Source organism: Crassostrea angulata, chromosome 9 (assembly GCF_025612915.1).
Source record: "Crassostrea angulata isolate pt1a10 chromosome 9, ASM2561291v2, whole genome shotgun sequence".
In the NCBI taxonomy this organism is placed as follows: Eukaryota; Metazoa; Mollusca; class Bivalvia; order Ostreida; family Ostreidae; genus Magallana; species Magallana angulata.
The window spans coordinates 6,982,222-7,047,321 of NC_069119.1; the positions used below are offsets into that span (position 1 = coordinate 6,982,222).

At 34.1% G+C, this 65,100-nt stretch overlaps 5 protein-coding genes across 5 annotated transcripts; all 5 read left to right on the forward strand.

Moving 5' to 3' along the window:
- The first annotated feature begins 9,532 nt into the window (after positions 1–9,532).
- LOC128163302 (uncharacterized) lies at positions 9,533–17,746 on the forward strand. The gene is made up of 3 exons (XM_052826854.1): positions 9,533–9,614; positions 9,818–11,535; positions 16,058–17,746. The coding sequence occupies exons 2-3, from the start codon at positions 9,844–9,846 to the stop codon at positions 17,744–17,746; spliced, it is 3,381 nt and encodes a 1,126-aa protein (XP_052682814.1). The 5' UTR covers positions 9,533–9,614; positions 9,818–9,843.
- An 8,153-nt stretch (positions 17,747–25,899) lies between these two features.
- On the forward strand, positions 25,900–28,133 carry LOC128163883 (uncharacterized). Its single transcript, XM_052827564.1, has 2 exons — positions 25,900–25,985; positions 26,206–28,133. Exon 2 carries the CDS (start codon positions 26,241–26,243, stop codon positions 27,906–27,908), a length of 1,668 nt encoding a protein of 555 aa, XP_052683524.1. The 5' UTR covers positions 25,900–25,985; positions 26,206–26,240; the 3' UTR covers positions 27,909–28,133.
- A 10,458-nt stretch (positions 28,134–38,591) lies between these two features.
- LOC128163886 (uncharacterized metal-dependent hydrolase HI_0454-like) lies at positions 38,592–39,299 on the forward strand. Its single transcript, XM_052827566.1, has one exon. It carries the CDS (start codon positions 38,592–38,594, stop codon positions 39,195–39,197), a length of 606 nt encoding a protein of 201 aa, XP_052683526.1. The 3' UTR covers positions 39,198–39,299.
- Positions 39,300–42,992: 3,693 nt separating this feature from the next.
- Positions 42,993–45,088, forward strand: LOC128163885 (E3 ubiquitin-protein ligase TRIM71-like). The gene has a single exon (XM_052827565.1). The coding sequence runs from the start codon at positions 42,996–42,998 to the stop codon at positions 44,664–44,666; it is 1,671 nt and encodes a 556-aa protein (XP_052683525.1). The 5' UTR covers positions 42,993–42,995; the 3' UTR covers positions 44,667–45,088.
- A 2,206-nt stretch (positions 45,089–47,294) lies between these two features.
- LOC128163304 (uncharacterized) lies at positions 47,295–57,241 on the forward strand. Its single transcript, XM_052826863.1, has 3 exons — positions 47,295–47,315; positions 49,789–51,206; positions 55,328–57,241. Exons 1-3 carry the CDS (start codon positions 47,295–47,297, stop codon positions 57,027–57,029), a joined length of 3,141 nt encoding a protein of 1,046 aa, XP_052682823.1. The 3' UTR covers positions 57,030–57,241.
- The last annotated feature ends 7,859 nt before the right edge of the window (positions 57,242–65,100 follow it).

A 65,100-nucleotide genomic window follows, 5' to 3' on the forward strand; every position in this document is an offset into this window, starting at 1 on the left:
CTTTTTGTCTGGCGTCCGTCTGTTTCTCTGTAAACTTTTCACATGTTTGTATTCATATCCAGAATCAGTGGGCCAATTTTAACCAAACTTTCCATAAATTATTATTGGATGAAGTGGATTCCTGTTTGTTAAAATGAAGGGACACATCCTATTAAGAATTTTTGAAAATTTGTTGATTTAATCTAAAAAATCATTAAATCATTTTGTCAGAAAAGCTAAACCTTGTGTGGAAAGACCCTCAGGTAGTGTAATTTAAACTTGCATGTTCATATCATGATTCCCGAGGGCAGGATAATGTCACAATGGGGTTGAAAGTTTACATAGGAAAAAGTAGTGAAAAATATTCTTCTAGAAACATTTGCGTAGAAAAACTGGAACTTTAGTGAAAGCCTTTTCAGAAAGTGTAGATTCAAATTCAACAAAATCATAATCATGAGAGTTTGCCATAGGGTGGGCCACTTTGGGGGAAGTGGGTGTCAAGATTTACAAAGGAAAAGAATTTAGATTCTTCTCAAAAACTCAAATGTTAATATATATGGAATGGCTTATATGCGAGCGTTTTGAAACATTGTTGATTCTTTAAAATTGTTCAGACTTTTGCCTCTGGACAATTCTTGGGACACAGAATTAGTTTAATGTTCGATTGGTTTTATATGTATTATTTTATCTTATGTATATAAACAGTTATTCTTCTGAAGAACTGCAATGCTGAATATGTGATTTGACTATATTAACATCAACCTGCTAAAAAAGACTCAATGATAAATATAAGAATTTCTGGGAGAAAAATTACAAAATCTTTTTATACAGGATTTATTTAAATTAAAAAAATCTTTTCTTTTGTGAGATGGTGATATGCGGGATATGAAGGTGGCGACGTTTTTATATGCTGGATATGAAGGTGGCGACGTTGCAGAAAAAATACATAACACGCGTTATGTAAATTTTTTCGTCAATGATCTCTACCATTAAACCCGCATCATCAAAGAAAGTATTGTATCATTTATACATATATTTACATTTTTCTTGTAACAAATTGATAAATTGATTGTAAACAGAATTAAGTAAAATTAACTAAATTACTGTTACTTTACATCATTACACTAGCTAAAAGAAACAGCCAAATTGACTTCTATGGAAAATTTGAATCTGGCATCATGATTATTTCGTGTAATTCGTGATTTTTCTTTGCCAGATAAACTTTACGATCAATCGATAAACGGTGCATGTACATTTTAGTCTTGTCAGTTTTTACAGAACTATGATTGCAATAAATTATCTTAATATATATAAAGGGAATCATACTTGGTGAATGAAAGTATTCTACTATTAAGGGTGTTGTTTACTCAGGGTTTGAGTTCTCAAATTCGGATTGTTATAAAGTTCAATGTAATGAGTAAAACATGTTCAAAACAAAAAAAGTATTAATAAAATGAATTATTATTGACAAAACATTTGATGTTTTTACTTTATTACGGAATTAGGCTCCAACAAAAATAGACTTTTAGCAAAACAGGAAATTCGGACTAAATTTTGCAGATTTTGTTTTCCGCTAAAACATTTTTGGCAGTACTCTAATTTTGAAAGTTAAGATTTTATATTTTAGTCTATAGAATTTTTCATATTTTCTGCTGGTTTTACCTCACTTATTCATTAAAATAATTGTATGGCACGAATTGCAAAAATATTAGAAAATGCTTAAAAACGATAAAAGACACCATATCTCAAAATTTTGATCATTGACCTCATATAAATTTTATGCAAACAGAATAAGGTCAATATAAGTAGTTCAATGCTATAAATGTTTTTGTATTATCATCAGTCAATTTTTTGTAAACTTAGATCAAAAATGGGTAGGAATTTGAAAACTGATAGAGGAAATTCGGACTGGAATATTTTTTCGAATTGTAGCTGAAATCTTAATGTTTTATACCTATTTAGTGCCACTGCCATTCATAAAATGTATTACATTTTTTAAAGTGTTTTATTATTTGAAAAATATTTACAATTAAGAAAATTTCAATTGTAGTGTAAAATTTTATGGGATTTTTCTTGATTTTTCAAAAAATATTCAATGGCCATTTACTCAAAAAGTAGGTCATTGACCTACTTTTTTGAAAGTGAAAAATAACACTACAATCAAAGGTCTATAACATACAATAGATGGGGTTTCATTATCATCAGTTGAATTTTTTTTCATTCTGAGTAAATGTCATCCTTAAGGCTGATTTAGATTTCATTAAAAAAAAAGCAACCAGTTTTTTTTAAATTATACAGATGATTGAGTGTAATCTCTCATTTAGAACTTTTTTCCAATAACTGGAAAGTTGTATGCCATCTTGCTCCAAATATTAGAAAATAAAACTAGTTTCTCCTCTATCTACATGTACAACAATGACATACGTACACACAGTACCAGTACAGTGAGGGATTTGTTGAAGAGAGGAGGAAATGAGCTGGTGGTCTGGGTTTAGCAGGTTTTTAAAACGCCCTTTCGAAGTATTCTAGCTATACTTGACATAAGATTGAATCAATGAAGAACAACTAAAGCTGGTTTTTCTGCAGTTTAACCATAATTTTCTTTTGAAAATATTGATCACCGAAGGTTCGGGGAGGGGTGACCCCCTCTTAATTTGCCAGAGCCAAAGAAAACTAATTAAATGTATTGCTTTTCATGCACGTCGCATTGGGTCAAATGCTGCAGCATTTATCAGTTTTATTGCCATATTAAAATAGGGGGATACCTTAATTTACAACTTCCAGTTAGAATATGAAAACTGAGTTCTTCCTCTTTGCAAATATTGTAAGAACGAAATAAAGTATCTTACTGCCTAATCACTATTCTAATAAAAGAATCACCTGATGTACCAAAGTGATTCCAACTCCTTTGTTGACATTGAACCTACATTTTTAATTAAACAAAAAAACTACAAAGAACGAGTTCTCAACATTTTATTGTCATTTTCTTTCATTACAACATTTTAATATATTTAGTCCTTTATCATTTATTTTCAGGTGTCATGCACATTGATATTTCCTCTTCCAGTACGTGTTATTCAATTTTTAAAGAATATCTGTGATTAAAGTTGCATGCCAAAAACCGCTATTGGTTGAAAATAGCTAAGATCAAAATGTTTCGAAGATTTCTTTAAATACAAGAATAACTTGATGTACCAAAGTAATTCCAACACCTTTGTTGACATTGAACCTACATTATTAATTCAACACAAAAAACTACAAAGAAAGAGTTCTCAACATTTTATTGTCATTTTCTTTCATTGCAACATTTTAATCTTGAGTAATAATTGTCAAATCCCCATTTGTGACTTTCGTTCCCTCTCTGTCTTGCATAAGAACCAAATTTCTTTGTATACAAATTGTGGATGAAGTTCAAATGAATGAAGAAATGTCTGAATTTTCCTAGCTGTCAAATTTTTTTAACGAACATTTTCTAAAAACCTTAATTATTCTTAATTATTTTTTTAAATTTCAAATTGTGTAACTTAATAAATGTAGCTCTTGGTGCAAGGAAAAAATAATGAACATTTGATGAAAACATAACAATGGAATTATTCTAAAAGTAGAAGAAGTGAAAGTCTTTGAACATACCCAGCAGCAACAACAATATTACAAGAAAATTGTGCCACAGTCGTCATTGAAATAAAACATCAAAAGAAAAGAAGAATAGACTCACAAACTTACTGTGCTAATTACAAATCAAATACATGTGAGGGTTGCATAGTTTCACCCTTGATTAATCTTTACCTTCCCCCTTCCCAAATCAAATATCTAATTTGTGATAGTTTTAAATAAAGCTTTTCAAACAGAAATTCTTTAAATCAGTATAACCTTGGCCAAAACGACAAGAAGGCTTTTCTTTTCTCATTTAATCTGTTTCAACTATGACCCTTTAAAAGTGACTGGTAAGTTTATACCAAAACAAAATATTAATATCCCATAAATAATGATATACACTCGTATTTTAATTTACAAATCAAGTGAAAAAATACTGAGATCATGTTATACACATGTTTACTAAAAACAAAATTAAATTATGAGTAAGGGAAGATTTCTTAATATGACAGTAGCACTGACAAAATGCATCTATTTATTCTAAATCGCTGCTAGTTGTACAGTTTTGAATAACATTCCACTTTTTTATGTTCAATTTTAAGGCAGTATTTATACAATCAATTAAACGAAAATTTTTAGTTAAAACTATATCAAACATTTTGTATAATTGAAACAATATTTGTTTTTAAAAAATAAATTAAACACGAGAAATCTTGATTTTGTTTTAATGTGAATCTTTTTTTTTGGACAATCACACAACCTTATTTGGGAAATCTACCGAATTCCTTAAAACCCGAAAACCATGAAAATCATGACCTGAGGTGATGAAGCACTTGACATGTATATATACAGTGTACTCAGATGTGTAAGGTTTTTCTCAAGTCTTCAGCAGGTCAATTCAATTAATTGAGCTATATAATTTCTTTACAATGTTTACAACTATCTAAATGATGCTACTGTTGTAAATTATATCACAGCACTTGTCACATGTGAAACAGCCAATCAGACTACTTATTATGTGTCATTCAATCAAAATAAGGCTAACAATCACATTCATCCAATCAAAAACACTGTAACAAGATCTGTCTGACAGTCTTGTTTGTAAGCCAAAAAGAACAAGATAACATTCATCAACAAACAATGGTATGGCTACATTCTCTCTTGGTATGAAACGCTTTACAAATGAACAAACTTTGAACAGATGATGTCAACTGGAATAATTAAAAACAACAAAATATGAATAGTACAAGCAAACTATATGCTGATATAAGAATCAGACACGTTCATATTTTTTCCTCATCCAAATCTCTCTATATTTAAAGAGGTAGAAGATGCACATACCAGGCTTAGTTACTTATTAAAATGCCCAATATACATAAACATTTCTCGTTTTACACTAAACAGTCTTAATCTGGAAATAAGAAAACCTTTTTTCTAATTTGAACATATTTCAAATGCAATAAAGAAATGACCATATGCTTGAATGCACATGTATCTAATTTTCTTGTGAAAAAAATACGCTTTTTTTGGTGAGTATACACTTTAAATGAATGAAGAGTTGCCATGTCAACTGCCAATCAAATCACAGACATTTCTGTTCCTTGGTGATGGTGTCTAGCAACTCGTTATAAAATCCAAGTAACGCTGGGAACAGAAAGCACAGTCCTTTAACTTCCTGTAATGCCTGATAAATAAATGATGCCGTTCTCTCTTGGCCCGAGCTGTTAGATGGTAAAGTTTCCAGATGATACCCCTCCCACCCCCTGCCTGATCACTGCTCCATCAGAACGGGGTAAACCCTTAAAGGGGATCATATAATCCAAATGACTGGCCTCTATTTGATAGAGATTTTGGGGAGCCATGCATGGCCATCATCCAGTTTTTATTGGCATCGCTGGTTACATGTATAGTTTTCTTCCTTCGAACAATATCCTCCATTTTAATCAGGATTTTTTCGACACAAAATCACCTAAATAAGAAAAGAGCTTCTTGCATACTATGATCGCTCGCTAATGTAAAATGTTTGTTAATTTTTCAACATTTATCATATTATTCAATTACTTCATTTGAAATATTCATTGTCTTCAATTTTACATTACATTTCAATTGATAAATTTTCACCAAGAATCTACATTGATCATGTTGATAGATAGCACCTAAAAAATCATCAAATTGTATCAATATGAGATAATTGAAGATATCTGACAGAGTCACAACACCAAACATCCCCTGTTCATAATCAACCACAATCAGACGTTGAACTTGACAAAAAAAGGACAAATCATCAAAAGTCCATATCAACATCCCTACATACAACCCCGTTCAATCTAGATTTACTGCCATTTCTAGTTTCAATACTTAAACGTTGCTCTTTGTACGAATGCCCTTGAGCGTTGTAAGGGATGCCTGGTTCTAATTATAAACACTTCAAGTTTATCAAGTTATCTTTAAAGCTTTATTGAAAACTTAAAAAGCTCCCCGTTCTTTCAATTAACCATCAGATCTTCTTTAAATTTTCAGATACAGAGTATATGTTTTATTCGAGTTCTAAAAATCATTTAGTAGAGAAAAAATCCAAATTTTTATAATAAAAATTGTTTATTTTACCATATCTGTGTAAAGGTATTTTTCCTTTTAAATTTTTAATAAAGTCTAAAAAAAAAAAAAAAAAAAAAAAGAGAAGAGTAAAATAGATTATTTCCCTTTTGATAGTCTTTTCACCACTTACAGAGTGTCGCTCTTTTTACAGGTCACCACCCCCTCAAACCAGGTCTCCTGAAACCAGATAAATTTTACAGGCATGTTAGAAAATAGAAATACTAAGTACAGAACAAGACTAAAGAAAAAATACGTCTTGCGCTCATCAAATACATTTCTCTCAAATTCAAGAGAATTTTTTTATTTATTCAGCGAAAATCTTTTGGTTCTTGACGCAGAAAGATACATGTATACTGTCACATTGTGTGACCAAACAACGGCTAGTTGCTTTAAGTAAGTGTACTCTAAAGCATAAGTATCAAGTTATCTTTTTATTCAAAACTACTAACTACTTGAAGTCTTTTCCACAAACTTTCAAGAATTTGACCTACCTCTCCTCATTTCATCTTTGCTGTTAACCTTCAGTCCAAATTACTTGGGGTTTTATTTTTTTGATGTTGTTGTTGAGTTATGACTATAGTTAAAAGCTATGGAGGGACAAAAACATCCACAGTACCTCGTTGTTTTACCTGAGTCTTATGCTGCAATGATTGCTCTATCTATATCAAGGTAATTGTATGTCCTCTCTGCAGCCAAGAAAACAAAATCATGTAATGGTCCTTACTTCATCTTATCTGGCAAGCCATTTGAACTATATCAGTAGGTACTTAACAAACAAAATCAATTCAGACATGTTGCCCCACTATCACCTTTAGATAACCTACATGTTTATCACATTGCAGTAGATGCCTCGATTACATGCACCCAGCATACCTCGGTCCATTCGTACCTCGTAGGTTACGGAATTGGCGGGTGTCTCTCTCTCTCTCTCTCTCTCTCTCTCTCTCTCTCTCTCTCAATGTAGCTCTGGTGATCTTTCTAAGTTATATTAATTTAAACACCTGCAAGGAAATGTGAAACGCAGAGTGAACATTTTAGTAATCTGATTTTATACTCATATGAACCAATATTTGGATTTTAAGTGCAAGTGAAAAATCGTAATTAACAAATGCATGTATAAACAACATGTTGTTCTATGAATAATATTGTAAACAACACTTGAATAGTATATTTCCATAAAATATGTGCATCACAAAATATTTATGTTTTTTCATACAATATGTACGTTACAAATTATATATGTTAAGAGTTATTGAAAGTAGTCAAAAAAGTAATTATAAGTACACTTACAATTATAGCTGCAATCGATTAAACTACCATTACAAGTAATCAAAAATCTCTTCGATTACAGATTACTGTCAATAATTTAAGGAGTAATCATTACGATCTATTACAAATACCCAAAGCCTACGAAAGCCGAGAAGGATCATTCGAGATTCGAGATTCAAAATACGAGATTCGAAATTCGAGATTCAATATCTAAATTAACCAATCAAATCAAGGATCTGAAAATGTGTATCCTAGCGACATCAAACTGTTCTAAATAAAGATCATCCGTACATGCTCTTATATACAAATAAATGCTATGTTCACTTCTCCCTACCTAACTAAATAATTATTTGTATTTGCTTTTACACAGAATATCTAAGTAGACTAGTAATAACGCAGTGTGCTTCGCGGATCTAAGTGATTTTGTTTGCCCTGGTGCATTTCCACCTGATGCGTTTGAACCCTGGGGTATTTCACCACCAGTAATAGTTTAAACCCCGGGTTTATTCACCCCTTTTGTGTAAAACTGCGGTTATGATAGAGAACTTCATAAGCGTAGCTTATTTTTCTGTAGGGGGGCCCTAGGTCAATTTTAAATAAATTAACTATGTAAATTTAATAAGCTCAAATTTTCCCGAGGAGGGGGTCCAGATCCCCTGACCCCCTCCTTTCTAGATCCGCGCATGAAGAATAGTACATGTATCTAAATAATCTAAATATAAATAATCAGTTCGGTTTCACCAATAAATATAAGCATTACTTATCTTTTTATGTATGCATACAGTCATACACTAGTATTGTGATTGTAAACAAATCATTGCGATATTATCGCATCATACAGAATTATAAATTAATATATTTTTTTTCTTTTCCTCAGTAAACAACTTATTTTATTATGAGTCTTACTTTTGGAATTGTTTTCAATATAGAAGGATACCTATCTCTACAATTAAAGGTAGGGATGATATGGTGCCAATTTTTTCACATTGCCGATTTCTTGTGCAGAGAACAGTAAAACTTTTATTTATGGTTGTATTTTGTTATAATTCATTCATTGATATATCAATAAGAATGAATAAAATTAGGCAAGCATATGTATCACAGCCAAGTTAAGATTCTCTGTAGTTTCCTACCCCCCCCCCCCCTTCCCCGCTCCAAATATTGACAGTAATTACATATAAATCATATGTTCATTTATGTTTAAAACAAATTAGCAGATAGAAAAATTAGCTTGAAAGAAAGCTTTTACCAGTAAAGGAACCAATGAAAACAAGAACATGGCACAAGACTTGTTTACATTACAAAGAATTGTATGATATGTATCTTGCGTATACTCTACTACGGCAGACAGTCAAATTTTAATTGCTCAATAAAAACGCATTACTAATAAAGCATTGTAAACAATTTAAATAGAAAAATGAAATATGACCAAAATCGTTACCATGTTCCTTAAAAGTATTTGTAGAAGGAAAAGACAGATAGGAGATAAACACACCACAGCCCCAGACTTAATTGGCACATAAAGTTATTACAATATTTTGTTAAAATCCGATCATGTATTGAAAATATCACTTCTTATTTCATATATTCATTCAATTTCAATTTAATATGATTTTTACTTTTAGATAATATATTGAGGTGTAGATGTTAGATATTTAGAAACATACAGAAAGAAATAACCAGTTTATTAGATGTTCAACAGCCGTGGACATTTAGAAATGTCTAAAAAAAAAAAATAACATTTGAATGCTAGTAGGTAATGGTTTAGGTTCGTTTACATCCAGGAAAGGATAACTCTGGCAAGAAAAAAGGTTTTAGGGGAAAAAAGCTAAATAGGAAAAAAATAATTGTTAATCGCTATTTCAAAAATTATAAATTAAACCACTAGCTGCAAGGCTATAACAAATGGCATATAATTAACTTAATTTGTCAAGATTTTAAGTTATAGTTAATATAATTATATTTTCACATTGTTTACCCAGTCATCATATTTTTAGAGTACAAGTGATATATTATGATAGTTTACGACGCATTGCTGTCCAAATTAGAGATAAAGGGGGTGTCATCTTAATCACGTGATGGTAACACTATACCAAAACGTAAAAATACAAGGATCACCTGTTGATTTGCACAGATTTGTAATTTGTTCGTAAGGAAAAAGTACACACAATGTAGTAAGTACCTGTATTTTAATTATTACAGGAATCTACCGTTTAATCTTTTAAGGTAAATTAAACCAAATTTGGACCAAATCTAGGAAGGTCATAATGTGGAATGCGAACGGATTTACTTTATTTTTTTTATTACGTGAATTTAGTATAAAAAATTAAAGTGGAAAACAAACATACGCTGGAATTAATGAATTTTTTTCTTCTAGATTTCTATTTAAAAAATCCCGTCAAGATGTCTATAAGCATGGACCCCCGGCGTAGTGACCAGGATGTGTTACGGTGTGATCTGTGTGAGACCCCGGTCCCCCTTACAGAGTGTATGTACTGTGACATCTGTGACAACTATCTGTGTAGCCCATGTGTAGGGAAGCATCTTTCAGATCTATCCAAAGAACACAAAGTGGTGCCATTTGAAAAACGGGGATCTACTACGAAATGTCAAAAACACTTTTCAAAAATATGTGAACTTTTCTGTGAACAATGCAACATTCCTATCTGTGTAAAGTGTGCTTCCTCTAAAGAACACATAGGTCATGAATTTATTGACATGGTGGAAACACTAGAAAACCAAAAAGAAATCATACTCAATGATTTACAAGAACTAGAAAAATCAATCTATCCAAAATATCAGGAGATTGCATCTATCATCCCCGTTCAGAAAGCTGATCTGAATGAAAACTCAAAAAAACTTACAAAAGCTATTGAGAAACATGAAGAAAACTTGCGGAGAGAAATAGACACCATTATCAAAAAAATGAAATCAGATCTTGATGAAATGGACTCTAAACACTTGGCTTTACTAAATAAACATGAAAATGAAATCAAGCGCACAATTTCTGATATCAAACAAAGCATTGCTGATCTGAAGAAGTTACTTAACACCAATGATGTCAGTCTCGTCTCTGCCTACAAATCAAGGAATGCTGAATTCAGAAGATTGCCTCCTAAACTCAAAGTTAAATTACCAAGTTTTACTCCTAAAAAAATCAACAAAGAACATATTTATCAACAGTTTGGTTCTCTATCAGCGTTATCTATCAAAACAGAAGAACGCGGATACACAACAGATTATCCGGCTGCTGAGTCCTCTCCCCTGAACAGACAGTTCATTGATGAACCACGGGTCGTCATAGATATAAACACTGAGTTTGGACGTGCTAATCGTTTATTCCGTGTGTCCTGTCAGATTGATGATGAAATTTGGACATGTGGTAATGACAGAAAGATGAGAGTCTACAACTTACAAGGCGAACTAGCGAAGTCAGTCCAAACCAAGTCAGGAAACAGGCCAGAGGACATAGCAGTGACAAGGAGAGGCGATCTAGTTTATACCGATTACAATGAAAGAACTGCGAATATAGTGAAGAATACACAGATACAGACAGTGATAAGACTACAGGGGTGGAGACCTAGTGGTGTCTGTAATACCTCCTCCGATGACCTCCTGATTGTTATGGACAGTGAAGATGGTAAACAAACAAAAGTTGTGCGTTACTCTGGCTTTGCAGAGAAACAAAGTATTCAGTTCAATGCCCAAGGACAACTTCTCTATTCTGATGGATTATTTAACTCTAAATACATTAGTGAGAACAGGAACCTAGATATATGTGTGTCAGACTGTTACGCCCGTGCAATAGTGGTGGTCAATCAGGCTGGGAAACTCCGGTTTACCTACACTGGTCCACCCTCTACTACCAAGGGATCTTTTAATCCACGCGGCATCACAACAGACAGCCAGGGTCGGATCCTGATAGCAGATAGTGACCACCACAATATCCATATCCTGGACCAGGACGGACAGTTCCTCCGCTACATTGACAACTGTCATTTACAAAAACCATGGGGTTTATGTGTGGATACCAGAGACAGCCTTTTTGTGGCTGAGTTATACACACGTAAAGTGAAGAAAATACAATATTACAAATAAACAATATGTGTTAATGGCAACATAGTCACTGTGGCGGTGTTTATATATGTAAAAAAAAGTATATGGATCTGTTAAATGTATTCTTGAATTACATGTGGACAACTGACTGTATATAAATAACTATATTGCTGATGTAAACAGACTGATTGGTGTATGTACACGTAAATATATGAATGAAAATTGTTTTTATTCATTTGATATAAACAGTTTTTTTTAAATATATCTGCAGATTGAAATGTGTTTATTAACAAAATGTTAATCAAGTTAAAAATATCAGCAAATTGAATTAAACTGTGTTTACATAAATTTAAAATAAACACAAAGATAGTGTGTGTGCATGTGGATTTTTGTTTTCTATAGGTAAATATGATGTTATATCAAGTTTATTTATTGAAAATGTTTTCCGTTGTCAAATGTTTTAGTTAAAGTATTCAGCTTGTTCCAGTTTCATTTAGGCTCAAAAGCTGACTATAATTGCTACACAAAACAATGAAGCTGCAGAACTGTAGCTCCACAGGAAATGTGGGTTGACGGACTGTTGAGCTACAGGTCATTCCAAATAAAAGCATAGGTTATCACAGATTTCAAAGCTCACCAAGACAAGACATTAAATTTATGAGGCATCACCTTTATTAGACCACTTTACCATATTAAATGTAAATCTTTCTTTATGAACTTGGATATTCATGAATACCGTTTTGACACAATATCGTATATCATATGTTAAATCATATGTTCATTTCATACAGTATTATAAGAAACAATGTTTATCAATACAATAATATAAAATACAATATTGCATCCTATCATACTTACAATATATTACATAATACAATAAAATACCGTAATAAATAATGATGCAATATAATATTGTGACATATGTATCATGTTATGCATTGTTGAATTTGATCACATAATACAATAGCATAATATATGATACAATATAGTATTATATGATTCAATATCATATTACATAATATATCACAATATTGTAACATATGATATCTTTTTGTATGATATTGTATGATACTGTATCATGTTTGATACATGTATCATATAATACAATATATTTTGATACATCATTGTTTCATATATATTGGCTCCGATTCAGCATTCAAGCCTGTCAGGTGCATCAGTATCATAAGACGCACCATCAATGCAAGCTTTGGGAAGTAAGGACCAGTAATAACCAAGATATTTTTTTAGCATCCTTGATAATGCTCTGCATCTGAAGCTACCTCTGCGATTCATTTATATTATAGTTTAATCAACTATGCAAGTTTGATATAGTACTGTTATCTATTAAACATGTGACCTGTTCCAAAAAACTTCACCTCATCCAGCATCCGAATCCTATGGCTCAGATTCAGCATTCAAGCCTGTCTGGAGTATCAGTATCATACAACGCATCATCCATGAAAGTTTGGTGAAGTTTGGACTTGTAATAACAAAGATATACTCATCAGAGGTCACCTGTTCCAAAAAAATTAACCAGCTCAAAAAATCTTAACCTCTTCCAGCATCCGAAACCTATTCAGATTCAGCATTTAAACCCGATAATCATAAGTACTTTTGCGCCAAAACTACATCCATTCGTTAGAATGAAAGAGTCCAGATGATCTGTTTTGAAAAGCCCCCCTTCCGCTTCAGGTTTCAATACACAACCAAAAATAGAAAGTCTATGGGGATTTTGCATTGGAAAGGACATAAACGTATACCCTGGATAATAAATTTTAAAAATTGCGCGAGGTGTTCCGAGTATTTCCGAAAGGAGAAAAGATGTAAACATTTCCCATTTTGAATCTCTGAACGATGACTTCGGACAGACAGTCGTAAAGACTGACCACGGTACAAGGAGGGCGACGTTCCGTATTTTGAACAATGTAAATTGTAGTTTTGTCTCTTTATAATGATTTTTCGTCTGAAGGAATTGACGTTTACGTTAACCGAGAAATCGTGACTGAAATAATTTGATCTGGTAATACTTTTTAAGCCAAAAATTGGTACGACAGTTGAATAAAAGGTGACATCCTACAGAAAAGGCGGATATTTCGTGACGGCGGATTTAATGTGACGATGATTTGATTCAAGATAATGTCGGACATTTTGTACGGCGGACAAAATGTTAAGATTTTTCAAAAAAGGCGATATTTCGAAGCGGTGGACAAAATAAAACGGAAAAGGCGTACTTTTGGTGGCGGCGGACAGAATGTGACGATTTTAATTGTCGAAATAAAGGCGGACGTTTCGTAACGGCGGACATAATGTAAAGATCCCCCCCCCCTCTCCCAAAAAAAGCCCGAATCATGGTAAAAAGAAAACAAAACGCGCCAATTATAAGTTTTGTACGATTGTTTTATGGGAAAAAATGTAGGTTTTACTGCACAGCTATAAATTATAACCAAAATTATGAATTTAACTGACATAAATAAATATGTAAATAAATAATCAATGAATAATAAATAAATAAATACATGTATGCTTTCCATAAATTAGATAGAACAAAACTACCCGGCGGGGTCCAAAATACATAAAAACATACAAAGTAAAGGCAAAACATCTCAGTTTGCAATTGATCAAAACCGCTGCTAGAATCCTATGTTCTTCTCAATTAAATATTTATTAATTCGGTTCTCGGAAAATCCTTCCCAACCTTTATACAGTTTGCACGGAAAACGGTTTGTTGCATCAAACCAAAACAAAACATTGGATTCTAGCAGCTTAAGCATTGTTCAAACTGTCGATATGTGTAAAATATGAAGTTCAACATATACGGGGTAGTGTTGTTCTAGTCAGATTTTATATCGTAAACAACGACAGAGGAAATAAAAGCAAATTTACATAACTTTTAGCGAATGATTAATAAAACTATCATCTCTCCAAGTATTTTCATTTTTAATTCTCAATAAATCACACCTAATACTTTATTAGAGTCCTTGTATTACTTATATTTTTAATCTGTTTACAATGCTCTCCGATTAGATTTACACGACATTCAACTTTCAGTCAGGGCGTCATCAATGTGTTAATCTACGCAATACAATCTGATTTGTGAACAAATTGTCCTCAGTATTTTTTGTTTGTTTTTGGTCTACGTTTCGTTGCTTAAAAATATGAATATGTACATAATTACATGTAACTCAGATTCCATATACTTCCATAACACCTCCGCGAAACTCGTATATTTAACAAATTTTATGACAATAATAGGAACTCTTTGTAAAGCAGATTTGTTACATAAAATTATATCCTTTCTGTTTATACCAATCAATTAAAGTTAATATGTTATGCATGTAAAATATTTTTCAACTAAGATGTAAATTTAAATGATTGTTTATGTAATTATATACTCGTTACTCAAAACTACTTCAAACTATCCTAACAATGAATAAATGACCTCAGATGGAAAAATGTGACTATTAAGTAATTAACGTGCTATTTTTAAATCATTCTTTAGAAGAAAAAAAAAACACTGGTACTCCAGGATAGAGAATATATTGCCTAGTCTTACAGTGATTTTTTTTTGATTTTTTCCTTTTTAAAATGAAGACTACTGCACGGACTTTAAGGTATTCAAGTATAATGAAGGGATATTGAACAATTTTGAATCATTTTAAACAAGTTGAATATGTTTTGCTAGATATAAAATGAAAGTGAAATGAACCATATTCACATGACTGACAACATATAAGAAACCGGTCATTTTGCACCTTAAATATTTTTTATGAGTTATCTCCCCTTGGTGAAAAAAGAAATTTTTTAATTTCGTCAAAATATCTGCGGTAAATGATCCATTTTATCTCCTACTTCAATAAAAAGAAAGTTAGTTTATGAATGTATTTACCAAGAGAGTTTATCAAATCTCATGTTACTTTTTACAATATCTTAATAAAATGTACGTTGCCCAGACTCTAATGCAAAATTCAAGGTGTAATTAGCTGGACCATAATCAAAATTTTGATAATTCCTTTTGTAGAGTATTTTTATTTGATAACACCTTCAAAATAATATCATGATTAAGAATATCGGACCATTCATTTATTAGGTACAAAATGTGGTCTTTATACATCGAATGCCTAAGAAATCTGGCAATTTTTTCTACATATAACAAGCAGGTTAACCGCTTTCGAGTACTTTCAGTTCATTGATTTTAAAGGGGGCGTTAACTTAATCACGTGAAGGTAACGTACGCTAGACCAGGAAGTAAAAATACAAAGTTCGTCTTGTTAAACTTGTACAGATTGATAATTTGTTCACGAAGAAGTGGTACACAACACGAAGTAAGTATTTGTATTTTATCTGCAGTCCCTGAAACTGTCATTTTATCTATACAATCAGCCCAAACGTAGATATGTCTCGTATATATAGGTCATAATCTAGAACTGAAAATTATATACTTGCAACTTTAAGATTTCACATTTTTGCCGTAAAATTAAGATTAATTAGCGAACGTTCAACCACTGAAACTTAAATTAAAATAATGAAATAATATTGTCTTACAGAATTCTATTAATGAAAAAATCCATCAAGGTTCCTGAGCATGGACCCCCGACGTAGTGCCCAGGATGTGTTACGGTGTGATCTGTGTGAGACCCCGGTCCCCCCTACAGAGTGTATGAGCTGTGACATTTGTGACAACTATCTGTGTAGCCCATGTGTAGGGAAGCATCTCTCAGATCTATCCAAAGAACACAAAGTGGTGCCATTTGAAAAGCGGGGATCAACCATGAAATGTCAAAAACATTCCTCAAAAATATGTGAACTTTTCTGTAAACAATGCAACATTCGTGTTTGTGTTAAGTGTGCTTCTTCTAAAGAACACATAGGTCATGCATTTATTGAAGTTGTGGAAACACTAGAAAACCAAAAAGAAATCATACTCAATGATTTGCAAGAACTGGAAAAATCTGTCTATCCTAAATATGAGGAGATTGCATCTATCATCCCAGTTATGAAAGCTGATATGAATGAAAACTCCAAGAAACTGATAAAAGCTATTGACAAACATGGAGAAGACTTGCACAGAGAAATAGACACCATGATCAAGAAACTGAAATCAGATCTTGATGAAATGGACTCCAATTATATGACTGTACTAAATAAACAGGAAAATGAAATCAAGCGCACTATTTCTGATATCAAACAGAGCATTGCTGATCTGAAGAAGTTACTAAACTCAAATGATGTCAATCATATCTCTGCCTATAAATCTAGGAATGCTGAATTTAGAAGATTGCCTCCTAAACTCACAGCTACCTTACCAAAATTTACCCCTGAGAAAATAAACAAAGAACAGCTTCATGAACAGTTTGGTTCTCTGTCAGCGTTATCTATCAAAAAAGACAAACATGGACACACAACGGATTCTCCGGCTGTTGAGTCCTCTCCCCCGAACAGACAGTTCATTAATGAACCACGGGTCATTACAGATATAAATACTGAGTTTGGAGGTGGTTTACGCCATGTGTCCTGTCATATTAATGACGAGATTTGGACGTGTGGTGATGAAAAAATGATGAGACTCTACAACTTGCAAGGCGAACTAGTGAAGTCAGTCCAAACCAAATCAGGGAACGTGCCAAAGAATATAGCAGTGACAAGGAGTGGGGATCTAGTTTATACTGATAGAAATGATAGAACTGTGAACATGATAAAGAATACACAGATACAGACAGTGATCAGACTACAGGGGTGGAGACCTCTTAGTGTCTGTTGTACCTTTTCTGGTGACATCTTGATTGTCGTAAACAGTGATAATAATGAACAAACAAAAGTTGTGCGTTACTTTGGGTCCACAGAGAAACATAGTATTCAATACAATGACAAAAAACAACCTCTTTTTTCAACAAGTGTCCCTAAATTCATCTGTGAAAACAGGAACCTAGACATCTGTGTGTCAGACAGTAGACCTCATGCAGTAGTGGTGGTCAACCAGGCCGGCAAACTCCGGTTTACCTACACTGGTAATATCTCTAGTACTACCTTGGGATGTCCACGCGACATCACTACAGACAGCCAAAGTCGGATCCTAATAGCAGACAGTAACAACCACTGCATCCATATCCTGGACCAGAACGGACAGTTCCTCCGCTACATTGACAACTGTCAATTACAGACTCCATGGGGTTTATGTGTGGACTCCAGGGACAACCTCTTTGTGGCCGAGCTATACACAGGCAAAGTGAAGAAAATACAATATTACAAATAATTAAACCATGTGTTACTGTCAACATAGTTAGTGTGGTGGTGATAATAAATGTGATAATCAAATGAGCCTTTGTAACATATATTCTTGTATAACAGATGTAAACAAACTGACTGCATATTCATATAACTTGTGTAAACAGACGGATTGTTTTGTGTGCATGTGATAAGCGAAAGCGAAATGTTTTTATTAATTGAATTTATTTTATTATATATACATGATGTTGAATTTATAAACTAAACAAAAATAAAATTTGTTTATACATATCTAAAATGTAAACAGATTAAATTTAATCATCACAGTGTTGCATTACTTAATCTGATTTACATACCATTAAGTTATTTGTTATATTTATTTTTAACAAATACTTATAATTGAAAGTTTATGCATTATCAAGTGAAGACTCTAAGCAACTCTGCAATAACGGTATTCAAGGACTGATGAAAGTAAAATCAAGTTATCTTTACATGAAGTAAAGAAAGACTAGCCTCAAAAATGAAAGATCATAGATCCTCTGCTGTTTCTGAATAATTGTTCAATCGTGTAAACAATATCAAATTCATCTTCCCAAGTCATGAGTTACTGATCCCCTCCGCTCTACATAAACCCTGTTTATGTAAAACAGAGCGGATCAGAAATCCTTGACTTGGGAAGATGTATCAACTTAGGAAGGGAATACTTTCCACTGCATACCTCATTCATTGTCTTAACAAGAGGCCCATGGGCCACATTGCTCACCAGAGGAACAATAGACATAATGAAATCAAATTTATGGAGTCATATACAAAATAGATCCTGTAAAAAAAATGGTCCCCAGCTTTTCTGGCGAAATGTTCTTAAATTTTTGAAAAATACAAATTTTCATTGATTTTTAATTATCTTACTTAAAAGGACTTGGTCACGATTTGACTTAAAAATTTTCTAATTGAATTAGTTTAAATTGATTTTACATGTCACTTTGTCCAAAAAATGGTAATTATCTACATTACATTTTTTTGTAAACAACTTAAAGATCGACTCGAGCTTTGTTTATATAACTACCAATTCTTACCTTTGTATCTCGCATGTGACTTGCCTTTAACATTCAATATTTTGGTCAATCATTTAAAATGCACGAGAAAACCATTTTATACATAAAAAATAAAAATAAAATGTTTGATCTTAAATCGTGTGCAAGTCCCTGTAAAAGAGGATGTGGCAATTCGTTTTAATAAATATGAATCTTCTTCGCCCAAGTTAAATTGAAATCGGCCCAATGGTTCTTGAGAATTAAGAAGTTGAAAACGTAAAAAAGTTACAGACAGACAGATGGAAAGATGGATGCTGGATAAAAAGTGATCAGAAAGCTCACTTGAGCTTTCAGGAGAATTTTTACCAAAACATAGTTACATAGTTAATTTTTATTTTGAATAATACTAAGTTGGAATGTGTTGAACATAATTTTTAAACATAGGCATTTGAGTTGCATCTTTCATACGAGTCGACTGAAGTTGTAGGGATCATTCAATTTGAAAAGGTCTCAATGTTATAACTTGATTTAAAGTAATTACCTGGAAAAATATATGCCAATTAATGTAACAGGATGGAAGAAATAATTACGAACAAGATAGGGGTGCAAACCTGAGCCCCCTGAATCTCTTGTCAGATGGTCTACCAGCTGAGCTATCTGGCGCCAGTATTCGAACCGGTCTGACCATCACACTAACTGCAAATGTAATTGAAAATATACACTCGAGAAAAAAATAATCAAGTAAAATAGAGTTATCCCTCTTTCCAAAATATCCAAGTTTATTGAAACTCTGACTTAAATAGTTCATGGAGGGGAGGACTGCGGATGCACAGTTTAATATGTTATCTACATTATAAGCTCATCTGAGATGAAAGCTCAAGTGAACTTTTCTGATCATGCACTTTTTGTCTGGCGTCTGTCTGTTTCTCTGTAAACTTTTCACATGTTTGTATTCATATCCAGAACCAGTGGGCCAATTTTAACCAAACTTTCCATAATTTATCATTGTGTCACAGGGTCGTAAAGAAATAACGATCGAAGACTTGGATTCGTGATTATATATTCTTTTATATGATATAGGGAAAAAAACCTAAAAAACACAGAAAACACATTCACAACACAACACACACACGTTGACGAAAGACAATTACATTTATTATACTTTCATGTTAAGGTATCTCACTCCTCATGTATTGATTTCATTGCGCAGATGATCATTATATTTAAAATGAATATGATTTTATTTATTTAATCATCACAGATAGATTATTATTTCATAATTACACAACATTCATAAAGAAAATCCATTTGAATTCAAGAAACAAACAAGTTTTTGGGGGAACTATTTTTTCGTGCGGAAGGTTTTTTAAACGAAAATGAGAGAAACAAGCAATTTTATGAATTTTCAATATACTTTTCTTTTTATTATACTTTATTCATTATTCACATTTTTATCATTTGATAGGTTTGTAACATATTTTATAGGTTCTGTGTGACATGTACAAAATCAAATCTTGGGAATGTGATAGCCGTTTAGCATAAAATCATGCAAATATATAGAACATGTCTGAATTTTTTAAGCCAAATTTTGCGAGAATTTTACCTTTGAAGCCCTATATCTAAACTTTGACATCACTGACCCCTATGTTATATTATGTCAAAATGATACTGAATACATATCTGGGCAAACTGGATTAATCTTATAAAATTCTTGATATTCAAAAAGTTTATATTTCAAATCAAATTGTAACTATTATAGAAACTGTCTATTTTAAGTGCAAAAAGGTCACACAAAAATTTATGCAGCTTCGTACAATTTTTTTTCGTAATCCCTCTATTCAGTGTGACCATTGTGCATGATTAAAAACAATATTTGAAGAAATAAGTTTGCTTAATCAAAAATACTGACAACAAATCCTAATCAGGATGAAATTGCATTTTAGGTGCGAAAAGGTCAAATTAAATAGGCCATAACTCAGAGGGATAGATACTGACCCCCCAATATCTTTGTATTTTTTAATTATGTTTTGTCTAAAGATTTCAGTGATATACTTCTCAAGAAAATCTTGATACAACAACATTGAGGAGTGGGATACCTTAAATACTGAATTCTGATTACCCTCAGCGTTAGCAACACACTTGGCAACGGGTTACACAACAAATTGTTACATGCGCGTAAATTATGCGCGTACGGTTCGCTGTAGAATACACTTCATTTCTATATAAAACAATAAAATGTTCTTTAAAATTAAAAAAATCAGTATAATAAAATAAATAGTACCTGTTATGGAAAGGTATCTGTTGAAATTGACATCCCTCGAAAACCATTGTCAACCTCCGCTTCGCACTATTTGTAGATTCAAATTCAACAAAATCATAATCATGAGAGTTTGCCATAGGGTGGGCCACTTTGGGGGAGGGGGTGTCAAGATTTACAAAGGAAAAGAATTTAGATTATTCTCAAAAACTCAAATGTTAATATATATGGAATGACGTATATGCGAGCGTTTTGAAACATTGTTGATTCTTTAAAATTGTTTAGAGTTTGGCCTCTGGACAATTCTTGGGACACAGTATTAGTTTAATGTTCGATAGGTTTTATGTATTATTTTATCTCATGGATATAAACAGCTATATTCTTCTGAAGAACCGCAATGCTGAATACGTGATTTGACTATATTAACACCAACCTGCTAAAAAGACTCAATGATAAATATAAGAATTTCTGGAAGAAAAATTACAAAATCTTTTTATACAGGATTTATTTAAATTAAAAAATGCTTTCTTTTGTGATATGGTGATATGCAGGATATGAAGGTGGCGACGTTTTTACATGCGGGATGTGAAGGTGGCAACGTTGCAGAAAAAATACATAACGCTCGTTATGAAATTTTTTTGTCAATGATCTCTACCATTAAACCCGCATCATCAAAGAAGGTATTGTATCATTTATACATATATTTACATTTTTCTTGTAACAAATTGATAAACTGATTGTAAACAATAGTAAGAAAAATTAACTTAATTACTGTTACTTTACATCATTACATTAACTGAAAGAAACAGCCAAATTGACTTCCATGCAAAATTTGAGTCTAGCATCATGATTATTTCGTGTAGTTCGTGATTTTTCTTTACCTGATAAACTTTACGACCAATCACTAAACGGTGCATGTACATTTCAGTCCTGTCAGTTTTTACAGAACTAGGATAATCATTGCAATTAATTTTTGTAATATATATTAAGGGAATCACACTTGGTGAATGTAAGTATTCTACTATATTGCACTGATTTTTTAAAGGCTGATTTAGATTTCATAAAAAAAAGCAACCAGTTTTTTTAAGGTACTTCACTACACCGAGACTTATACTTTTTAAGACACTACGTCACAAGATGGCGATTTAAATGCTTTGTTAAACTGTTTGTATCAATCGATTCAGGTGTATATCGTCATAGCTTAGTGGTTAAAGTATCAGGCTTATGAACTGCAGGTCATGAGTTCGAATCCACCTGGGGGTTTTGTTTATGTTTACTGGATGAAATTTTTGAAAACATCATGTTTCATCTAAAATTGCACATTTTTTCGCCTATTTGACATATATACTTCTTATCCACCATTCTTTCTATCATAATCAAGTAATTTTCTGCTGATTTGAGAAACTATTTCACGGTGTAGTGAGGCACCTTAAATAATACAGAGGATTGGCCATACTGCTGCACGTTCATATATGTAATTATATGGACTATTATGTGAGTGTAATCTCTCATTTAGAACTATTTTCCAATAACTGGAAAATTGTATGCCATCTGACTCCAAATATTAGAAAATAACACTAGTTTCTCCTATATCTACATGTACAACAATGACATACGTACATACACTATAACAGTACCAGTACAGTGTGGGATTTGTTGAAGAAATGGGGACTTGAGCTGGTGGTCTGGGTTTGGCAGGTTTTTAAAACGCCTTTTTGAAGTTTTCTAGCTATATTTGACAGAACATAAAATCAATGAACAACCACAAAACTGGTTATATTTATTTAGAAAACATTGATCACCGAAGGTTTGGAGAGGGGTGACCCCCTCTTAATTTGCCAAAGCCAAATAAAACTAATTAAATGTATTGCTTCTCATGCACGTCGCATTGGGTCAAATGCTGCAGCATTTATTATTTTTATTGCCATATTAAAATAGGGGGATACCTTAATTTACAACTTTCAGTTAGAATATTAAAAACAGAGTTCTTCCTCTTTGCAAATATTGTAACAACAAAATAAAGTATCATACTGCCTACTCATACTCGACCCCCCCCCCCTCCCAAGAACCAATAGTTTGGAGCCTAAAGCATTGTAGTTATTTATCATTCATTTTCAGGTGTCATGCACATTAATAATACAGGAATCACCTGATGTACCAAAGTGATTCCAACACCTTTGTTGACATTGAACCTTCATTTTTAATTTAACACAAAAAACTACAAAGAAAGAGTTCTCAACATTTTATTGTCATTTTCTTTCATTACAACATTTTAATCTTGAGTAATAATTTTTAAATCCCCATTTGTGACTTTCGTTCCCTCTCTGTCTTGCATAAGAACCAAATTTCTTTGTATACAAATTGTGAATGAAGTTCAAATGAATGAAGAAATGCCTGAATTTTCCTAGCTATAGATCTGTCAAATTTTATTTACGAACATTTTTCTAGAAACCTTAATTGATCTTAATTACTTCACAAAAATAAAATTGTTTTAAATTTCAAATTGTGTAACTTAATAAATGTAGCTCTTTGTGCAAGGAAAAATTAATGAACATTTGATGAAAACATAACAATGGAATTATTCTAAAAATAGAAGAAGTGAAAGTCTTTGAACATACCCAGCAGCAACAACAATATTACAAGAAAATTGTGCCACAGTCGTCATTGAAATAAAACATCAAAAGAAAAGAAGAGTAGACTCACAAACTTACTGTGCTAATTACAAATCAAATACAAGTGAGGGTTGCATAGTTTCACCCTTGAATAATCTTTACCTTCCCCCATCCCAAATGAAACATCCAATTTGTGATAGTTTTAAATAAAGCTTTTCAAAAAGAAATTCTTTAAATCAGTATAATCTTGGCCAAAAGCGACAAGAAAGCTTTTCTTTACTCATTTAATCTATTTCAACTATGACCCTTCAAAAGTTACTGGTAAGTTTATACCAAAACAAGAAATTAATATCCCATAAATAATGATATACACTAGTATTTCAATTTACAAATTAAGTGAAAAATACTGAGATCATGTTATACACATATTTCCTAAAAACAAAATTAAATTATGAGTAAGGGTAGATTCCTTAATATGACAGTAGCACTGACACAATGTATCAATTTATTCTTAATCGCTGCTAGTTGTACAGTTTTGAACAACATTCCACTTTATTGATGTTCAATTTTAAGGCAGTATTTATACAATCAATAAACAGAAAGATTTTAGTTAAAAACTATATCAAACATTTTATATTATTGAAACAATATTTGTTTAAAAAAATAAATTAAACACGAAAAATTTTGATTTTGTTTTAATGTGAATCTTTTTTTTGGACAATCACATAACCTTCTTTGGGAAATTTAGCCATTTCCTTATAACCCGAAAACCATGAAAACCATAACCTGAGGTGACGAAGCACTTGACATGTATATATACAGAGTAATCAAATGAGTAAGGCTTTTCTCAAGTCTTCAGCAGGTCAATTTAATTAATTGAGCTATACCATTTCTTTACAATGTTTACAACTATCTAAATGATGCTACTGTTGTCAATTATATCACATATATTATATTGTTTCATATATGCGCGGTCCTCCTTGCATTTGTGCCCCACCTTCGTCTTTCCTTTCAAAACCAATTAGAACGTATTGTGTAACTAAGACATAATTTTTGGAACAATAATAACATATTAACTTTGTATATTTACAATTTTAGTGAACCTTATTAACTGATTGTTCTTTTTAACACTGTGAGCATTTACTGAGATTTGACCCAGAGTTGGGTAATGAAACGATAGTTGAATGTATAATGATTATTAATTTTATCATTTCCGCGAAAAAAGAGTACCCTAATACATAATAAACATCGTGTCATAAAAGTACACATTCCCCTGGTAGTTGAATTTGCAGAGAAAAAGACCTCAAACAATTAAAAAACAAACCCGAAACAACAACAAAATCACACATCAATTACAGGTTTTGAATTATTGTTTAAAGATTATAAATTACTATATTGTATGTTTGTATCAGATAAATCGTTTTAATGAAGTGTTTATGTTTACAAGACATCATTCTGCTGTCATCAGAGGTCAAATATATTTCATAACCAATATTATGAAAGTAAACGATATAAATGTTTTCTCTGTGTTTCTACAAACTGCGTGTACAGGTGATGTATATCGGTGTTATCGAATTTTGAACAATCAAAATCACATTAGACTCAATTATCAATAACCTTTATTAACGGTATAGGGAAACGATACAAACTATCATGTTTAAAATAGTATTTCTGTCCGACCATTTTTTTTTTACAATATAAGCTACTTATTCGAAATATCTGAATATGGCCATAGTATACTTAAGTGGTGATATCATTAAAAAATTATCAAAATGGTAGATTTTACATATTAATGTCAATAATACAAACATTTTTTTCAAAGATCTTTTTCCTGACATAATTATTTTAAGAACTGTTGATACCAAACAATTAATTATAAACTTTTTACAGTGTATTTATTATGCAAAAAAGCGATTCAGAATACACCAACTGACTGTAATAATTAACTCGGGGTATGTGAGTTCAAAATTAACGCAACTGTTTTAAATCACATATATATGCATCCTAGCAATGAGTTTGAATAATAATGAATATATCATTTACTAAATATAACTTGGATTGACTAGAAACGTAACAACTAACGTGCTACAAAATCATTTTAGAGGAAAACGCACTTGCTCTGTAAAAAAAAGGTATTGGCTAGTCTTAGTTAAATGTATCTTTTTTGTGCATAAACATTATAGATCTGATCTTAAAAATATTCATAACATGCTTGTTAACATATTTCTAGTACTTTCAGTACTTTGATTATAAAGGGGGTGTTAACTTTATCACATGATGGTATCGCTTGACCTAGAAGTATAGTACTAGGATCCGTGGGTTTGCAGATTTGTAAATTGTTCACGAAGAAGTATTCACAATGTAGTAGGTATTTGTGGAAACTGTATTTTGTTTTTTATCTTTTTGTCTATACACATTGAAAAAAAATCAGAATTAGTCCAACCATATCAAGATATCATATGTTAAAATCTAGAACGTTAAGATATTTACGTGCAACTTTAAAATTTTATTATTTTAATCGTATTTAAGTAAAATGTACGTTCGACAAGAAACACTAAAATAATTGAATAATATTTTTGTCTAGAATTATGATCCAAAATCCAAGTAAGTAGTCTGAGCATGGACCCCCGGCGTAGTGCCCAGGATGTGTTACGTTGTGATCTCTGTGAGACCCCGATCCCCCCTACAGAGTGTATGTACTGTGACATTTGTGACAACTATCTGTGTAGTCCATGTGTGGGGAAACATCTCTCAGACGAATCCACAGAACACAAAATGGTGCCATTTGAAAAACGGGGATCAACCACGAAATGTCAAAAACATTCCTCAAAAATATGTGAACTTTACTGTGAACAATGCAACATTCCTATCTGTGTAAAGTGTGCTTCTTCTAAAGAACACATAGGTCATGAATTTGCTGACATGGTGGAAACAGAAAACCAAAAAGAAATCATACTCAATGATTTAAAAGAACTAGAAAAATCAATCTATCCTAAATATCAGGAGATTGCATCTAACATCCCGGTTCAGAAAGCTGATCTTAATGAAAACTCCAAAAAACTGACAAAAGCCATTGACAAACATGGAGAAGACTTGCACAGAGAAATAGACAACATAATCAAGAAACTAAAATCAGATTTTGGTGAAATGGACTCAAAATATCTGACTGTACTAAATAAACAGGAAAATGAAATCACCCGCACTATTTTTGAAATCAAACAGAGCATTGCTGATCTGAAGAAGTTACTAAACTCAAATGATGTCAGTCACATCTCTGACTATAAATCCAGGAATGCTGAATTTAGAAGATTGCCTCCTAAAATCACAGCTACCTTACCAAAATTTACCCCTGAGAAAATAAACAAAGAACAGCTTTATCAACAGTTTGGTTCTCTGTCAGCGGCATCTATCAAAACAGAAGAACATGGCTACACAATGGCTTCTCCTGATGCTGAGTCCTCTCCCCCAGACAGACCGCTCATTGATGTACCATGGATCATCACAGAGATAAACACAGAGTTTGGCCTTTCTAATCTATTACGCTGTGTGTCATGTCAGAGTGATGACAGCATTTGGACATGTGGTAATGACAAGACAATGAGACTCTACAATCTGCAGGGTGAACTAGTGAGGTCAGTCCAAACCAAGTCAGGGAACAGGCCAGAGGACATAGCAGTGACAAGGAGTGGGGATCTAATTTATACAGATAAAGAAAATAGAACTGTAAACATAATAAAGAACACAGAGATAGAGACAGTGATCAGACTTCGGGGGTGGAAACTTCTTAGTTTCTGTTGTACCTTTTCTGGTGACATCCTGGTTGTCGTAAACAGTGATAATGATGAACAAACAAAAGTTGTACGTTACTTTGGCTCCATGGAGAAACAAAGTATTCAATACAATAACAAAAAACAACCTCTTTTTTCAACAAGTGTCCCTAAGGTCATCTGTGAAAACAGAAACCTAGATATCTGTGTGTCAGACTATTGGGCCCGTGCAATAGTGGTGGTCAACCAGGACGGGAAACTCCGGTTTACCTACACTGGTAATATCTCTAGTGCTGCCTTGGGGTGTCCACATGGCATCACTACAGACAGCCAAAGTCGGATCCTAATAGCAGACATTAACAACTACATCCACATCCTGGATCAGGACGGACAGTTCCTTCGCTACATTGACAACTGTCAAGTACAGGCTCCATGGTGTTTATGTGTGGACACCAGGGACAACCTCTTTGTGGCCGAGTTTTACTCGTGTAAAGTGAAAAAAATTCAATATAACAAATAAAAAATGTGTTAAAACCAATATATTTGCTGTGGCAGTGATTATAACTGTGATAATAAAATGAGCCTTTGTAACATATATTCTTGTATTACAGATGTAAACAAACTGAGTGTATATTGATATAACTTGTGTAAACAGACGGATTGTTTTGTGTACATGTGATAAGTGAAAGCGGAATGTTTTATTCATTGAATGTATTTCATTCATTTACTAAGTACATGTATACATGCCTGCAGATTAAAATGTTTAATTTATAAACTTAACAAAAATAGAATTTGTTTTTGCATATCTAAAGTGTTAACAGATTAAATTTAATCATCACAGTGTTGAATTACTTAATATGATTTACGTACCATTAAGCTATTTGTTATATTTAAGGAATAAGGAATCATTCTTTGAGTGTTATGAGATTATATTTGCATATCCATTGTTCTTTCCCACTGTCCATACGGAGGAACTGCAATTATTTTTCTATAATCGCATTTGCTCTGTTATCCCTCTTTCCAAAATATCCAAGTGCTAGTTAATTGAAACTCTGACTTAAATAGTTAATGGAGGGGAGGAGGACTGTGGTGCACAGTTTAATATGTTATCTACATTATAAGCTCATCTGAACTGAAAGCTTAGGTGAACTTTTCTGATCATGCACTTTTTGTCTGGCGTCCGCCTGTCTGTATGTAAACTTTTCACATGTTTGTATTCATATTCAGAACCAGTGGGCCAATTTTAACCAAACTTTCCATAAATTATCATTGGATGAAGTGGATTCCTGTTTGTTAAAATGAAGCGACACATTCTCAGGTAGTGTAATTTAAACTTGCATGTTCATGTCATGATTCTCAAGGGCAGGATAAGGTCATAATGGGGGTTAAAAGATTACATAGGAAAATGTAGTGAAAAATATTTTAAAACATTCCTCTAGAAACATGCGTAGAAAAACTGGAACTTTAGTGAAAGCCTTTTCAGATAGTGTAGATTCAAATTCAACAAAATCATAATCATGAGAGTTTGCCATAGGGTGGGCCATTTTGGGGGAGGGGGTGTCAAGATTTACAAAGGAAAAGAATTTAGATTATTCTCAAAAACTCAAATGTTAATATATATGGAATGAATTATATGCGAGCGTTTTGAAACATTGTTAATTCTTTAAAATTGTTTAAACTTTGGTCTCTGGACAATTCTTGGGACACAGAATTAGTTTAATGTTCGACTGGTTTGATGTATTATTTTATCTTATGTATATAAACAGTTATTCTTCTGAAGAACTGCAATGCTGAATATGTGATTTGACTATGTTAACATCAACCTGCTAAAAAGACTCAATGATAAATATAAGAATTTCTGTAGAAAAATTACAAAATCTTTTTATACAGGATTTATTTAAATAAAAAAAGGCTTTCTTTTGTGAGATGTTGATATGCAGGATATGAAGGTGGCGACGTTTTTATATGCGGGATATGAAGGTGGCAACGTTGCAGAAAAAATACATAACGTGCGTTATGTAAATTTTTTGTCAATGATCTCTACCATTAAACCCGCATCATCAAAGAAAGTATTTTATCATTTATACATATATTTACATATCTTACAAATTGATAAATTGATTGTAAACAGTATAAAGTAAAATTAACTAAATTACTGTCACTTAGGAAACAGCCAAATTGACTTCTATGGAAAATTTGAGTCTGGCATCAGGATTATTTCGTGTAGTTCGTGATTTTTCTTTGCCAGATAAACTTTACGACCAATCGATAAACGGTGCATGTACATTTTAGTCCTGTCAGTTTTTACAGAACTAGGATTGCAATTAATTTTCGTAATTTATATTAAGGGAATCATACTTAGTGAATGTAAGTATTCAACTATATTGCACTGATTGTTTAAGGCTGATTTAGATTTCATAAAAAAAAAAAAAACAACCAGTTTTTTTTTTTAAATTATACAGAGGATTGACCATACTGCTGCATGTTCATATATGTAACTATATGGACTACTTTGTTAGTGTAATCTCTCATTTAGAACTTTTTTCCAATAACTGGAAAATTGTATGCCATCTGGCTCCAAATATTAGAAAATAAAACTAGTTTCTCCTCTATTTACATGCACAACAATGACATACGTACATACACTAAAACAGTACCAGTACAATGTGGGATTTGTTGAAGATAGGAGGAAATGAGCTGGTGGTCTGGGTTTGGAAGGATTTTAAAACGCCTTTTTAAAGTCTTCTAGCTCTACTTGACATATCATAAAATCAATGAACAACCACAAAAACGGGGTTTTCTGCAGTTTAACTATAATTTTTTTAAATACTAATCACCGAAGGTTCGGAGAGGGGCATCCTCCTTTTAATTTGCCAGAGCCAAAGAAAACTTATTAAATGTATTGCTTCTCATGCACGTCGCATTGGGTCAAATGCTGAAGCATTTATAAGTTTTATTGCCATATTAAAATAGGGGGATACCTTAATTTACAACTTTCAGTTAGAATATGGATGGCCGGTACATTCAGTCTGAGGGAAATGGCCTGGATAGCATGGTAGGTACCTCAGGGAATAACGTCAGGGATGGGCTTTCATCTACTAGTAGGGTACATTTTGACCCGAGGCTGTTTAGCACACCCCGAGGGGAGGGTGCCCCTGGTAATAATGTCACCCAGTATGGGCATGTTGATATGTCGCTTACTCAAACGGGGGTGGATCCAAGAGTCAGGGGGAGAAGTACACGGAGGGTGATCTCGAGAAGAGGCAGCGAGTGCTCGAGGAGGCATTCGGTAGTTTACAAGGTATGGTAGATGGTTTGGGTGTAGACGTCGGACGTTTGAAGAGTGAAGTTGATTCCATCAGGACAGGTATTGGGTCGCTCGAGACGAGTATGACAGAACAAGTAAGGGGTGTTAGTTCACAGATTAGGGAAATGTTCCAAATGTCAGGTTTGTTAAGTGGAAATAAATCCCCAGAAATTCAAGGTAATGCTGCAAGCGTCGGGACAAGTCAGTCACAAATTCCAAGTAGCCAGTGGGGTCCTTGGGTTCCTGGAGAGGCTGTACAAACGACATCTGTAGACGGGGGAAACGCTACATTCTCTGGGGGTCCAGGGGGTGTGTTGAGCTCGGTAGGTTCTGTTTCCGCAGGGGGTTGGGCAATTCCTAGCTTTCCCCGTGTCATTGCAGAAGTCCCTAAGGCAGATGTAAGCTTCATGCCATGGCCAATGCCTGGTGACAGTATTATTAACTCAGGACTTACAGGTATAGTACCCAACCAGTCTCGGAAAATGATATCATCAGGAGTCGTAACACAAGGTAGTGTAGCTAATGTCAGTAGCAGTCAGAGCCGTGGGGCTGGGGGTCAAGTTCCTAGTTGCATGGGGAGAGCCCCTATGCAAATGCCAATGACTCAGGCCTGTCCAACACAAACTTGGCAGAATACATTTATGTCAAATTATCAGGGAAGTCCGTCTGGACAACCAGTAACAGGCATACATGAGAGTAGGCAGCCAGTCATGTCAAATGTATGGCAGTCAGGGAGAACCCCTAGTCCTATATTGTCTAGCACTCATAGGTCTCAGTTACCCAGTCTTATACCTCCAGGTAGTAGAAGTGGAATAAGTCGGAGTATTCCCACTGAGGTAAAGGGTGTCAAGTATAATGGGGATGTAGAGTGGGGTCCATTCTATTCAAAGTTTTCAACCATTGCAGAATATCATGGTTGGTGTGATGCAGATTGTTTGTTTGCACTTAGTCTGACACTAGAGGGGGTGGCTTTGAAGTATTTTGACATTTTGCGCCATAGGGGTACTACACTTACTTTTCAAGAGGTAATACTCCGCACGGAGGAGAGGTTTGGTAAAACTTCTGCGGGCAGCTTCCCAGTTAGAGTTTAATTCAATCACTCAGAAACCTGCAGAGCCAATAGAACAATGGGGTGATAGAGTAATGGACTTAGCCCAGAAAGCTTTTTGGGTGGGACCTCACCTGAAATTTTTCAGGAACAGTTGATAATGAGATTTGCTTTAGGATGCCTTGACTGCGAGGCGGGTCAGCAATTAATTGACCGACCGCCAGATACCCTAGAGGAGGCTATTAAGAGGGTTAAGACATTCCAGTTGAGTCGTCGTGCAATAGCTCATCGTCAAAGGGCTGTTAGGTCAGTCCCAAGTGAAGTGGGGTACCCAAGGTCAGTATCACCTGTAGAAAATCGTTTACCTGAGTATGTGTCAAGGGGGCGTCCAGTAGATAGGTCTAGCGATGCTGCAGATAGACAAAATGCGGGCCAACGCTGCAGCCCAGTGGTTACTAGTCCGGGTCGTCAGGAGGATAGAAGGCCAATAATTTGTTATGGTTGTAAGCAGGCAGGTCAATTGAGGCGAAACTGTCCGCAACGATCACATAACAGTTATGCAGGTCCCCCAAACCCAACTATCAAAAATGCAGAGCAGAATAAGTTAAATGTTTCTGTTTCGCCACAGACCACGAGGGGTCGGGTTACATTTGCCGAAAATCCGTCAGTCAGTGCTGCACATGTTATACCTTCTGTTCAGTCTGGTAGTCAGGGTGAAGGTTCAGGGGCATGGCATGTGTTGGTTGGAATTGCAGGTTTGGAGGTGAATACCACAGTTGACACAGCTGCAGATATTACACTAGTATCACAAAATGTTTACGACTCTATGCAACCCAAGCCGCACATTGTTGAGGAGTCAAATATTAGACTTGCAGGTGAGGGAACTAGTATGCGTGCTCAATTTTTGGGTAAAGTCGAGATTACAGTTGGTGGATATAGGTTTGTTCGTCCAATTTTTGTTGGTCCCTTGCTGGATGAAATGTTGTTGGGAATTGATTTCCTTAGGTCACATGGTGCACAAATCTCCTGTGAGACAGGAGCTCTGAGAGTCAAAGGGGTACCAGGCATGATTGAAATGTCAAGTGGTGTGGATTGGTTGGTGCTGAATGCTGTATCATCTAGGCGGGTGCGGATTCCACCGCATACTGCTCAAGTGATAGAATGTGATTTGGGTAATGAGATGTCAGATTTTATCATTGAGCCAGCCAATGTCTTCCCATTGGGTATTGTTGCTTCCGGGACTTACAATGCTTCTGGGAATAAGAGCAAGTTGTGTGTCATGAATATGACTGACCGCAGTCATATTGTTAAAACAGGAAGTGTTGTTGGAAAAGCGACAGCAGCTTGTGCAGTCAAAAACAGCGATGGCTCAGTCTGTCGGGTGTCGACGGAAGGGCAAAAGGATTGTGAGCATGTCACGCGGCTATGTTAAGGCTGCCCGATTAATTTCACAGCGATATGTAGAAAGTCACTTGTCTGTACTTCATCAGATATGACGTCATAGTTAACTTTGACGTCACAATCTGCATTCCTTTCAATCATTATTAGGGAATGTATCGTAACGTAATAAGTGATATTTGATTGTGCATAATAAAACCGCTTCATTCCTTTTCATAGACACTGATGTAAATACCAGTGATACTAAATTCAATATCAGCGATATGGAGTATAAAAAAATCAACAGTTTTAAAGCTTCGTAATAGGTAAATAACTATTCATAAACTAATGGTTTTGAGACTCCCCCTGCTACGTGTAATCTAATGAATGGTGATATGTATATGCACATAAAAAACGGCTTGGCACAAGTGAAAGATAAAAACAATCTAAGTAAATTTTACGTGAAATCGGAAGAGAAAATAAGTACCAATGTGAATCTTGCTAGGGAAAACCTACCGATTTACCCGATTTTGTGTAAATCGAGCCTAAAATGTAAAAATGTGCCTAATTTCGATGGCGGTGCGAAATGTTTTGACAATATTTCAAATAAACGAAATAATTATATGAACCCCCAGCAAGAACTGCAAAATACATTACTTATCGAAGGATTTTTCATAAAAATCTTTTGGATTTAATGTCATTATTCACTTGCGCCGATGCGATTTTTATAGATTATTTACCCTGTTAGAATACACCCGTCACGTGCTTAAGAAAAATATATGACGTCACAAAATACATCAAATATAGTGTTTGATGTCACTGTTAATTTATGTAATAAAAGTTTAAAGCAACTCGCTCGGTGAAAGTATTTTTCGATAATTAAAATAATCTCATTTTTCGATATATATTTAGCTTCGGACAGCCTTAACATAGCCGCGCAGCTCGCTCATCAGAGATCTGAAGGAAAACGCTCCGGCGGAAGTCCGCCAGGAAGCAGTCAGCCAGAGTTTGCAGATATTTTCGCAGTCAATGATTTAGATTCGGGAAATTTTGTAGAGATTGAGCATCGTATTGACACTGGGGATGCGCGCCCCATTTATCAGCGGATGCGCCGCACTCCTGCAGTTTTTCAGGGAGAGGAGGAAGGCCATTTGGATAAAATGCTGGAAGCTGGAGTAATCCAGCCCTCTACTTCAGACTGGGCCGCTGCTCCAGTGCTTGTGCGTAAGAAGGACGGAATCGTGAGATGGTGCGTTGACTATCGTGCACTGAACAAGGTCACAATCAAAGACAGTTTTCCTTTGCCACTTATAGAGGAACGTATGGATACTCTATCAGGAAACAAATGGTTTTCGAAGCTTGACGCTAATGCAGCTTACTGGCAAATTAAAATACACCCAGAGGATATGAAGAAAACTGCCTTCATCACGAAGTATGGACTTTTTGAGTTTACGCGGATGGGGTTTGGTTTATGTAACGCCCCTGCAACATTTGTCAGAGCTATCAATTTAGTGTTGCACCGCCTTAACTGGAAAATTGCTCTTGCATTCTTAGATGATGTGCTAGTGTTAGGCAAAACTGAACAAGAGCATTTAGACAATTTGCGCCAAGTTTTTGAGCGTTTCCGCAGTTTTGGGTTAAAGTTCAAACCTCGCAAATGTGAGCTTTTCCGCCCAAAAGTAGAGTTTTTGGAGCACACAGTAAGCAAAGATGGTGTTGAGATGGGAGATCAGTATTTAGAGGCAGTACGGGAATGGCCCATGCCAAAGGATGTCAAAGCAGTCGAGAGGTTTCTCGGTTTTGCAAACTATCACATGAGCTACATTCCTCATTTCTTTAAAATTGCAGCACCATTGTATGATTTGACTGGAAAGAAGGGGTTCCAGTGGGAAGTGGAACAACAAGAAGCATTCGATAAGCTGATTAGTTTACTGCTCAAGCCACCAGTGTTAGCAATACCAACAAGGGCAGGGCATTTTATTCTTGACACAGACGCCTCAGATTTTGCTGTTGGCGGAGAGTTAAGTCAGATTCAAGATGGACAGGAGAGAATAATAGGCTATGGAAGTGCAGTGTTGTCAACAGAGCAACGTCGATATTGCACAACACGTAAAGAGTTGCTAGCTGTGATAAAGTTTACTCGACAGTTTAGACACTACCTTCTTGGTCGTGAGTTTACGATTAGAACGGACCACCATAGCTAGTATGGTTAATGAACTTTAAAAATCCACAAAATCAGATCGCACGCTGGCTCGAAGAACTGAGTCAGTACAATATGCGGATAGTCCATCGGTCTGGTAAGAAGCATGTTAATGCTGATGCTCTGTTGCGGGACATTGCAGACAGATGTCAGAGCTATTCTTCACAAATTCAGTTGAGAGACTTGCCTTGTGGGGGATGGAAATATTGCCAAAGAGCTCACGAGCGCTGGCATGATTTCAGTACAGATATCGATGATGTGATACCTCTGGCTTAGATGTTTGCGGAGGGATCCACCGCAGATGAGGGAGACGTTAGTGGTATGAAACCTTTAGGGCCACAGATTAGAGAGTTGTTGGCATAAGGTCCCTTCAATCCTTTAGATCAAAGTCAGGCTAATGTGGATTTTCCTTCAATTGAGTTAGTTGTTGTGAAGGGAAGTAGTGACAGTTCAATAGAGATAAGTACATCTGGAGAGGACATCTGGGGAAGGGATATCTCTGTCTTCATATTCTGCAGAGGACATGGTTAGGCTGCAGAGTGCAGATAAGGTATTGAATTTCCTTCGGGCATAATTAGAGTCTGGGGTTTTGCCAAGTGAGAGTGAGTTGATGACCTCTAGTCCTGAAGAGAAATGTTATGTTCTTGAGAGGTATTGTTTCATGTTAGATGATAAGGGCGTAATTTGGCGGAAACCTGCTGAGGATAAAGATGCCCTGCGACTTCTTGTGCCTAAAGCTTTGCGTGAAGAAGTGTTGTATTTGTGTCATGACATTCCTTCATCAGGACACCAAGGTGTTCAACGCTCTAAAGAGAGGCTTAAGCCGAATTTTTATTGGTGGCGGATGGTCGCCGAAATGAAGAACTATGTTCTTACATGTGATGTCTGTTGTAAAAACAAAAGGGGTCCATTACCAAATCGTTCTGCTTTGAAGAGTTATCAAGCAGGTAGTCCAATGGAAAAAGTTCATCTTGATTTCCTTGGACCATTACCTCGCACAGAGAACGGAAATGAATACATACTCATGATGGTGGATAGCTTTACAAAGTGGGTGGAGTGTGTCCCACTACCATCACAGAGAGCGGAAGTGACCGCAAGAGCTGCCATCAATGAATTTTTCTCAAGGTTTGGGTATCCGTATGAAGTGTTTACAGATCAGGGTAGGAACTTTGAGAGCGAGCTATTCCGAAAAATGTGCGAGATCCTGTGGATCCATAAAACGCGGACAACACCGTACAGACCATCAGGGAATGGCCAGGTTGAGCGTTACAACCGCACGCTTATGGACGCGGTACGCTGTTACATTGATGGCTGTCCTAAGAGCTGGGATTAATACTTGGGTCCACTAGCAGGTGCTTTGAGGTCTGATATCAATAGGGTACACAGCAAACAAATTGATGTTAGGGAGAGAAGTCAATGTGCCGGCAACAATCCTGTATCGACCCCCAGATTCCAATGAATTTCAAAATGGGGAGGAAGGAGAAGTAGATAAATATGTGCGTGATTTGCAGGAAAATTTGCAAAAGTCACATGAGATTGCCAGGGATAAGTTAAAAGCCGCACAAAAACAATGATGCGGGATTATGATATAAGAGCCAAAGAACATCAATTTAAAGTAGGTGATGCTGTGTACTGGCGCTGGAACGCAGGAAAGAAGGTAGAGTCAATGTGGATGGGCCCAGGAGTCATAGTTGAATCAAAGTCCGACACAGTTTTTGCTGTGAAGTCACGTCGGGAGGTCAAAATCATGCATCACGACAAACTAAAGAAATGTGATGCACGGAAACTGCCAAAGTGGTTGGTAGATTACTTGAGATCACGGCAAAGTAAGTCGCTGAGTGACCCGGGTGATCAACCAGATGATGAGGTAAGTGTTGGCGGATCAAGCAATACAGATAGTACTTCCGCCAAAGACCCTGCAGGTATTGCCACTGAGGAGATACCTAAGAAACAGCCTGATGGACCATTCAGGGGTACAAGGTCTCATTCAAAGGGTAATACTAAGCATGATGAAACTATTGTAGCAAGACTGCCAAAGCGGGGACAAATAAAGGTACGGAAGTCATATTGTGTGTGTAAAAAACAAAATCCGAAAGGGTTAATGGTGCAATGTGATTCCTGCAGAGACTGGTTTCATCCGGAATGTGTAGGTATTACCGCTGAAATTGCAGAAAGGATACCTGGTATGCGTGCCCTGAGTGTTCTTTAATAGATGGGCAGTAGGGAATATGTATAAGAGTTTTGGGTAGTTTTATCAGCATTAATTAAAAACCCAGAGCTTGTTAGGTATAAAATTGGTTTCCGAGTGTCCTCGGATATAATTTATTTGCTAATGTTATATTTTAATTTTAGATTCAGCGATGGAGGAGCAGTTTGAATTGTATGTGTTCGATGAGGAGGATTGTATGTTTGAGGAGGAGAGTGCTGGTGGGCTGCAGGAGCCAGTTGGACAGAACTGGGCCAGTAAGACGGTTGTTGATCTCAGCCAGAGCAGTGGCTCAGATCGGGAAGTTAGCATGCGTCCTTGTCAGGAGAGAGCCCACACCAAGGAAAAGAGGGAAAGGGGAGTAAGAAAGTGCGCTGTACACAGTTGCAGGGAGACATTTTCGGGAGCTATGCCGATGCTCTATCACATTTGAGGGACCATGCTGGAGGAGCACAGACTCCTGAGGAGTTTGTGTCTTTCCTAGCGGATCTATCCGCTGAGGTTTTTCAAACGCACCAGAGAGAGCCTGTATTACAGTCCCTGGAGAGGTTGAGGGCGTGGGCCGAGAGACGACTGGGTAGAGTGGACTGGACATTCTCCAGGCCCGTGCAGGAGGTGGTGAACAGGGTCTCACACTTTTTGGGACTTGACAGCCCAAGTAGTGGACTGATAGCCGGGATAAGCCAAGGCAGAATCGACCATGTGGCTCTTCTAGTCCATCCAAGATTGATGGCAATGGGGATTAACATTGCTGTTAAGAAGGGGAGATGGGATACCTATTTTTCTCGCTCTAGATCAGATATATCTGTGTCGAGAGAGGGGATTCAGGAGCCAGAAGAGGAGGGTCGCTGTGTGCCGGTGAAAGCGGAACTACCCGCTAGTGATCCCCCTGTTAGTGATCCCCCTGATCATGAGTTGCCTGGTCACCAGTTGGCGGTGGTGGACTACCATTGGCACCCTGGACGGATGCCAGCTCCATTTACAGGAGCGATGAATGCCGCGGCCCTAGACAGCCGACCCGCCTTAGTGCCGGCCACCATTTCCGGTGGGTGCTTGGTTTATGGAATGGAGGAAGCCTGCATCCCAATGAGGTTAGAGAGTGGGTTGGTGATTGCAAAGGGGATCCACCCGAAGGAGGCGTATAGAGCAACAAGGGCTGATGTGGCAGCTACCATGAGTATGTGCAATAGTAAGGGCTGGGCTGTTGGAGAGATAGGCCTGGATTACTCTACCAAAGAACATCACCCCCAGCAAAAGTTCACCCTTGCGGAATTTTTCCGCAGAGTTGACCCATCCTCCAATATGGTGTTGCATCTGAGAGGTGCAGATGAGGACAGCTGCAGTCGAGTTCCCACCCAGGACTGCATAACCCTTTTAGATGGGTTGGGCGTGTCTATCCAGGCACCTATCTATCTGCACTGCTTCTTAGGGGGCCCAGCACAGATCAAACTCTGGATAGATACCGGGAGGCAGGAAGGCGTTAGAGCTATCCCACAGGATCGGATACTGGTGGAGACAGATAGTCCGTACCTGCCATGTGGGGTTGGCCGTCCAATGACGCCAAAACATATTGGAAAGGTATACCAATTGGTGGCAACCCTACGCGGAGAATCTGCGGAACACCTTGCAGAGGCAGTGACGAGGAACTTCTGTACCCTCTTTGCAAAGTAGTTGGGCCAGAAACGCTGATCGTCGGTCTTCCTACGAGCCGTGTATCCTCCCAGGAGATGTGTTCATTCTTTAAGTTGTTTCCAGCGAAGAAATCGCTATGGATGAGAGACCATGGACCGCCAGAGGAGACGAGAAGGCCTTGGATCATGGTGCTCCCATTCCGGACAGCCATTACCAGTGATTGATTGACAGTGACTTTTTATTTGGTCATGATTTATGAACTATTAATATCTGTTTTTCTAAGTAATGGTAAATCACAGTGTTTTAGTTTATTATCTTGGTATTGTCAATCATAGGGGTTTAAATTGTATTAATGTAAATGTCATTGTTTTTGTAAAATCGGGGGTCAGGTTTTTAAAATCGGGGGCAGTGTGGTGATTTTGCCCACTATTTTTTGTGCGGGGGCGAATTCATCGGGTACCGGATGAATTCGCCCATGCGCATATAGATAGATAGATAGATCGTCTGCAGAACGCAGGACGCACGATTTGTAAATTGTTATATATACATAGAAGTACATAAAGATATTTGACGCCTACCCGGTAAGTTGTTGATCATTCCTATCGGTTTCCCCGACTATCTCGCCATCTTAGCGGTGGGAAACACGATAAATACAAGAATCACCTGATGTACCAAAGTGATTTCAACAGCTTTGTTGACATTGAACCTTCATTTTTTAATTTAACACAAAAACTACAAAGAAAGAGTTCTGAACATTTTATTGTCATTTTCTGTCATTACAACATTTTAATCTTGAGTAATAATTTTAAAATCCCCATTTGTGACTTTCGTTCCCTCTCTGTCTTGCATAAGAACCAAATTTCTTTGAATACAATATTGTGAATGAAGTTCAAATGAATGAAGAAATGTCTGAATTTTCTTAGCTATAGATCTGTCAAATTTTATTTACGAACATTTTCAAGAAACCTTAATTGTTCTTAATTATTTCACAAAAATATTTTTTTTTAAATTTCAAATTGTGTAACTTAATTAACGTAGCTCTTGGTGCAAGAAAAAAAAATGAATATTTGATGAAAACATATTAATAGAATTATTCTAAAAATAGAAGAAGTGAAAGTCTTTAAAGTATTTTTTCTCGTTTGCCCAAAAAGAATTTGTTTTATTTACTTTAAATTTTTCTAACTATGAAAGGAGACCGATTCTGATGGTGTAAATTGGAGAAATTCCATAACTTTTTAAGATAACTGGTTTGTATGGAAAATTATTTGATACTGTAAAAACCAAAAAATCGGACCGAGCAGCTTTGAATAAAGCTTTTCAAACAGAAATTCTTTAAATCAGTATAACTTTGACCAAAAGCGACAATAAAGCTTTTCTTTTCTCATTTAAATTGTTTCAACTATGATCCTTTAAAAGTTACTGGTAACTTCATACCAAAACAAGAAATTAATGTCCCATAAATAATAATATACACTCTCGTATTTCAATTTACAAATTAAATGAAAAAATATTGGGATCATGTTATACACATATTTCCTAAAAACAAAATTAAATTTTGAATAAGGGAAGATTCATTCCTGACAGCAGCACTGACTCAGTGCATCAATTTATTCAAAATCGCTGCTAATTGTACAGTTTTAAATAAAATTCCACTCTTTAAATGTTCGATTGTAAGGCAGAATTTATACAATCAAATAACGGAAAATTTTTAGTTAAAATCTTTATCATATATTTTATATAATAGAAACAACATTTGTTTAAAAAAGAATTAAACATGAGAAATCTTGATTTTGTTTTAATGTGATTCTTTTTTTGGACAATCACACAACCTTTCTTGAGAAATTTATCAATTTCCTTAAAACCCGAAAACCATGAAAATCATGACCTGAAGTGATATAATGTCACAACTACATTGTATGTAAATGTTGCTACTGTTGTAAATTATATCACATAAATTATTTTGTTTCATATTTCATATATAAGTCCTCCTGTCATTTATGCCCCACTTTCGTCTTTCCTGTAACTAAGATATAATTTCTGGAACACGAATAACAGATTTACTTTGTAGATTTACACTTTCAGTGAGCCTAATTAACTGATTGTTCTTTTTAACACTGCGAGCATTTACTGAGATTGGACCGAAAGTTGGGTAATGAAACGATAATAATTATTAATTTTATCATTTCCGCGAAAAAAGAGTACCCTAATACATAATAAACATCGTGTCATAAAAGAACTCATTCCCCTGGTAGTTGAATTTGCAGAGAAAAAAACCTCAAACAAGTAAAAAACCCAGATTAAACAACAACAAAATCACACATCAATAATCGGTTTAACGATTGTTTAAAGATTATAAATTACTATATTGTATGTTTATATCAAATAAATCGTTTAATTAAAGTGGTTCAAAAAAATTTTCATCAGCAGTTTATGTTTACAAGACATCCTTCTTCTGTCATCAGAGGTCAAATATATTTCATAAAAAATATTATGAAAGTAAACGATATAAATGCTTTCTCTGTTTCTACAAACTGCGTGTACAGGTGGTGTTTATCGGTGTTATTAAATTTTGAACAATCAAAATCACATTAGACTCAGTTAGCAATAACCTTTATTAACGGTATAGGGAAACGATAGAAACTATCACGTTACAAATAGTATTTCTGTCGGACCATTTTTTCAATATTATGAAAGTAATATAAACGATATAAATGCTTTCTCTGTGTTTCTACAAACTGCGTGTACAGGTGGTGTTTATCGGTGTTATTAAATTTTGAACAATCAAAATCACATTAGACTCAGTTAGCAATAACCTTTATTAACGGTATAGGGAAACGATACAAACTATCACGTTTAAAATAGTATTTTGTCGGACCATTTTGTTTTCTTTTACAATATAAGCTACTAATTCGAAATATCTGGATATGGCCTCAATATACTTTTAAAAGTGGGGCTATCATTAAAAATTATCAAACTGGTAGATTTTACATATTAATGTCAATAATACAAACATTTATTTTACAAAGATCTTTTTCCTGACATAATTATTTTAAGAACTGTTGATACCAAATAACTAATTATGAACAACTTTTTACAGTTTATGATGTAAAAAAGCGATTCAGAATACACCAACTGACTGTAATAATTAACTCGGGGCTATGTGAGTTCAAAATCAACGCACCTGTTTTAAATAACGTATATAGGCATCCTATAGCAATGAGTATGAATAATAATAAATATATCACTTACTAAATATAACTTGGATTGACTAGAAACGTAACAATTAACGTGCTACAAAATCATTTTAGAGGAAAACACACTTGCTCTGTAAAAAAGGTATTGGCTAGGCTTAGTTAAATGTATTTATTTTTTTGTGCATAAACATTATAGATCTGATCTTAAAAATATTCATAACATGCTTGTTAACATATTTCTAGTACTATTAGTACTTTGATTATAAAGGGGGTGTTAACTCAATCACATGATGGTATCGCTTGACCTAGAAGTATAATACTAGGAATCGTGGATTTGCAGATTTGTAAATTGTTCACGAAGAAGTATTCACAATGTAGTAAGTATTTGTGGAAACCGTATTTTGTTTTTTTTATCTTTTTTGTTAATACACGTTGATAAAAATCAGAATTAGTCCAAACATATCAAGGTATCATCGTGATGTATGTTAAAATCTAGAACGTTAACATATTTAGGTGCAACTTTAACATTTTATTATTTTAATCGTAATTAAATAAAAAGGTACGTTCGACAAGAAACTCTAAAATAATTGAATAAATTTTTTGTCTAGAATTCTAATTAAAAATCCAAGTAAGAAGTCTGAGCATGGCCCGCCGGCGTAGTCCCCAGTATGTGTTACGGTGTGATCTGTGTGAGACCCCGGTCCCCCCTACGGAGTGTATGTACTGTGACATTTGTGACAAATATCTGTGTAGCCCATGTGTAGGGAAGCATCTTTCAGACCTATCCAAAGAACACAAAGTGGTGACTTTTGGAAAGCGAGGATCAACCACAAAATGTCAAAAACATTCCTCAAAAATATGTGAACTTTTCTGTAAACAATGTGGCACTCCTATTTGTATAAAGTGTGCTTCCTCTAAAGAGCACAAAGGTCATGAATTTATTGACATGGTGGCAACACTAGAAAACCAAAAAGAAATCATACTAAGAGATGTACAAGAACTAGAAAAACTCATTTCTCCTAAATATCAGGAGATTGCAGCTATCATCCCACTTCAGAAAGCTGATCTGAATGAAAATTCGAAAAAACTGACAAAAGCTATTGAGAAACATGGCAAAGACTTGCGCAGAGAAATCGACACCATTATCAAAAAACTGAAATCAGATCTTGATGAAATGGACTCAAAAAACCTGGCTTTACTAAATAAACATGAAAATGAAATCAAGTGCACAATTTCTGAAATCAAACAGAGCATTGCTGATCTGAAGAAGTTACTTAACTCAAATGATGTCAGTCTCGTCTCTGCCTACAAATCAAGAAATGCTGAATTCAGAAGATTGCCTCCTAAACTTACTGTTACCTTACCAAGATATACACCTAAGAAGACTGATAAAACACAGATTTATCAACAGTTTGGTTTTCTGTCAGCGTTATCTACCAAAACAGAAGAACTTGGATACATAGTGGATTCTCCAGATGCAGAGTCCTCCCCCTTGGACAGACCGCTCATTAATGTACCACATATCATAACAAATATAAACACTGAGTTTGGACATTTAAATAAGTTACACCGTGTGTCATGTCAGAGTGATGGAGACATTTGGACATGTGGTAATGACAATATGATGAGACTCTACAACCTGCAGGGCGAACTAGTGAAGTCAGTCCAAACCAAGTCAGGGAGCAGGCCAGAGGACATTGAGGTGACAAGAACTGGGGATCTAGTTTATACTGATAAAGATGATAGAACTGTAAACATAATACAGAATACACCAATACAGACAGTGATCAGACTACAGGGCTGGAGACCTCTAAGTTTCTGTTGTACCTTATCTGGTGACATCCTGGTTGTTGTAAACAGTGATAATGATGAACAAACAAAAGTTGTGCGTTACTTTGGCTCAACAGAAAAACAGAGTATTCAATACAATGATAGAAAAGAACCCCTTTTTTCAACAGGTGTCCTTAAATACATCTGTGAAAACAGGAACCTAGATATCTGTGTGTCAGACAATAGAGCTCGTGCAGTATTGGTAATCAACCAGGCCGGGAAACTCCGGTTTACCTACACTGGTAATATCTCTAGTACTACCTTGGGATGTCCACGTGACATCACTACAGACAGCCAGAGTCGCATCTTAATAGCAGGCAGCAACAACTGCATCCACATTCTGGATCAGGATGGACAGTTCCTCCGCTACATTGACAATTGTCAATTACAGACTCCATGGGGTTTATGTGTGGACTCCAGGGACAACCTCTTTGTGGCCGAGTTTTACTCGGGTAAAGTGAAAAAAATCCAATATAACAAATAAAAAAATTGTTAAAACCAATATATTTACTGTGGCAGTGATTGTAAATGTAATAATTAAATGAGCCTGTGTAATATAATTATATTCTAGTATAACAGATGTAAACAAACTGAGTGTATATTCATATAACTTGTGTAAACAGACGGATTGTTTTGTGTACATGTGATAAGTAAAAACGAAATGTTTTTATTCATTGAATGTATTTTATTAATATATACATATCTGCAGATTAAAATGTTGAATTTATAAACTTTACAAAAATATAATTTGTTCATACATATCTAAAATGTAAATTTCCGACAAAAATAATAATTTTAATATTGATTCGATAAGTTCTTATGACGTCACCGCTTTAGTATATATTGCGGGTCACAGAAATAATAATCTTAATATTGATTCGATATACTTTAATCTGCAGAGGGTTGAACATGCATGAATTAGGTCTACATTTAATAGGTTTTGTGAAAATATACTTACTATTTACAGTTTTTGAAGCATCCATCATAAAATTGACGATTTATCATCATATCATCAGCCACGTAGCATCGTTTTTGAGAGTGGGGGGACCAGACTCATCCAAAAAATCTTGACAAGCCAAAAAAAAAAAGGGAAATGTTACTTTCCAAACTTCTGTAAATCCTAATCTGTGGGGAGTAGTATACCTTTAACTTCAATTTCACTGATTATTTCCTTATTTTCAATTCATTTTTTTACATGGTCCCATATAAAAGTGGGGGGGGGGACTCCATGTTAATTCAAGTCTGTGTACACTGTATGTAAATTTAAGAAAAATCTTTGGGGGGGGGGGTGTGCGCCCCCCCCCCCCCTAATCCTGATGCTACGTGCCTGATCATCATACAGTTTGTCTATTTTCTTCGATTTTTCAAGCCAAAGCATAAATGAGAAATATTTAGCAGCGTTTTCACTAGACACATTTCCTCCATTTATCCATCCTCCATCAGCAATAATTGAATATTAAAATACAATTTCTCTTCCATTTTGTAACCTGCACATGTACTTTCTTAAGTGTACTTAAGTTTAATTGTTTAAATAAATTAATAAAATTGTTCATAACCAGATTGAAGTTTGAAATTAAATTCAAGAACATGCAAGTAAATGTGCTTTTATGCAATTTATATTATACCATAAAATAATTGAAAATATCAATTGGGAGTAGATATGTTTTATTTATTCTATTTTTTATAGCCCTCACAGGAACTGTGATATAGACTAAAGCAATTAAGCAATTGGTCAAATTCCCGTTTCGCACACATTTTTTCTATACCTAATTTTCAAATGTGTGCAAAACGGGAACAAACCGAAGTATTCTAGCTATACTTGCCATATCATAAAATCAATGAATAACCACAGAAACTGGATTTTCTGCAGTCAAACTACAATATTTTTTTTTATATACTGATCACCGAAGGTTCGGAGAGGGGTGACCCCCTTTTAATTTGTCAGGGCCAAAGAAAACTAATTAAATGTATTGCTTCTCATGCACCCCGCATAAGTTTTATTGCCATATTAAAATAAGGGGACACCTTAATTTACAACTTTCAGTTAGAATATGAAAACTGGGTTCTTCCTCTTTGTAAATATTGTAACAACAAAATAAAGTAAATTACTGCCTAATCAAACTTTATACCCCCCCCCCCCCGAGAACCATTAGTTTGGAGCCTAAAGCATTTGTATATATTTATCATTCATTTTCAGGTGTCATGCACATTAATATTTCCTCTTCCAGTGCGTGTAATTCAATTTTTAAAGAATATATGTGATTAAAGTTACATGCCAAAAACCGCTACTGGTTAAAAATAGCTAAGATCAAAATGGTTCGAAGATTATTTTTTTAATACAAGAATGACCTGATGTACCAAAGTGATTCCAACACCTTTGTTGACATTGAACCTACATTTTTAATTTAACACAAAAAACTACAAAGAAAGAGTTCTCAACATTTTATTGTCATTTTCTTTCATTACAACATTTTAATCTTGAGTAATAATTGTCAAATCCCCATTTGTGACTTTCGTTCCCTCTCTGTCTTGCATAAGAACCAAATTTCTTTGTATACAAATTGTGAATGAAGTTCAAATGAATGAAGAAATGCCTGAATTTTCCTAGCTTTAGATCTGTCAAATTTTATTTACGAACATTTTCTAGAAACCTTAGTTGTTCTTAATTACTTCACAAAAATAATTTTTTTTTTAAATTTCAAATTGTGTAACTTAATAAATGTAGCTTTTGGTGCAAGGAAAAAATAATGAACATTTGATGAAAACATAACAATGGAATTGTTCTAAAAATAGAAAAAGTGAAAGTCTTTGAACATACCCAGCAGCAACAACAATATTACAAGAAAATTGTGCCACAGTCGTCATTTAAATAAAACATCAAAAGAAAAAAAGAGTAGACTTACAAACTTACTGTGCTAATTACAAATCAAATACAAGTGAGGGTTGCATAGTTTCACCCTTGAATAATCTTTACCTTCCCCCATCCCAAATGAAATATCTAATTTCAGATAGTTTTAAATAAAGCTTTTCAAACAGAAATTCTTTAAATCAGTATAACCTTGGTCGGAAGCAACAAGAAAGCTTTTCTTTTCTCATTTAAACTGTTTCAACTATGACCCTTCAAAAGTTACTGGTAAGTTTATACCAAAACAAAATATTGATATCCCATAAATAATGACATACACTCGTATTTTAATTTACAAATCAAGTGAAAAAATACTGAGATCATGTTATACACATATTTACTAAAAACAAAATTAATTTATGAGTAAGGGAAGATTTCTTAATATGACAGTAGCACTGACAAAATGCATCTATTTATTCTAAATCGCTGCTAGTTGTACAGTTATGAATGACATTCCACTTTTTTATGTTCAATTTTAAGGCAGTATTTATACAATCAATTATACGAAAATTTTTAGTTAAAACTATATCAAACATTTTATATAATTGAAACAATATTTGTTTTTAAAAAAATAAATTAAACACGAGAAATCTTGATTTTGTTTTAATGTGAATCTTTTTTTTTGGACAATCGCACAACCTTATTTGGGAAATTTACCCATTTCCTTAAAACCCGAAAACCATGAAAATCATGACCTGAGGTGATGAAGCACTTGACATGTATATATACAGTGTACTCAGATGTGTAAGGTTTTTCTCAAGTCTTCAGCAGGTCAATTCAATTAATTGAGCTATATAATTTCTTTACAATGTTTACAACTATCTAAATGATGCTACTGTTGTAAATTATATCACAGCACTTGTCACATGTGAAACAGCCAATCAAACTGCTTATTATGTGTCATTCAATCAAAATAAGGCTAACAATCACATTCATTCAATCAAAAACACTGTAACAAGATCTGTCTGACAGTCTTGTTTGTAAGCCAAAAAGAACAAGATAACATTCATCAACAAACAATGGTATGGCTACATTCTCTCTTGGTATGAAACGCTTTACAAATGAACAAACTTTGAACAGATGATGTCAACTGGAATAATTATAAATGACAAAATATAAATAGTAAAAGCAAACTATATGCTGATATAGGAATCAGACACGTTCATATTTTTTCCTGATCCAAATCTCTCTATATTTAAAGAGGTAGAAGATGCACATACCAGGCTTAGTTACTTTTTAAAATGCCCATTATACATAAACTTTTCTCGTTTTACACTAAACAGTCTTAATCTGGAAATAAAAAAAACCTTTTTCTAATTTGAACATATTTTAAATGCAATAAAGAAATAACCATATGCTTGAATGCACATGAATCTGATTTTCTTGTGAAAAAAATACGCTTTTTTTGGTGAATATAAATTTTAAATTTAAATGAATGAAGAGTTGCCATGTCAACTGCCAATCAAATCACATACATTTCTGTTCCTTGGTGATGGTGTCTAGCGACTCGTTATAAAATCCAAGTAACCCTGGGAACAGAAAGCAGTCCTGTAACTTCCTGTAATGCCTGATAAATAAATGATGCCGTTCTCTCTTGGCCCGAGCTGTTAGATGGTAAAGTTTCCAGATGATACCCCTCCCACCCCCTGCCTGATCACTGCTTCATCAGAACGGGGGAACCCTTAAAGGGGATTATAGAATCCAAGTGACTGGCCTCTATTTGATAGAGATATTGGGGAGCCATGCATGGCCATCATCCAATTTTTATTGGCATCGCTATTTCTTCCTTCGAGCAATGTCCTCCATTTTAATCAGGATTTTTTTCGACACAAAATCACCTAAATAAGAAAAGAACTTCTTGTTAACTGTGATCGCTCGCTCATGTACAATATTTGTTTATTGTTTAACATCTATCATATTATTCAATTACGTCATCTGAAATATTCATTGTCTTCAGTTTTACATTACATTTTAAATTGATAAATTTTCACCAAGAGTCTACATTAATCATGGCAGCACTGTTGAAGCTTACTATGAAAATGTCAGCGGATGCAATGCCTGCTCTATCGTAATATTTAGGTAATTGTATGTCTCACTGCAGCCAAGTCCTGAAAAACAAAAAACAAAGTCATGTAAGGTCATGACTTCATCTTATATGGCAAACCATTTGAACTGTACACAGTGGGTACTTAACAAGCTATATTAATTCATACATGTTGACTGTACTATCACCTATAGATAACCTACATCTTTATCAAATTACAGTAGATGCCTCGATCACGTGCACTCGGCATACGTCGGCCCATTCGTACCTCCTAGGATACGGAATCGGCCGGTGTTTGCCGAATGGCCACAATCGGGGATTTCCTTTCTCTCTCTCTCTCTCTCTCTCTCTCTCTCTCTCTCTCTCTCTCTCTCTCTCAATGGAAGCTCTGGTGATCTTTCTAAGTAATATAATATTAATTCAAAAACCTGCACGGAAATGTGAAACGCAGGTAAACATTTAGTTATCTCATTTTATACTCATATGAACCAATATTTATATTTTAAGTGCAAGTAAAAAAACATAATTAACGAAAAATCCACAGAACACAAAGTGGTGCTGTTTGAAAAACGGGGATCTACTACGAAATGTCAAAAACACTCTTCAAAAATATGTGAACTTTACTGTGAACAATGCAACATTCCTATTTGTGTACAGTGTGTTTCTTCTAAAGAATACAAATGTCATGGATTTAATGACATTGTGGAAAAACTAAAGAACCAAAAAGAAATCATACTCAAAGATTTACAAGGCCCTGAGAAGTTCATTTATCCTAAATATTTCGAGATTGCTGTTATTATCCTAAGACAAAGAGCTGATCTGAATAAAAACTCTCAGAATTTAAAAAAAGCTATTGACAAACATGGAGAAGACTTTCATCGAGAAATAGACACCATGATCAAGAAACTAAAATCAGATCTTGATGAAATGGACTCCAAATATCTGGCTGCACTAAATAAGAAGGAAGGTGAAATCACAGCCATCATTTCTGAAATCAAACAGATCATTGCTGATCTGAAGAAGTTACTAAACTCAAATGATGTCAGTCTCGTCTCTGCCTACAAATGCAGAAATGTTGATTTCAGAAGATTGCCTCCTAAACTCATAATTACCTTACAAAGTTTTAATCCTGCGAAAATGAACAAGGAACAGCTTTACCAACAGTTTGGTTCTTTTTCGGCATTGTCTATTACAATAGAAGAAGATGGAAACACAATGGAGTTTCCCGATGCTGAGTCCTCTCTCCTGGACAGATCTCTCATTGATAAACCATGGATCATCACTGAAATAAGACATAAGTATGGAAATCCTAATCAATTAAGCTCTGTGTCATGCATATGTATGAGTAATGAAGATATTTTGATGACTTACGGAAGAAAAATAATGAGGCTGTACAACCTGCAGGGAACACTAGTGAAGTCAGTCGAAACCATGCCAGGAGAGTCGGCCCGGGACATATCAGTCACAATGAGTGGAGATCTAGTTTATATAAATGAGATTAAAAGAACTGTGAACATAGTGAAGAATACACAGATACAGACATTAATCAGACTACGGGGATGGAGACCCCGCAGTGTTTGTAGTACCTCCTCTGATGACCTCCTGGTTATCATGGTCAGTGACGATAACAAACAAACAAAAGTTGCGCGTTACTCTGGATCCACAGAAAAACAAAGTATTCAATATAATGACAAAGGAGAATCTCTCTATTCATCTCGTATAAATATAACCTATAAACACATCTGTGAGAACAGGAACCGAGATATCTGTGTGTCAGATGTTGGATTGCGTGCATTAGTGGTGGTCAATCAGGCTGGGAAACTCCGGTTTACCTATACAGGTCTTTCTTCTACTACCAAGAGATCATTTGGTCCTCGCGGCATCACAACAGACAGCCAGGGTCGGATCCTGACAGCAGACCGTGACAACCACCATATCCACATCCTTGATCAGGACGGACAGTTCCTCTGCTTCATTGACAACAGTGATTTAAAGAGTCCATGGGCCTTATGTGTTGACACCCGAGGCAACCTCATTAATGCAGAATTGGGAACTGGTAAAATAAAGAAAAGAAAGTATGTAAACAGTATTAAATAAAGCTTATGTAAAACAGTGAGCAAAGGAGTGTAAAGTAAAACTAAATCTGTTACATGTATGCACGACAAAAAATGGCTGAAATAAGTATGCATTGTTTCTGTAGATAAACTGACTGTATATGAACATATTGTTTGTGTAAATGAATCAAACCTTTTATAATATTAAATAAATGCTTATAAAATCCAATTATCGTATTGTTGATTAAGTAATTAAATGTGTTTACACATTTAATGTCTATGCATGTCTTCTGATGGAAATGTGTTTGTTGATTTTAAAGAATGTGAATGTTTTTATTACAAGTATTATTTTTAAAAGAAAAATATTACCAAATTAAATCGATAAAATGATTACCTTAACACATATTTGTGATTTAAGGTGGTATATGGTGGATCTGTCAGTATTAATGCAAACGAAAATACATTATAATTTAAAAAACTTTCATCGGTTTAGAATTCTTAAATTTAACAATATTTGACCAAAAGGTATGTTTAAAAACATTTTGAAAGGTAAAAATTATAAAACCCCAAGCACAAATCATGACTCTAAGGTTCGTAGTTAAGGATCAAACCAATTACAATACGCTGAGTGGTAACCATTTTTGAAAAGAAAAAAATTGTAAAACCAAACCGAGTTCTATTACTTATCTTGATAGGAAGAACGTTACAATATGGAGGTGTCCCATACTACCATAAAGATGTTTATTGATATATTATATAAAATGTATTTAAGAGAATACATTCATATAAATGAGAACTGTATACTTCATTGATAAAATGTTTGTAATATCATTTTATTAATATCTATTTCAATAAACAATGAACTGTACCAAAATGTAATATTTTATATCTTTGATATTTTAAGGGTCCTTCACACACCTGGGAAAAGTTCTGCATACAAGCCCATTTTTCTAAATTACTTGAAGATATGGATTTTTAGCAAGTGCTCGATTTGAAAATGACCACAAAAACTTTCAATTTTAGGGAGAATCAAATTTTTAAATTTTACCGCTCTTCATAAAAATGTAAAAACCCTGCAGTATTCCAATTCGGGACCTGCAGGTTGGTAGACGGAAGCTACACCCATTGCGCCACAGAGATAGTCCCCAAATATTTCTCAATGTGTTCAAATCGCCATGTTGTAACGTACTGTCATTTAAATTAAAAGTCATGGAGTATCGAGGATCCTTAACAAACAGTTAAAAATTTGTATTCGTAAATACATTGCACTCAATTTTGTCAAAACATTGACATACAACGTAGTCCAACCAGTATGTTGAAACAGAATTTATTTATCTTCAAGTTTTAAGTGAAATACAATTTTGAATTTATTTTTTCCCAATTAAATCTATTTAAATATATTATAATAAAACTTTTTAAAAGCAATATTTCTAACTATATTCAGTTTTTAATATATATAATAAAAAATAAGAAAAAAAATATTGCCGGAAATTTTGGTGGTATTGAACCCGTAACATAAAAACACTAGATATATAAGGTTAGCCTATGCCAGATCCTCTAACCACTGAGCCATTTCAGACACAACAAAGTGGGCTTTTTAAATATTATGTGTGACTAATGCCACGAACTACCGGACTTGTATTTTTTTTTTTCAAAACGTTCAATTGTTGGGACACAACATGATATTTTTAATGTATAGTGGGTTATCTCTCCACGTTTTTTTTGATTAAAATCGGCTAGTTTTCCAATAGACCTTGATTAGACTATGAGAAAAATATGGAGCACAGACCCACTCTATAAAAGAAAATGCCCTAAAGTTATAGAAATGACAGTATTTGCAGGTTTTGATACGTACACGCCTGTTTGAGTCAACATATTCCAAATATTGAACATACCTATAGGTTAAAAATCAAATATATATTGTTTTCAATGATTTAAAAAAAACCCATCAGATTTATTGATACTTTAATTTTTCAGTAGCCTGCCCGACCGCGTATGGGCATTTTACACGCCTTATCCACCCATCTTCTTTGCATGTTATAGTAAAAACTACATCTTAGTATTTACAAATTTCATAACAAAGAGTACTTTTTGATATACTTTCATCCCCTTCAATTAAACGTGTCTCAAGCCACCTTTATTCTCTTATCCAAAGCAACAGAATGAAAAAAACTACAAATACATTGAAACACTATGCAATTTATTTCCACGTTTTACGGACAATAGTGAATACTTTATTTTATTTTAAAGTGCATCGGTGTTATAAAATCAATAGTTTTGAAAATGTTTTTGATTAAATATTTCAAACTTCTTTAACCATTATAATCTTTTCTACACTTAAACAAATTCAACTGATGTCGTACTACATACTTGATTCAAATTCTTTCATGACCCTGGAACATATTTTCTATAAAAATTCAGCAACAATAGAACACAAATAGAAACATTTTCAACATTTTATTGTCATTTTCTTTTAGTTTTGAGTAATTCGAATCACCTGTGTACAAATTTAACCATAAAATAATACCATATACTAAAACATAATAAATGAAGGCTTACAACACGTTTTTATTATAATGCAAACCAAAGATATTGAACTAGAATGCTAGTCCACCTTTGCATACAGAGATGGATTATTTTTTTTAAAAAAACCCTGAAATATAAGAATAATTGTGTTCAAACAAATACTGTATAGTATGCATTAATGCTTTATATATGTGGTGAGTAGATTTGACACTGGTAAGAAATGTGTATGGCGTCTGTTTCATTGTTTAGCTGATTCAGTTTATAGGAATACCAAAACACGCCGATAATCGGTTTTGCAGTCACGTTTGTACGATTGTTTATGTCATGTTTTAGGTCCAGTGTACAAAACTAAATTAAAACAAACATTATAATGGTAATCGACGACATCAATTCTGGCTTCTGTACGTTTTGACCGTGATTCTACAGACTTCGCGTAAATGGCAATACATAAGTGCTGTTTATAATAAAAAAAATTTACCCTATGGTAACATACGAACTAATTCGTTTAAAACACTATTTCTGATCGATTGGTTTTACCATTTTAGCTACAATATATATATATATATATATATATATATATATATATATATATATATATATATATATATATATATATATATATATATATATATATATATATATATATATATATATATATATATATATATATATACACACACACACCCGTAAGTGACCCGTGATATAGTAAGGTAACCGTGTCATAAATTCGTAGATTTCAAAAATAGAATTTTTTGTGAAGCAGATTTGTTTCCTCAAATAATATCCTTATTATTGATTCCAATCAATTAAACTAAAAACATGTATACCTACCCCAAACGTTATGATATACTTGTCCCGATGCGAGTTCAAAATTTATAAAACCTGTGTTAAATCTTACATATACATCCTAGCAATGAATAAAAATATGAATAATATGAACTCGGATAAACCCGAAGCCTGACTAATAAATACAAATTTTTAATGAATTTTGAGAAGAAAAAACCCACACAATGGTACTCCAGGAAGGAGAATACATGTATATTGGTTAGTCTGGGTATTTTTTTTTTAAATTTTGTACATAACCACTACTTTTCCAACAAGCATGCTAATCGCTTTCAGTACTTTCAGTACTTTGATTCTAAAGGAGGCGTGAACTCAATCACGTGGTGGTAAAGTAAACATACAAAGATCGTCATGTTGATTTGTACAGATTTGTCATTTGTTCACGAAGAAGGAGGGCACAACATGTAGTAAGTATTTGTAGATAATTTATCGCAGAAAACTGTCGTTTGTTAAATATAACCCTAACATAATGATAAACGTACAAACTAAATGTTGCGTAACCAGGTCATAATCTAGGCCTAGAACACATGGCACTTGTTTCGGCAATGAAGTTTGTTGAATAACCGATACTATAATAATATTTTTATTATGATAAAAAATGATACTATTAAACTACATACGAACTTTTATCACAATATTAAGTGCATGTGGCCAAGAACGTGAACTGATTTACGTGCAACGCTACTGCAGTAAGATTTCATGGTATTTTTCCTTGAATAAAAGAGTAAACTGCTATATACGGTTAAATAATTTTAACTTTTATTTTCTTCCAGATACTTATTCAAAATTCAATTAAGGTCTTTCAGCATGGACCCCAAGGGTAATTGGGCCCAAGATGTGTTACGGTGCCATCTGTGTGAGACTCCGGTCCCTCCTATGTACTGTGACATTTGTCACATACATCTATGTAAAGCCTGTGTGGGGGAGCATCTCTCAGACGAATCAACAGAACACAAAGTGGTACCATTCAAAAAGCGGGATTCAACTACGAAATGTCAAAACCACTCCTCAAAAATATGTGAACTTTTCTGTAAACAATGCGACATTCCTATTTGTGTAAAGTGTGCATCTTCTAAAGAACATAAAGGTCATGAATTTATTGACGTGGTGGAAACACTAGAAAACCAAAAAGAAATCATACTGAGAGATTTACAAGAAATAGAGAAATCCATCTATCCTAAATATGAGGAGATTGCATCTATCATCCCAGTTATGAAAGCTGATCTGAATGAAAACACCAAGAAACTGACAAAAGCTATTGACAAACATGAAGAAGACTTGCGCAAAGAAATAGACACCATGATCAAGAAACTGAAATCAGATCTTGATCAAATGGACTCCAAATATCTGACTGTACTAAATAAACAGGAAAATGAAATCACCCGCACTATTTTTGAAATCAAACAGAGCATTGCTGATCTGAAGAAGTTACTAAACTCAAATGATGTCAGTCATATCTCTGCCTATAAATCCAGGAATGATGAATTTAGAAGATTGCCTCCTAAACTCACAGCTACCTTACCAAAATTTACCCCTGAGAAAATAAACAAAGAACAGCTTTATCAACAGTTTGGTTCTCTGTCAGCATTATATATCAAAACAGAAGAACATGGTTACACAATGGATTCTCCTGATGCAGAGTCCTCTCCCCCAGACAGACCGCTCATTAATGTACCACGGGTCATCACAGAAATAAATACCGAGTTTGGACGTAATAATCCATTACGCCTTGGGTCATGTCAGAGTGATGAAGACGTTTGGACATGTGGTAATGACAATATGATGAGACTCTACAAACTGCAGGGTGAACTAATGAAGTCAGTCCAAACCAAGTCAGGGAACACTCCATACTACATAGCATTGACAAGGAGTGGGGATTTAGTTTATACAGATGAAGATGATAGAACTGTGAACATAGTGAAGAATACACATATACAGACAGTGATCAGACTACGGGGGTGGAGACCTCTTAGTTTCTGTTGTACCTTTTCTGGTGACATCCTGGTTGTCGTAAACAGTAATAATGATAAACAAACAAAAGTTGTGCGTTACTTTGGCTCCATGGAGAAACAAAGTATTCAATACAATGACAAAGGACAACCTCTATATTCAACAGGTTTCCCTAAATTCATCTGTGAAAACAGGAACCTAGATATATGTGTGTCAGATTATGACGCCCGTGCAGTAGTGGTGGTCAACCAGGCCGGGAAACTTCGCTTTACCTACACTGGTAATATCTCTAGTGCTACCTTGGGATATCCATGCGACATCGCTACAGACAGCCAGAGTCACATCCTAATAGCAGACTGTGACAACCACCGTATCCACATCCTGGACCAGGACGGACAGTTCCTCCGCTTCATTGACAACTGTCATTTAGAGGATCCATGGGGTTTATGTGTGGACACCAGGGACAACCTCTTTGTGACCGAGTTTTACTCGGGTAAAGTGAAAAAAATCAAATATAACAAATAAAAGATGTGTTGAAACCAATATATTTGCTGTGGCAGTGATTATACATGTGAGAATTAAATGAGCCTTTGTAGATAGTCTAGTATAACAGATGTAAACAAACTGAGTGTGTATTCATATAACTTGTGTAAACAGACGGATTGTTTTGTGTACATGTGATAAGTGACAGCAAAAAGTTTTTATTCATTGAATGTATTTCATTCATTTATACATGTCTGCAGATTAAAATGTTTAATTTATAAACTTAACAAAAATAAAATGTGTTTATACATATCTAAAATGTAAACAGATTAAATTTATTCATCACAGTATGGCATTACTTAATATGATTTACGTACTATTAAGCTATTTGTTATATTTAAGGAATAAGGAATCATTCTTTGAGTATTATGAGGTTATATTTGCATATCCATTGTTCTTTTCCACTAAGTCCATACGGAGGAACTGCAATTATTTTTCTATAATCGCATTTGCTGTGTTTGAACCACTATACGATACATTAAGTGTTTTTCTCCAACTCCATAAAATTGATGTATTTAATATTAAAACATGTCTTATAATAACATTTCATTGATTCTTTTAACAAATCTATGTGAATAATAAAGATACATTAGAGTCTGAATGGTTATTTTTGATGCAATAGCTAAATATCAAGGTCTAGGCTAATACAGGGTATTTGCAAGTGGTAAAATGCAAATATAAGTAATAAACAACAATTTTTTCGTGAACATGGCGTTATGAAAAGCAACTGCCACATTGCTCACCTGAGCAACAATAGACATAATTAAATCAAATTTATGGAGTCATATACAAAATAGATCCTGTAAAAATCAATTGCTATTCACAAAATAATACTCAAAAATGATTCCTTATTACTTTTATTAATATTATTTTAAGCCATTGTATGATTCAATACTCAAATATGAATAAGCAAACCCCGCTGGCGCCCAAATTATACGACATTTGGAGTTATTGGTTATATAGTACAAAATCGATATGTACTGTTATCACGGGCAAAGATACTGGAAAACGTTAATGTAAATACATGTTTATAAATTGTTTGTATCAATTACATGTTATTGTAAATTTTTGCATTATCAAATGCAGACCCTAAGCAACTCTGCAATACCGGTATTCAAGGGCTGATGAAAGTAAACCAAGTTATCTTTACATTTTTTGTATCAAATACTTATAATTGTAAATCTATGCATTATCAAGTGAAGACTCTAAGGAACTCTGCAATAACGGTATTCAAGGACTTATCAAGGTAAAATCAAGTTATCTTTACATGAAGTAAAGAAAGACAAGCCTCAAAATGAAAGATCTTAGATCCTCTGCTGTTTCTGGATAATTGTTCAATCGTATATACAATATCAACTTAGGAAGGGAATTCTTTGCACTGCATACCTCATTCATTGTCTCAACAAGAGGCTCATGGGCCAAATCGCTCACCTGAGCAACAATAGACATAATAAAATCAAAATGGAATCATATACAAAATAGATCTTATAAAAAATAGTATCCAGCTTTTTTGGCAAAATGTTTTGAAATTTTTGAAAATACCAACAAATTTTCAATGATTTTTAATTATCTTCCTTTAAAGGACTTGGTCAAGATTTGACTTAAAAAGTTTCAAATTTTATTTTTCCAGTTTCAATGTTTACACTGATAAATATAGAAGTTTACAATGCTATGTCAAAATTTGAATGTCAAATATCAAGTTATAAGCAAGATACGGAGTCCATAATTCTTTGTTTTGTTAACAAAGCTCCAATATTGTCTTTTTTTTTTTTACATATGTGTACATGTTGTATTGGTGTAAGTTTCAATTAAATGTATCTTTCTTTTGTTGATAATTGTATTTATGAAGATATTATATAAGTTTAAATTGATTTTACATGTCATTTTGTCTAAGAAATGGTAATTCGCTACATTACATTTTTGTAAACAACTAAAAGATCGACTCGAGCTTTGTTTACATAACAATCAATTCTTACCTATGTATCTCGCTTGTAACTTAATTGACTTCAACATTCAATATTTTGGTCAATCATTTAATATGCACCAGTATACCATTTTATACATAAAAAATAAAAAAAAAAATGTTGGATCTCAAATCGTGTGCAAGTCCCTCTAGAAGAGGGTGTGTCCATTTATTTTAATAAACATGAATCTTCTTCACTCAAACTTAATTGAAATCGGCCCAGTGGTTTTTGAGAAGAAGTTGAAAACGTAAAAAAGTTACAGACAGACAGATGGAAAGATGGATGCTGGATAAAAAGTTATCACAAAAGCTTACTTGAGCTTTCAGCTTAGGTGAGCTAAAAAAGAAAAAAAAAATACTAAAACATAGTTAATTTTCATTTTGAATAATTATTCAATTTCAATAACTTGGAATGTGTTGAACATAATTTTTAAACAAAGGCAGTTAAGTTGCATCTTTCATACGAGTGGACTACAGTTGTATGGATCATTTAATATGGAAAGGTCTCAATATTAACTTGATTTAAAGTAATTATCTGGAAAAATGTATGCCAGTGTAACAGGTTGGGAGAAATAATTACGAACAAGACAGGAGTTCAAACCAGGGCCCCCAGAATCTCTTGTCAGATGTTCTACCCGCTGAACTATCTGGCGCCAGTATTTGAACCGGTCTGACTCTCATAACTGCAAATGTAATTGAAAATTGAATTGTCATTTATATTCAAGAGAAAAAAATCAAGTAAATTAGAGTTATTCCTCTTTCCATAAAAATCCAAGTGCTAGTTTATTGAAAGTTAATTGGGGGGGGGGGAGGGGGGGACTGTGGGTGCACAGTTTAAAATGTTATCTACATTATAAGCTCATCTGAGCTAAAAGCTCAAGTGAGCTTTCCTGATCATGAACTTTTTGTCTGGCGTTCGTCTGTCTGTATGTAAACCTTTTACATGTTTGTATTCATATCCAGAACCACCTGGCCAATTTTAACCAACCTTTCTAAAAAAATAATTTAATGAAGTGGATTCCTGTTTGTTAAAATGAACCGACACATACTATTTTCTAGGGGAGATTATTAAGAATTAATGAAAATATGTTGATTAAAAAAAATATATTAAAAAATCATTTTGCCAGAAAAGCTGAAACAAAAACAGGACAGAGCCTTGTTTACATGACAAAGAATTGCGAGCAGTGTATCTTGCTTATAACTCAACGACTGACTCTCAAATTTCAATTGATTATTGGAAATGCATTCCTAGAGTATTGTACAATGTAAATAATAAAAACAGAAAAATAGAATTTGACCAAAATCGTGACCATGCCTCTTTGAATTATACAGAGGATTGACCAGACTGCTGCACGTTCATCAATGTAACTATATGGGCTATTTTGTGAGTGTTATCTCTCATTTAGAACTTTTTTCCAATCACTGGAAAATTGTATGCCATCTGGCATCTTTTTAAATATTGATCACCAAAGGTTCGGGGAGGGGTGACCCCCTCTTAATTTGCTAAAGCTAAAGAAAACTAATTAAATGTATTGCTTCTCATGCACGTCGCATTGGATCAAATGTTGCAGCATTTATCAGTTTTATTGCTTTATTAAAATAGGGTAATACCTTAATTTAAAACTTTCAGATATAATATGAAAACCGAGTTCTTCCTCTTTGCAAATATTGTAACAACGAAATAAAGTATCTTTCTGCCTAATCATACTTTATCCCCCCCTCTCGAGAACCGATAGTTTGGAACCTAAAGCATTTGTATATATTTATCATTTATTTTCAGGTGTCATGCACATTAATATTTCCTCTTCCAGTGCGTGTTATTCAATTTTTAAAGAATATCTGTGATTAAAGTTGCATGCCAAAAACTGCTACTGGTTGAAAATAGCTAAGATCAAAATGTTTCGAAGATTTTTTTAAATACAAGAATCATCTGATGTACCAAAGTAATTCCAACACCTTTGTTGACATTGAACCTACATTATTAATTCAACACAAAAAACTACAAAGAAAGAGTTCTCAACATTTTATTGTCATTTTCTTTCATTACAACATTTTAATCTTGAGTAATAATTGTCAAATCCCCATTTGTGACTTTCGTTCCCTCTCTGTCTTGCATAAGAACCAAATTTCTTTGTATACAAATTGTGGATGAAGTTCAAATGAATGAAGAAATGCCTGAATTTTCCTTGCTGTCAAATTTTATTAACGAACATTTTCTAAAAACCTTTTTTATTCTTAATTATTTCACAAAAATAATTTTTTTTAATTTCAAATTGTGTAACTTAATAAATGTAGCTCTTGGTGCAAGGAAAAAATAATGAACATTTGATGAAAACATAACAATGGAATTATTCTAAAAGTAGAAGAAGTGAAAGTCTTTGAACGTACCCAGCAGCAACAACAATATTACAAGAAAATTGTGCCACAGTCGTCATTGAAATAAAACATCAAAAGAAAAGAAGAGTAGACTCACAAACTTACTGTGCTAATTACAAATCAAATACAGGTGAGGGTTGCATAGTTTCACCCTTGATTAATCTTTACCTTCCCCCATCCCAAATGAAATATCTATTTAAGATAGTTTTAAATAAAGCTTTTCAAAAAGAAATTCTTTAAATCAGTATAACCTTGGCCAAAAGCGACAAGAAAGCTTTTCTTTTCTCATTTAAACTGTTTCAACTATGACCCTTTAAAAGTTACTGGTAAGTTTATACCAAAACAAGAAATTGATATCCCATAAATAATGATATACACTAGTATTTCAATTTACAAATTAAGTGAAAAATACTGAGATCATGTTATACACATATTTACTAAAAACAAAATTAAATTATGAGTAAGGGAAGATTCCTTAATATGACAGTAGCACTGACACAATGCATCAATTTATTTTAAATCGCTGCTAGTTGAAGTTTTGAATAAAATTCCACTTTTTTAATGTTCAATTTTAAGGCAGTATTTATACAATCAATTAAAGGAAAAATTTTAGTTAAAAACTATATCAAACATTTTATATAATTGAAACAATATTTGTTTTAAAAAATAAATTAAACACGAGAAATCTTGATTTTGTTTTAATGTGAATCTTTTTTTTTGGACAATCACACAACCTTGTTTGGGAAATTTACCCATTTCCATAAAACCCGAAAACCATGAAAATCATGACCTGAGGTGATGAAGCACTTGACATGTATATATACAGTGTACTCAGATGTGTAAGGTTTTTCTCAAGTCTTCAGCAGGTCAATTCAATTAATTGAGCTATATAATTTCTTTACAATGTTTACAACTATCTAAATGATGCTACTGTTGTAAATTATATCACAGCACTTGTCACATGTGAAACAGCCAATCAGACTGCTTATTATGTGTCATTCAATCAAAATAAGGCTAACAATCACATTCATCCAATCAAAAACACTGTAACAAGATCTGTCTGACAGTCTTGTTTGTAAGCCAAAAAGAACAAGATAACATTCATCAACAAACAATGGTATGGCTACATTCTCTCTTGGTATGAAACGCTTTACAAATGAACAAACTTTGAACAGATGATGTCAACTGGAATAATTATAAACAACAAAATATGAATAGTACAAGCAAACTATATGCTGATATAAGAATCAGACACGTTCATATTTTTTCCTGATCCAAATCTCTCTATATTTAAAGAGGTAGAAGATGCACATACCAGGCTTAGTTACTTATCAAAATGCCCAATATACATATACATTTCTCGTTTTACACTAAATAGTCTTAATCTGGAAATAAAAAAACCTTTTTCTAATTTGAACATATTTTAAATGCAATAAAGAAAATACCATATGCTTGAATGCACATGTATTTAATTTTCTTGTGAAAAAAATACGCTTTTTTTGGTGAGTATACATTTTAAATTTAAATGAATGAAGAGTTGCCATGTCAACTGCCAATCAAATCACAGACATTTCTGTTCCTTGGTGATGGTGTCTAGCGACTCGTTATAAAATCCAAGTAACGCTGGGAACAAAAGCACAGTCCTTTAACTTCCTGTAATGCCTGATAAATAAATGATGCCGTTCTCTCTTGGCCCGAGCTGTTAGATGGTAAAGTTTCCAGATGATACCCCTTCCACCCCCTTCCTGATCACTGCTCCATCAGAACAGGGTAAACCCTTAAAGGGGATCATAGTATCCAAGTGACTGGCCTCTATTTGATAGAGATATTGGGGAGCCATGCATGGCCATCATCCAGTTCTTATTGGCATCGCTGGTTACATGTTTTGTTTTCTTCCTTCGAACAATGTCCTCTATTTTAATCAGGACTTTTTTTTTCGACACAAAATCACCTAAATAAGAAAAGAACTTCTTGTTAACTATGATCGCTCGCTCATGTACAATATTTGTTTATTTTTTAACATCTATCATATAATTCAATTACTTCATTGAAATATTCATTGTCTTCAGTTTTACAATGCATTTTCATTTTATAAATTTTCACCAAGATTGTACATTTATCATGGTAATAGACAGCACCTAAGAAAATCATGAAATTGTTTTAATATGAGATAATTCAAGATGTCTGACAGATTCACAACACCAAACATCCTCTGTTCATAATCAACCACAATCAGACGGTGAACCTGAACAAAAAAAACAAGAACAAATCATCAAAAATCCATATCAACACCCCTACATACAACCCCGTCCAATCTAGATTTACTGCCATTTCAAGTTTCAATACATAAATATTGCCCTTTAGTACGATTGCCCTTGAGCGATATAAGGAATGACTAGTACTAATTATGAACACTTCAAAGTGTTCAAAGCTCCCCGTTCTTTCAATTAACCATCAGATCTTCTTTAGATTTTCAGATACTGAGTATATGTTTTATTCGTGTTCTTAAAATCATTTAAAAGAGAAAAAATCCAAATTTTTATATCAAAAATTGTACATTTTGCCATATCTGTGTAGATAGTTTTTTTTCTTTTAAGAGATTAATTAAGTGCAAAAAAGATAAGAGTTTAGTGTATCTAAATTAAATAGATTACTTCCCCTTTAACAGTCATTTATATCACCACTTACAGAGTGTCGCTCTTTTTACAGGTCACCACCCCCTCAAAACAGGTCTCCTGAAACCAGATAAATTTTACAGGCATGTTAGAAAATAGAAATGCTAAGTACAGAACAAGACTAAAGAAAAAATACGTCTTGCGCTCATCAAATACATTTCTCTCAAATTCAAGAGAATTTTTTTATTTATTCAGCGAAAATCTTTTGTTTCTTGACGCAGAAAGATACATGTATACTGTCACATTGTGTGACCAAACAACGGCTAGTTGCTTTAAGTAAATGTACTCTAAAGCATCAGTATCAAGTGATCTTTTTATTCAAAACTACTAACTACTTGAAGTCTTTTCCACAAACTTTCAAGAATTTGTCCAAATTCTACTCATTTCATCTTTGCTGTTAACCTTCAGTCCAAATTACTTGGGGTTTCATTTTGTTGATGTTGTTGTTGAGTTATGACTATAGTTAAAAGCTATGGAGGGACAAAAATACCCACAGTCCCTCGTTGTTTTACCCGAGTCTTATGCTGCAATGCCTGCTCTATCGTAATATCAAGGTAATTGGATGTCTTCTCTGCAGCCAAATCCTGAAAAACGAAATAAAAAACAAAGTCATGTAAAGGTCCTTACTTCATCTTATCTGGGAAACCATTGACATATCATCTACAATCCTGTGTGTGTGTATATATTAATATTACATATTGTTGATTTCATACCATCTGTATCAATTCCTCCTTCCACACCACAGAGGTTTGGCTCCCCATCATGTATGTATGTATGTATGTATGTATGTATGTATGTATGTATGTATGTATGTATGTATGTATGTATGTATGTATGTATGTATGTATGTATGTATGTATGTATGTATGTATGTATGTATGTATGTATGCATATTGACTGTACTATCAACTATAGATAACTTAAATGTTAATCACATTGCAGTAGATGCCTCGATTACATGCACTCGGCACACCTCGGCCCATTTGTACCTCGTAGGTTACGGAATCGGCCGGTGTTTGCCGAATGGCCTCGATCTGGG

Excerpts from the sequence above, each read along its gene's own strand:
- LOC128163302 (XM_052826854.1), top strand. The coding sequence starts at position 9,844 with ATGTCTATAAGCATGGACCCCCGGCGTAGTGACCAGGATGTGTTACGG. Across the intron at positions 11,536-16,057 it reads AGAAAATACAATATTACAAA|AATCCATCAAGGTTCCTGAG; the intron begins TAAACAATATGT and ends TATTAATGAAAA.
- LOC128163883 (XM_052827564.1), top strand. The coding sequence starts at position 26,241 with ATGGACCCCCGGCGTAGTGCCCAGGATGTGTTACGTTGTGATCTCTGT.
- LOC128163886 (XM_052827566.1), top strand. The coding sequence starts at position 38,592 with ATGGAGGAAGCCTGCATCCCAATGAGGTTAGAGAGTGGGTTGGTGATT.
- LOC128163885 (XM_052827565.1), top strand. The coding sequence starts at position 42,996 with ATGGCCCGCCGGCGTAGTCCCCAGTATGTGTTACGGTGTGATCTGTGT.
- LOC128163304 (XM_052826863.1), top strand. The coding sequence starts at position 47,295 with ATGACCCTTCAAAAGTTACTG. Across the intron at positions 47,316-49,788 it reads TGACCCTTCAAAAGTTACTG|TGTGTTTCTTCTAAAGAATA; the intron begins GTAAGTTTATAC and ends ATTTGTGTACAG. Across the intron at positions 51,207-55,327 it reads GGTAAAATAAAGAAAAGAAA|ATACTTATTCAAAATTCAAT; the intron begins GTATGTAAACAG and ends ATTTTCTTCCAG.